Source organism: Dasypus novemcinctus, chromosome 21 (genome assembly GCF_030445035.2).
Source record: "Dasypus novemcinctus isolate mDasNov1 chromosome 21, mDasNov1.1.hap2, whole genome shotgun sequence".
In the NCBI taxonomy this organism is placed as follows: domain Eukaryota; kingdom Metazoa; phylum Chordata; class Mammalia; order Cingulata; family Dasypodidae; genus Dasypus; species Dasypus novemcinctus.
This window is the reverse complement of record NC_080693.1, coordinates 25,445,760-25,499,549: the sequence shown is the minus strand read 5'-3', so window position 1 is coordinate 25,499,549 and position 53,790 is coordinate 25,445,760. Positions and strand designations below refer to the sequence as shown.

Genomic DNA, 53,790 nt, shown 5'->3' with positions numbered 1-53,790 from the left:
CCTCAGCCACATTAACCTCTTTTCAAGGGCTCACCAGCCACCCACAGCTAATGGAAACTGTATTAACACAGATATAGAATATTTCTTGTCATGACAGAAAGTTCTAGTAGACAACCTTGCTATACAACCATCTCTTTATTTGATCATTTTAATTTAAAAAAAATTTTTGGCTTTATATTTAATCTTTTTTTATTGTATTTTTTAAAAAGATAAATATATCACACAAAACGTTATGTTAAAAAACATAAGATGTTCCCTTTTCCCCCCTCCCCACCCCCATCCATCTCATTAAATATCAGCTTTCATCCTACTAAATATCTGTTCTCAAAGTTCCGGTGACTGCCTCTTTCAACAATATTTACTGAGTATCTTCCTCTATCTGATATGGAAGGCCAGGTCACCAGTAACTGAAATGATATGGCACGTATCACTGATGTAAATTATTTAATTCTGTGATTCTTCTAAAAATAGTTCCGGTGATTTACAGTTACATATGTATATTCATTTATTTATTCAATAAACATTGACCACTCTTGTGTGCCAGGTGCTGTAACAGGTGTTGGGGATAAAGGAGTGGCTAAGACACACAAACAAGATCCCTGCCCTCATAAAACTCACATTCCACCAAAGGAGACAGTGAAATGTGGTAGAGTCTAGGGTATTGGAGGGTAATTTAGAATTAGACTGACAGGAGGATGTTCCTAAGAAGTGGTCTATTTTTACTATCATTTGAAGGAGGAGAAGAAGACAGCCAAATAAAGTGATGAAGGAAGAGAGTTCCAGGCACATGAAATCGCTAGTACAGAGGTCCTGAGGTAGGAAAGATTTGCACCTATTGGAGGGAAAAGTTCAGTGTGCTCGGCATCTAGAGAGAATTGTGGAGGGAGATGAGATTGCTGAGTTAAGCAGGGCCACATCAAGCAAAATCTGGGAGTCTGGACTTTATTCCAAGAGTGATGGGAAGTCCTTGAAGGGTTTTAAAAGGATAGTGAGTGATATGCCTGATTTATGTTTTTAAAACAAATCACTTACTTGACTGCAGAGCGGAGAGAGGCAGAGGTGATGGGGGCTTGGATTAGTGTGGCGGCAGTGAGGCTAGAGAGAAGACCAATTTGAAGTAGGTTTTGGAAATAAGGTGGTGGACAGGATGTGGGGATGAGAAAGAAGGAATCAAGGAACCTAGATTTTTAGCTCCAGCAAACTCGGCTGGATGATGATACTCTTTATTTTAACCAGAAACCTTAAAGGAAGAACATAACCAGGAGTTTGCTTTTGAGCTTGAAACATCCAAGTGGAGAACTCAAGCAGGTAGTTGGGTGTATGAGTCTGTAGCTCAGGAGAAAAGTCAGGGCTGGAGTTAGATGTCTAGAATCATGAGTGCTAATGGTACGTATGTATGTATATACGTAGGGATATATCAATCATTTTATTGTAGTAACATATCTACAACATAACATTTCTCATTTTGACTACTTAGAGCCCTAGGATTGGGTGAGCCCTATGTGAAGTAAGTGTTGGTCTTTCTCTATTCTTATAGATGAGGAAATTGAGTCCCAGTGAGGCTAAGTGCAGCCAAATTTAAATGAAAGAGAGGGGCCAGAAGTGGGGAAGGTGTGAATAAGTTTGTGTAGTACAGGACGCCTGCAGGGTTTCTATATAGGGAAACAGCTAGGATGGACAGGTTGGAGCCTCATTCAGACAGCCCTAGAATCCAGGCCAAAACTTGTCCTAAATTGAGTGGCTCCTGAATGACTGTCTAAAGCCCTTTGCTAAGTTCTTCTTGGTTGAGTTGAATCATTCCTGGGAACTGATTCTGGCAGGCTCTGGCTGACAGTGAGGGTGGGGTGATGTCTTTCTGGACAGGCAGGTCTTTGGAACCTCTCAGATCAAACTCCAACATTCCCTGCTCAGTCTGAGGAGCCCAGGAACCCTTTAAGATGGCCTGTGTCCTGTGCAAGGCTGCACTGGCATACTTTCCCTTCCAGGCTTCCAAGAAGAGAGATTCCCTCCTCTCTAAATAGCCAGTAAGTTTGGGGTTCCTGCAGAGGGAATCCTCTTTCCTGTCCAAGTTCATCTCTAAGGTTGGTTTCCCCTTGGTGGAGACTAGGATTTGGTGAGTTCCATTTATCTCTGGGCTGTCCAGCCCCTTTTTCTTCAGAAGGCAAATTGAAAGCACTGGTGCCAAGAAGAATCAGGTTGTAGCAGTTTGATATAGTTATGAATTCCAAAAATAGATACTGGATTATGTTTGTAATCTGGTCTGTACCTGGGCATGATTAAGTTATGATTAGGGCTTTGATTGGGCCACATCATTAGAGTGTTGAGTCCCACCACCCCGCCTTGGTGAGTGGGGACTCACAGATAAAAGGCATGGCAAGAGGAAGAAGACATTTTCAGAACTTGGAGTTGTCCTGGGTGGTACTGCAGGGACAGATGATGGACATTTTATGTCCTGCCATGGCCCACTGGGTGGACTGGGGGATAGTGTAAACTACAATGTAAACCATTATCCTTGTGGTGCAGCAGTGCTCCAAAATGTATTCACTAAATGCAATGAATGTCCCACGATGATGAAAGAGGTTATTGATGTGGGAGGAGTGGGGTGAGGGGGGTCAGGGGTATATGGGGACCTCTTATATATTTTTTTAAACTTTCTTTTAATTGAAATATATCACTCATACATAAACATACATAAAAAATGTATAATAGTTGTGAACTTACAACACAAACATATGACATCAAACATATATAACATCTCACCCTACCACCAATAACTTGCATTGTTTTTAAACCTTTTTAACTAATGATTAAAAGCATTGTCGGGAAACGGACTTGGCCCAGTGGTTAGGGCGTCCGTCTACCACATGGGAGGTCCCCGGTTCAAACCCCGGGCCTTCTTGATCCCTGTGGAGCTGGCCCATGTGCAGCGCTGCTGCGCGCAAGGAGTGCCGTGCCACGCAGGGGTGTCCCCCGCGTAAGGGAGCCCCACGCGCAAGGAGTGCACCCGTAAGGAGAGCTGCCCAGCGGGCAAGAAAAGTGCAGCCTGCCCAGGAATGGCACCGCCCACACTTCCCGTGCCACTGAAGACAACAGAAGCGGACAAAGAAACAAGAGGCAACAAATAGACACAGAGAACAGACAACGGGGGGGGGGGGGGGGGGGGGGGGATTGGAATTAAATAAATAAATAAATCTTTTTTTAAAAAAAAAAAATAAATAATAAAAGCATTGTCAAAATATTACTACTAAACAAAGTATTTTTCCCCTAACCAATCTGATTATTATCTTTATATCATTTATATGTAGACATACATAAACAATTAAATGTATAGTAAAAGTTGTGAACTCACAAAGCAAACATCCATAACATCATACAGGGGTCCCATACATCAACCCTCACCAACACCTTGCATTGTCATGAGATGTTTGTTACAAAATATGAAAGAACACTGTCAAAATCTTACTACTAATCATAGTTCTTATCTTACAAACCAAATGGTGTGTTTTTCCCCCAACCCACCCTATTATTATTTTTTAAATATATTTTTTTATGACAGAAGTTGTAAACTTATAAAACAATCATGCACATGTGCAGAATTCCCAAACAGTACCCCTCCATCAACACACCACAATATGGTGTCATTTGCTACAGATAAAATAATATCATCTGATTATTGCCACGTCCATAGCGTACATTTGGCTCACTTTTTCCATACTGCCTCATTATCAACACAGTACATTTTTTGCATAGATGCAAGAATATTATATTCCTCTTTTATTTTTTTAATGTAACATTTAAAAAAATAAAGAAAAAAATGGGGCATGGCAAAGGACAGAGTTGAAGCTGTTTGATGCTGGGGTTTTTGATGTTAAGAGTTTGATGCTAAAGCCTTAAGCTGGAGCCCCAGGAAGTAAGCACACAGAGGAAAGAGAAGCAAGCCCCAGGTAGAAGCAAGCTCCAGGAAAAGAGGAACCCTGAATGCAGAGAGAAGCCAGAGGAAGGGAGAAACCCAGGAAGCCTGAGCCCTTGTAGCCATTGGCAGCCATCTTGCTCCAACACATGAAAATAGACTTTGGTGAGGGAAGTAACTTATGCTTTATGGCCTGGTATCTCTAAGCTCCTACCCCAAATAAATACCCTTTATAAAAACCTAACAATTTCTGGTATTTTGCATCAGCACCCCTTTGGCTAACATGCAGGTTATCTAGGCTGGACCAAGCATCCTGCAGAGGAGAGGGAGGTAGCACAGGAGGAAGGGCATGAGGTCTCAGGCCTTTGGACTGGCCATTCAGAAAGGAGTGGCCCCTGAAGCATGCCTGTGTATATCCTTTAACTGGTAAATTCAAATTCACAGCTCACTGTTTACAACACTCTTCCTTCTTGATTCCCTCCAAGCATCTGGTAGTTTCTCCTGCTAAGATTGTCCTCCCATTCATTCATTCATTCATTCATTCTGTAAACATTCAGGGCCAACCATGTGTCAGGCACTGTGGTGGGTCCTAGGGATACAAAGACCCTGGCCATCACGGAGCACCTGGCCTGGCAGAGGGGCAGACAAGTGTGTCTGTAGAACAGTGCTGAGTAGAGGTGAACATGAGGGCTGTGAGGCAGAGAGGATGCCATTCAAGGTAGCCTGGGAATGGCAGGGAAGGCATCCAGGGGAAGGTGAAGCCACATCCCAGGTCTGAAAGGCACATTGAAATTGGCCAGGTGAAAGGGAGCAGACAGGAATGGGATTAGGTATGACCAAGTAATTGTGGGCAGGTGCCAGGGCCTGGGCCCCAGGAGGCAGCCAAGGCATCGTGTGCGTGGATCCAGAGCATCAACTGAGGCTGGAGAGGAGTGCAGCCAGACCCTGACTCTGGCCCAGTCATTGAGGCCTTGACCTGCCTAGCCCTTTAGATTTTTCCTCTTTGAATGCAGGTTTCATTTGCCTCTCATCAACTCTCTTACACCTGAGCTACTATTTTCATGGGGTTAGACCAGCTAAATAGGATAAATGTTTCTTTACTTATCTACTTATCTACTTACCTCCACAGAATGCCCAGACCCTCCCTTACCTTGCTGAAGGCCAATCTTCCTTCAGGTTCCTCAGCTCTGGGGTGGCTCCCTGACAGAGGACCTTCCAGGCTTCCAGGCTGGGTCTTCCCATCTTGGTACTCTCCCAGCCCCCACACTCCCTGCAGTGGGCCTTATCACTCCGCTCTGCAGTGGCCTGGCACAGAGCAAGCCTCACTTACCAACTGGAGGGCAAATGAAGGAGCAAATGTATGATCACAGTGAACACTTCAGAATCACTTGCTGATTGGTCCACTGAGGCTCCTCCCCCTAGAAGCTGGGTTTATGTTGTGTTTCCAGCCCTATTCCCTACTCACTTAGGCCAGTTTCTAAGATACTTTCTGACTTCCCTCCCTAGCATTCGCCTCTTCCCTCAGTAGGGGAGAGAACCAAGTTCAGCAAGCCCTGTGGAATGGGAGTGGGAGGATTTGGGGGAAGGGTTTTCCTCCAGACCATTCTCATACCAAGATGCTAGACACAGCAGCCTCTCATGACAGACCAAAATTATTTCTTTTTATCATCTGATTATCTCCCCCTCCTGCCTGTGGGCAGGGATCATGCTTGCTAAGCACACCACCCTTGTGTCCTAAGTAGCTGGCACTTAACAGACTCTCAGTAAATATTAATTGAATGAATAAGTCAGTGAATGCAAACAAGGTTTCTGCTATAATTTTAGCAGCTAGGTGCTGAGAGAGCAGGTCCAGGACCACCACCACCCCTATCCCCAAAAAGGATGAACTGTTTGCCCATTCTCAAGGTTCTTTCAGTGTGTTTGACTTTTATGCAAGCCCTTGAGGGTGGAAGGAAGACTAGTCTTTGCCCAGGCTCCCTGATAAGGACAAATTCTCACTGAAAAATATTTGTACCACAGAGAAGTCCCTACCCCTTGCTTGTTTTCTTTACACCTAGAAGTTCCTTCCAGCAGCTGACTCAATTCACCCTCACGTACAACACAAAATATGTTCAGTATGGTCTCGGAAGTACTTTTTCTAAAAGGCATAGAAGGGAAGCAGACTTGGCCCAGTGGTTAGGGCGTCCATCTACCACATGGGAGGTCCGCGGTTCAAACCCCGGGCCTCCTTGACCCGTGTGGAGCTGGCCCATGCGCAGTGCTGATATGTGGAAGGAGTGCCCTGCCACGCAGGGGTGTCCCCCCCATAGGGAAGCCCCATGTGGAAGGAGTGCACCCCATAAGGAGAGCTGCCCAGCACGAAAGAAAGTGCAGCCTGCCCAGGAATGGTGCCGCACACATGGAGAGCTGACACAACAAAATGATGCAACAAAAAGAGACACAGATTCCGGCACCGCAGACGACAACAGAAGCAGACAAAGAAACAAGACACAGCAAATAGACACAGAGAACAACCCGGATGGGGGGTGGGGAGAGAAATAAATAAATAAAATCTTTAAAAATAAATAAAAATAAAAGGCATAGAAAAAATGGAAGAAAATTTTTATTTTTTTTATATTTTCCAAAATGGACTTGTACTTTTATAATAGAAATTGAAATAATCTAAAAATATTATCCTGGTAACATGCGCAACGTAACATTTCCCATTTTAACCACTTTCAAGTATGCAATGCAGTGGTATTATATTTACAATGCCATCTCCACCACCCGTTACCACAACTTTTCCATTTACCGCAAGCCAGAATCTTTATAATAATGCAAAAACATTACTCTTGCTATAACTGGAGCCCTTTTGCTTTGAGGTGAGGGAGGTGAGGTATAGCAAACAATTGGCTCGGCCTGACCCCAGTCCTATCCCACCATTCCAAGTCCAACTTTGCTGTGAGACTAGCATGTACACCCAATCCAACTCTGAGCAGGCTTTCCAAAATCTCAGAATCCCAGAATCTTAAGAGAATTTCCCAACAATTGCATTAGCACATTTCTTTTCAGGAATGGCTTGATTAATATCATATGTCCCCCAACCCTATAGACCTAAGGCATTTTTGACCTTCCATTTGACCTCTTGATCCTTATTCATTTAAATACTAAGTTCCATCAGTTAGATCTCCAAAATATTTCTGGTACTCCTCTCTTCCTCCCACTTCACCACCACTGCCCTGATCCAGGCCTTCATTCTTGCTCACTTAGGCTAATGTCAAAGACTCTTCCTTGGTCTCCTGCTTCCAGTCCAGCTTCATTGAAAAATAACAACAACAAAGCCTTTTTACTCAAAATTTCACATTTTAACCACTTTCAAGTGTGCTGTATTAATTACATCCGTAATATCATGCTACCATCACTACCATCCATTATCTCAATTTTTCATCACCTCTGACAAACACTGTACTGGTTAAGCAATAATATCCCCTTGTAACCTGTACTCTACCATCTCTATGAATTTGCATATTCTAGGTATTTCGCATAAGTGAGATATTTGTCTTTTTTGTGTTTGGCCTATTTCATTTAATATGATGTCTTCAAGTTTCATCTATGTTGTCGCATGAATCAGAACTTTGTTCCTTTTTACAGCTCAGTAATATTCCCTTGTATGTATATACTACATTTTGTTTTCCCGTTCTTCTACTGATGGACACTTGGATTGTTTCCACCTTTTGGCTATTGTGAATAATGCTGCTGCGAACATTCATGTACAAGTTTTTGTGTGGACATGTTTTCATTTCCCTTGGGTATATACCTAGGAGTGAAATTGCTGGGTCTTATGGACAATGCGTCTTTGTGATAATTGGATTTTTAAAGGATGCACCCAGGATGTTATTTACAAAGGAAATTTCAGGAAGGGATTTCAGAGGGTTAAATGGAAGGCGCTGAGGGTGATAGTGTAACGTGCAACGCAAATGTAAATTTCAAGTTAGTGTTTGCAATTCACATGCATCTTGAAGGCTTCTTAAAACATTCTGGTGATTGAGAAAGTCAGACATCAATAGTACCCTCATTTTATTTTATTTTATTTTTATTTTTTTTTTTAAAGATTTATTTATTTATTTAATTTCCCCCCCCTCCCCTGGTTGTCTGTTCTTGGTGTCTGTTTGCTGCGTCTTGTTTCTTTGTCCGCTTCTGTTGTTGTCAGCGGCACGGGAAGTGTGGGCGGCGCCATTCCTGGGCAGGCTGCACTTTCTTTTCACGCTGGGCGGCTTTCCTCACGGGCGCACTCCTTGCGCGTGGGGCTCCCCCACGCGGGGGACACCCTTGCGTGGCACGGCACTCCTTGCGCATCAGCACTGCGCATGGCCAGCTCCACACGAGTACCCTCATTTTATAGAGAAGTATCTAAAGCAGAAAAATCAAAGCCACACAGAAACCAAGAACCAGACTCAGGGTTTTGGATTCCAAATTTAGATCTTTAGTCGCTTATTTTGTCCCATAGTTCTACTGTCCACCTTGCTAAATGGAATAAAGTAGCCGTGAAAATAATACTGGAAACCTAGGAACTGGAGGTTCGGGAAAACTACGAAGTTTAAGAAAAAGAAGCTTTATTCTCTAGAACGAGGTCCAGGGAAATAAATTCTGGGAGGCAGCTTATTTCCAGCTTCACGGTCATCTTCTCTGACTTAGAATGTCAGTGGATTTTAACATACCACCGTTCTTTAAATTTTTTTCTAAGGGTGCCTGTATAGGCAGTTCTTTTGAAGACCGCAGAGCGCAGCTGGGAACGAAAAGAAATGCTCTGTAACCCTATCTAGGAGTCAAAAGCCGAAGGGGCTCTACCGAAACCATGGGGACCAAAACGAGCCGAGAGGCTTAAACAAGATGGTGGCCGGGATAGGGCCGCTCTATCTGTCCGGGTGAAACTCTATGGCAGAGTAGAGGCGTACAGTTTAGAAAAGTGAAGCTGGGATGGGTGGTAACCCGACCACACTAGCGCGCTACCAGGAACGGAACGGAAAGGAAACTCTTGCGCATGTGTAGAACTAGAGGATTTGGGCTTCCAGACAAGGGGCCCAACCCACAACACAAATTTTCTGAAACGTGTGATTCGTTTAAGTCCCGTTAAGCTGAGGTGAGACGTTCACTAAGACGCATGCGTTCTAGAAGAGACCAGCAATACAGTGGCGTGGTCTTTTCAACGTGTGGCGTACAGACGACGTCTGAGGTGGAAGGGGCGTTTTGGATTCCCAACACGCATGCGCTCGGAAACCGAGGCGTTTCCTTCAGAGGGTGTGGAGTGCAGGGTTCCTTGTTGCGCAGGCGCAAGGCCTCTCCGGTAGGGCTAGGGGTCTATTGGGAGGAGGCAAGAGAAGGATGAAGGGAGTAAAACACCGGGCGCGCGTGCGCGTTGTTGGCTGTATGGAAGCGCTCCGAATTTGTGAGGGGCGGGTTCACGTCTGCGCGTCATTGGATGGGTAGGTGGGAGGGAGGGTGGAGATCGGGGAGGGTCTATGCGCTTGCGCAGTGCGGGGGTGGAGGGCGGAGGAGATAGATAGCACGCTTGCGCGGCTGTCATAGGGCTGCTTGGTTGGTCAGTGGGGAGTCGGCGCCTGCGTACTAAGACCCGTGTGCAGCAGCGGCGGCGGCGGTAGAGGCGGCGGCGGCAGCGGCAGCGGCAGCGGACTCCGAGGCAGCAGTTGGGCTCGTCGCGAGCTGACGGGGTCGAGTCAGTGCGTTCGCGCGAGGTGAGAGCGGGCAGGGCGCGCGTGCGCGGAATCTTGGCTTGAGCCTGGAAGGAGAGATGGAACTGCGCGGGGGTCGGGGAGGGGGCAGAGGGGAGCGGCGGCCACCGCCGCATGGGGTTCGGTCGGGGAGCGGCGCGAGGTGCCGAGAGGCGCGGGCGCGCGCCCCACTTGGCGCGCGGGATGGCGGTTGGGGCCGGCCGGGTGACGTTGGAGCGACGCAGGGCGGGGGACGGCGGGCCGCGAGGCCGCCACGCGGGAGAGGCCGCCGGGCGGCCACGCCGGGGCAAGGGCTGGGGGCCGGATCGGCCCTCCGGGGCAGAGGTACCGGGACCGTTGAGAACCGGGCGCCGCGCGGCCACGTGAGGTGGGGGAGGGGGCGACTCGGTGATAGGACTTGGGGGGGGGTTGGCGGCCGGCGGGGGGGGGGAGGGGAAGCGGCTTGGTCCCGGCCCTGACACGGCCTTTGAGGAGGGGGCGACCGCGGCACCGGAAGTGCCCCCCCCCCGAGCCTCCCCTCGGGGTCGTAGGCCGCATGGCCAAACGTGGACCAGGGCCGCATGGCAGCCCAGGGACCCCTCCCCTCCCCCCAGGTCTGGGCCACCGGAAGCCCTGGGCGGCCACATGGTGGGCGGGAGCGAGCCGGCAACCCCCGGCACGACGAGGGCTGGGCCTCGTGGGCACCTAAAGGAGCCTGGAATTTTGGGGAGTGAGAGTCCAAGGCTCGGGTACTCACCATCCCAGAGGGCCCGCTGCCGGCATATGTTAGGTGCTCCCCCAACTCATGGGCCCCTGGAAGCTTTACTCCGAGTCCTCATATGAAGTGAGGCCACCAGCCAGGTGTAAGTGGCTTGTGGCTGAAGAAATGGGGAAACTGAGGGCGACTGGATGAGAGCCCGATAATTCTCTGCCTGTGTCGACAGCGCCTCAAAGTCTCCGGCGGCTGCGCTACCCACCTCTATATAGACTCTTCACCTTGTCACTGTCTTCCCCGTTGTGCCTGATTAGGGAGTTCTAGGCTTTACAAGTTCTTAACTCTACCAGCCTAGTATAATTTCTACTACTCACTACTACCAACTTTTCCTTTCATTTTATTGTCATTCACCCCCCACTCCTCCACTTTCCTGACTGTACAGGCCGAGCCTGAAAAGCCGACAGAACCGATGCATCCTGGGAAAAGTGGGAGGGCCCTTGAGAGGCTGGGTGCCTGGGTTCCTTTCGGGAACCCAGATCGAGGTGTTTGGCAGGAGAATCAGTTAGGAAATAACTTTCCTTTCTCCCAGTTGTCTGCATCTGCAAATGCATGTTGGGGAGGTGGGAATCCCCCAAAGAGGCATTGTGGTTTCCTGTACCAGTGACTGACTCCTATGTGGATGGTGGGGGGGGGGGTAACAGGCGGGTGGGGCCTTTTCCTTCAGTCTCCACCCTACCCCGCCCCCCCCACATTAGCCCCGCCCTTTTGCTGGCTCATAGCTCTTCACCTAATTATAGCCCTGGTTATTTAATGTGTAGGGAGAGGGGTGGGTGGTTTCAGTGACAAGAAGGACCTGAGTCCTCCCCCTCCCAGGAGTTAGACCTTTGTCCATTCCTGAGATTTGGTATCCCAGCTTCCAAGCACCACTTTAGTTTTCATTTTTGGCGGGGTCCAGCAATGGCTTCCCTCCATGCACACAAGTTAGGTATTTGTGATCCCAGTGAGTGTTCAATCCAGGAACGTCAACCCTATTTTAGGTAGGTAAGGCAGTAAAGGGGTGGGAGAAATAAAGCAGTGTCCCCAGAGAGGAGGGGGTTAGATGGGATGAGCTGTTACTCTCCGTCCTCACTGACCCTAGTTTTTTTCTTTTTGACTTCAGTTGGAATTGAAGCCTCTTAAAATGGCAGATGATTTGGACTTCGAGACAGGAGATGCAGGTGCCTCAGCCACCTTCCCAATGCAGTGCTCAGCGTTACGTAAGAATGGCTTTGTGGTGCTCAAAGGCCGGCCATGTAAGATCGTCGAGATGTCTACTTCTAAGACTGGCAAGCACGGCCATGCCAAGGTTAGAATTTCTAGCCTCTGCGGGGCTCCTGGCCACATGCTGTCATCAGTTCTGGCCCTCTGTCTTCCTTTAGCCCTCTTCCTACTATCCAGTTCCATTCCTTTTTGTGCCCCCATTATTTGGTAATCTCCCCCCTTTTCCAACTTCTCTTGGCTCTTTATGCCAGTGGCTGGCTGTTTATCTCCTTATTTCTGGTTTCCTGGCTCATGGTTTTTCTGTTTGCCTCTTTCCTTGAGCCTGTATAGGTGTTCTTTGTTTCCATCACTGCCCAGGGTTTTAGGTCCTAACATAGGAGGTAGCCTTTCTCTGCTTCACTGTACCTGTGATTCTCCAGGTTCAGCTTTTCCCTTTGGATCTCTGGTGGGGTCTTTTTTTTTTCCTCTCCCCTCCACCCCCACCTTGCTGTCTGTGTCCCTTCGCTGTGTGTTCTTCTGTGTCCACTTGTATTTTTGTCAGTGACACCCAGAACCTGTCTCGTTTTGTTGCGTCCCTGATAGGGTCTTAAACTGGCCTCTGCGTACCCTTTTGAGTTCTTTAAGCCTTTTCCTTGCTTTCTTGGTTCCGCAATGTTCTTGCTAGAGCTTACTTTCTCTCACCTCAGACGTTTCCTGCCTCTTTTCCTCAAAAGTTCAACCCAGTTCATACTTCTGGTTGGATTTCTGTATGGTTTTGTTTCCTTAGCTTTTTTTTTTTTTTTTCCATTTTCAGTTGACGTGGTGCTATGTTTGATACCCCTTAATGTTTAGTTCCTCTCTGCCCTGATTTCATTTCTTCCCAATTGTATAGTTTTTATCCCTGGTCTTCCCAGGCCCTTCCCCCTCCCTCCCCCCACCCACCCCCAGCTCTTTTTCTCATTCTTTCTTTCTCTGTTCCTTCCCTTCTGTCTTCCTCATTTCCCAAGTCCTCAGTCCCTTACATGGATGTTCAGAAAATTCTTTGCTTTTATTCCTCACTTCCATGAATTCTTAGCATCTTGCCTGTCAGTGTCTTGTTAATTCAAGATTACTGAATTTTTCCAATCATGCTGAGTAACTTTGTGCTGTCAAACATCTTAGTCCCAACAGTGGTTTTCTTTTGCCTCCGGTTTTTTTTTTTTTTTAAGAGGCTTTATTTTTTTCTGAGTTGATTGGTTCAATTCCAACTCATCTAATCTTTGCCCTAACAATCTAGTTTGACTTTCTGTTATCAGCAAGGGATGTCTTGTTGAGCCACTCTCTCTCCCATCCTAGAGTTTGGTTGGGTTTCTTTTTGATATAATCCATACATACAGGTTCACCTGGTTGGTATCGACATCTTTACTGGGAAGAAATATGAAGATATCTGTCCCTCAACTCATAATATGGATGTCCCCAACATCAAAAGGAATGATTTCCAGGTATATAGATGTTCTGGGGAGGCTGGGGAGGGGGGGGGGGCGCGGTGTGTGGATATAATTAACCAAAGGAGCTTGTGCTGGGAGAGGAGGAAATGGCAGGAGACAGCATTTGATGTTACCAGTTTGCTGCCACCTCTTTGCCCTTTACCCTGAGCCTACCTGGGCCTACCTTCAGTTTCCTTTCCTATCGGCCCTCAGCTGATTGGCATCCAGGATGGGTACCTATCGCTGCTCCAAGACAGTGGGGAGGTGCGGGAGGACCTTCGTCTGCCTGAGGGAGACCTCGGCAAGGAGATTGAACAGAAATATGACTGCGGAGAAGAGATTCTGGTATGGTTTCCCTCTTCCTTTGTCCAACTTTGCTTTCTTCTGCTTCTCTGAACTTGGGCATCTCCTGACTAGCCTTCTTTCTTTCACATAGATCACGGTGCTGTCAGCCATGACAGAGGAGGCAGCTGTTGCAATCAAGGCCATGGCAAAATAACTGGCTCCCAGGTGAGTGTGAGAATTGCTTACCCATTTTGTTGCCCCTATTAGAAGAGACTTGCTCTTGTCATAATTGATTCAGGCTTAAGCTAATGCCAGCCTGGTCCTGTCCTCCCAGTGTTCTGTGTTGAAGGTGTTATCCTGTCTTACCTGGCCTCTCTTTCCTCCCCAGGGTGGCGGTGGTGGCAGCAGTGATCCTGGAGCCTGCAGAGGCCCTCTCCCCAAGCCTGGCCCAGCTCTGGCCTGGCCCTTGGCTGGATTCCTCCTACACGATTTATTTGACGTTTTATTTTGGTTTCCCCCCACCCCCTCAATCTGTCGGGGATGCCCTGCCCTTCACCCTGCTCCCTTGGCCAGGAGCGAGCCATGGTAAAGCTGCCCTCCTCTTCTCCCCTCACACTACAGCCCTGGTGGGGGAGAAGGGGTGGGTGCTGCTTGTGGTTTAGATTTTTTGTTCTTGTTTCTTTTTTTAATTCAATCTGGAGTCAGAAAGCTATGGATTCTGGCAAATGGTCCTTGTGCCCTTCCCCTACTTATCCCTAGTCTGGTCCCATCTCTATAGCCCTTTACCCCAAGCACCATCCCCACAGTCTGGGGACCAGCCCCTTCCCCTGCCTATATCTCTGCCCAAACCCCTTTAGATGGGGAGGGAAGAGGAGGAGAGGGGAGGGGACCTGCCCCCTCCTCAGGCATCTGGGAGGGCCCTGCCTCCATGGGCTTCACCCTTTCCTGCGGGCTCTCTCCCCGACACATTTGTTAAAATCAAACCTGAATAAAACTACAAGTTTAATATGAAGCTCCCAATTCGGCTGCTGCTTTAGGGGTTTGGAGTAAATGGGGTTTTGCTGAGTGGAAGGAAATTGACGTCTACCACTGACTTAATCCTAACCCACGGTCCCACTGTGACTTGCCCTGGGTTGGACCTGCTGGTCCCCCACCCCCAAAGGACACCAGGTGTATTCTGGACATTTGCACTGGAGGCAACAGAAACAGCAGCAGCCAGGGGCAGTGGCAGGTAGGTTTTATTGGCCTGGGACACATGGAAGGGCCATGAGGTTGACGATATAGTCTGATGGTCACTTGTGGTAGAACCGCGGGTTCTGGCTGTGCTGGATGAAGGGGAGTCGAGGGCCAGGCTGGCTGGTTGCTGCAAAGCCCGACTGGTGGTGATGAAATGAGGGTTTTTTTGGTCAATATGTATATTCTTCCTTCATCTGCTTTTTAAACTTTTATTGATACCCATTTATACCCCCAAGGAGAAAGAGAAAGGCAGGGGTAGTGCCCACTGGCCCCCTGTCCTACTCTAGCCCATTTTCCTGGGATTCTGCTGGCTAGGTTTGGTTAGCATTCTCACCTTTCCAGCAGGCTGCATCTGCACAGGGAGCTGGGGGGAAGCAAGGAGTCCAGAGGCTGGGTGTAGAGCCTGGGGGTGCATGGGGCGCAGGGATGGCTGTAAGAGAACAGAGTAAGGCCCTGAGCAGCCTGTGGCTCCCCTTCCCCTGCCCTCTGACAGTTCCACACTTACAGAGTCAGAGAAACCAGTCTGCTGGTTAGCATGTTCCATCTGCTTTTGCAAGGACAGGGCGCCACCAGGCTGGAGGAACCCTAGAAGGGGAAGGAGAGTGTATGAAGTGGAAGGACAGGGGAAGAGGGGATCCAGGGAGCTAGGGCTCCTGCAAGAGGTTACCTGTCTGCGTGGGCTGAAAGTGGCCATGCACGGCATAGGGCTGTGGCTGTGGCTGAGACAGGTACTGCACTGCAGGAAACGCTGAAGGTGCTGCAAAAGGCAATAGGTGCAGCCATTAGAACATCCCCCATCCCCTTTATAACACTTCCCCCTCTCTACCACTCACCTCTGAGCTGCTGACTGGGACTGTAGGCTGGCTGTGTGGGCCCATAGTGAGGTGGGGGCTGCGCAGTCCCATAGGCGCCCCCTGGGCTACCTTGGAATTGCCCATGCTCTGGGGTCCCTGCAAAAGCAGCTGCTGAGCCCACGTAGTGCCGAGTCTAAGGAGAGAACAAGAACTCACTGCCTGTAAACTTGACAGCAGAATCTCAGGGACTTGTGTCTCTCTCCAGATGTACCATTGTTCTAAACAATCCTTGGTACATTCCTGATGAATACTGAGAGCAAGGATGCCTAGGTCTGAGTGAAAGAAGCACTAGCAAAAATCAACCAGGGTTAAACACCCAATCCTACTCCTCTCACCGTAAGCACTTGGGGTCCAAACATCTGTTTGGCTCTGTCGGCTGCCATGAGCGTGCCTGGGCGGTTGTGTCCTCCAGGGCTCCCTAGAAAGGGAGAGGCTTCATGATGCTGAAATGGGAGGCTGCAACCCCCAAAAGGGCCCATTCTGTCAGATGGTTTCTTTTGTCCTCACCCTGCATGCTGAGTAGGTGAGTTCCTGTGTGAACGGTCAGGCTCTGCGGGTATGCAGCTGATGTCAGAGTAGTTAGGTCGCTGGAGTGAAAGGAAGGCAGGGCAACATCAAGGACAGGTGTTGATCTTTTGTTACCTGATTCCATTTCCACTGGTCCCCCAATTTTATTTCTAGGTCTCTGATCCCACCTCTGCTCTTTTCGCCGCCGTTTTTCTTCCTCATGTAAAACTTTCTTGAGCTGCAAGAAAAGCTGGTGCTTCTCTTCCTGTAGGGCAGAAAGCTTCTCCTGCAACTTCTGAATCTGCAAGGGAAGCGTAGAGATGAAGGCAGGGTTGCTGAGGGAAGAAATTAGAGCTAGAATAGATTAAAGGAGTGCTTACTTGTTCCTTGGTCTCCTCTAGTGACATTCTCTCTTCCATCTCTTTTTTCTTCCTCCTCTCCTGCTCTTCCTTCATTTTCTGTTCCATCATTTTGTCCACCTCTTCTTCCTCTAGATAAAGAGACAGAAAGAAAGAGGCTGGGTGGATAAAATAGTAGAAATGGACTGAAAAGCAGCAAACATCAATTACCCCGAAGCTCCTTGCATGCCTTTGGTAATGGCTCTTTCCCTCTCGAGGGAATTGGTTTCCCCACTGCTGCCAAAGGTGTCGGGGAGAGGGACGATTTATGAGGTGCTCTCCAAGGTCCTTCCCAGCTCAAGGGTTCTGGACCTTAGACCGAGCCTCCCGCCACGACCGCGAGGCTGTTCCCTCCCTCCACTAGCCTGGGTGGCTGGCGCACCGGTCTGCCCATGGGTGGGGGTCAGCCCTGGACCGTGTGTCCGCCCGCTTTGGCACCAGCTCACCTTGCCGCTTGCGCTCCCGTTCCATCATGATGTGCCGGTGCAGCGCCCTGGCCATGGCGTTGGAAAGTTTGGGGCGCTCCAGGAGCGCAGGCATGGTGCCGCCGGGGTCGCTCGGGCTGTGGGCACCCGACTTTTGTCACTGAATGCCACACCTCGAACAGGCCCTGCGGAGAGGCGCGCGTTCAGGGAGGACCGCACCGCGCCCGGCCGAGGCGGAAGCCCGCGCGCCGCCGCGGTCACGTGTCCCCGGGCCCCGCCGCTCGGCCCGGCCTGGCCCGCAGCCACAAGCCCCCGAGTGCGCGGGCGGGCCCGGGGCCTCCAGGCTCGGTGTTCCCCGCCCGCCCGGGCCGCCGAGCCCGCCCTACCCACCTTCTCTCCGCGTTCTCCGCGGCCCCCAGCGCGCCCGTACCCCTTGCGTCACATCCGGCGACTGGGACTAATACTTCCGGAGTCAGGAGAGCGGCCGACCTCGCAGGTTGGGTGAAGAGGGGAAGGCGGAAGTGCGGCGCTGACGGGTGCCGGCGGCATCCAAACGCCTTCGCTCGGCGTCCGGCCGTCGCCGTGCGCGGAGCGGCGGTGTCTGGCTGCGCACCAGGTGAGGGCCACGCTCCGCGCCAGAGGCGAGCCCGAGCCGGGCCTGAGCCCGCCGAACGGAGCCCTTAACTCCTTCCAGGACCGGGCGCCCGGGGGCAGCCCTAGGGGAGAGGCTCCCCTGAGAGGGGCGGGCGAGAAAGAGGCGGAGGCTGCTGCTCTGAGACGGTGTTTATTGGCTCCTTAGAAATCAGAGTCGTGACAGCTGTACACAGGGCCAGTCTTCCTCGCGCCCGCCCTTCCCCACTCCCGCCCGATGGCCCCGGAAAAAGCAGCTTCATGTGGGGCACAGGGGGAGGTTCCTCCAGGATTCACAGTAACCAGAAAAACAAACACACACGCACACAAAACAACAAAAAACCACGGAAATAATAAATTAAGTGGTAGGGGGAGGGTAATAGGGAGTCATGTTCCCCAAATCAGTGCATGAAGAGGGGTACTCAGGGCCTGGGGCTGGCTCCCCACAAGCTCCCTGGCATCATGAGAGGGAGGGCTCTGGGTCCCCCGCACATGGAGGTGTGCTCCACTTCCCATCTAATCTGAGAGCCTGCTTATGTGCTCCTGTGTGTCTGCCAAGACTGCGCCCCCAGGCAGGCCAAGGGCCACTGGAATGAGGTGGAGGCAGAGGTCACCAAGAGTCCATGGGCCCAGGGCCCAGCTGTGCTTGTCGTAGTGGGGCCTCACTCTTCATTCCACCCGTACCAGCAGGGCATAGAGGAGTGTGGCCCCCTTCTCCTTGGTGACCCACTCAAGTTCAGCTGGACTGAAGTGAGGATCAGGAGGCTCTCTGAGGGCCGCGGACGGGGGGCCAGGGGTGTAGGAGCCAGGGCGCACACACACCTGGAATGCCACTTGGGCCTGGTGCGTCCGCTGGGATTTGGGGTCCCGGAATCTGTTGGGCAAGAAGCAGAGCCAGAGGAGTGAGGCCTCCATCCCTGTTATCTCTCCGCCTTGCTTACTCTGCTCTGACATACTGACCTTGCTGTTCTAGAAGATACTCCCACCATAGGGACTTGGCTAGAGCTGCTCTCTTCAACTTGAAATGCTCTTTCTCCCTGTACCTTCTCTGCTAAATGCCTGGCTTCCTCCCTCAAGTCATTGCTCAAATCCCACCTTCTCAGTGAGCCCTGAGCCCCTGAGGCCCACCCTGACTTACACTATTTAATTCTTCCTCCAACTCCACTTCCAACCCACTTTACATACTCTCCTTTTTCTTCTTTTTCCATAGTACTTCTGTCTTCTAAAAATACAATGTACTTATATGCATAAACACATTCAAGAGGGAGAGGACACAGTTCCACATGAGAAGGGTTCTTTTTTTCTTCACTGAGAAAGCACATGAGTGCTGTTTGTTCAATGAATGAAAGAAGAAAAAAGGCTGAGGGGGAGACTGAACAACTAGCAAGATAAGGACAAAAAGGAGGGGAAATCATGGAGACCAAGTGGTGCTGGGGTCCCTCTTGGTCTCACCCCTTGGTGATCTCTCCCCTCCCCTCTCGTGTACTCACTGCACTTTGGATGCCAAGGTCTCAGCCCCAGCATATTGGAGGGAGGGGGAAAGCAGCACTGGAGGGGGCTGTTCCTCCCGAGGAGGTGCACAGTTCTCGCCAGGCTCCACAAACCCCACTTCAGGCTCTCCCTTCAAGGGCCGGCAGCTCAGGATGGAGGCAGTGCCTGTGAGGACAGCAGGGTCAGGACAGCCCTTTTTGTTCCTCCTGTGGCCCAGACGCCCAGACTGCCCTGCCTCCCCTGCTCCACAGTACCTGCTCCCAGCTCTCCTCGATCCAGCACCCTGCGTACAGCAGCCACATTGCTCCCATGATATGCCATGTGCCACTTCTTGGTTAGCGTCCCAGCCTCCAGGTGGGGATTTGCCCTAGGAGGTGGACAGACAGGGCAGAGCTCCCCTAGGTCATCTCCTAGACGGAAAGTTCTCTCACTTCTTCCATGCACCCTCTTGGGACCCCACCCACATGTACCTGAGATTGAACCGGCACCATCCAAAGGGCAGGGCGTACTCCCGGGGGGGGTCTCCTCGGCGCCTATGGGCTTCATCGCCTCGCAGCTTCCGGCAAGATTCACAGTAGCACAGGCTATGCTTGGGCGGAGGCATGAAATAATCCTCTGTGGGAGAGCGAGTGGCAGGCTTGGTGCCGTGGCTCCCGCCCTGGCTGTCAGTCATGCTGACTCCTTCCAACTGGTCTCTAGGGCTCTGGGCTTGGCCCTAGACTGGCTGTGGAGTTTGAGGCGGGTTCCAGCAAGAAGTAGGTACTCACCAGGAAGCAACAACAGCTCCTGGAAGCGGGAGCAGAGGGCATGGTACTCGCAGCTCTTTAGTGGGCTAGCAGTGGGCGGTGGACCCCAACACACACTCTCCTTGATACCTGCAAGAACAGAGGTGGAGAAGGTCACGAGAGCTGGGGCTGGAGGTTTGGGGAGAGGGTAGGAGCCTGGGCCCTTCAGGTTGCCTTACCATCCACCATGTCAGCTTTCTCCATGTCCCCTTGGGTTCCAGCACCCTTGCCACTGGTAGCTCCTGGTTCTGGGCTCACAATTGTCACCTAGAAGGGGAGTCACCCAGAGCTTGGTCAGCCCCCAGGGCCTGCTGATTGTCTTCTCTGACCATAGGTACTCCCCTTTACTCCACCATCCCCAGCTCCCAAGCGCCTCCCCACCTCCACCTCACGGCCACTCACCTGCTCACACTGCCCATAGAGGTCCACTAGTGCATGGCAGGGCTGGGGGACATCGGGCAGAGCCACCCCCTGGTCTACTCCATTGACATGGAGATGCAGCCCCCCAGAGCTGTCTAGCCGTAGTCCTAGGATGGTGCCTTCAGGACACGTGTCCAAATTTGGCCCAAACTTCTCACAGATCTGGGAGGAGAGATCTGCTGTCTTCCCAGGGACCAGCCACCAGCAATGCCAACTGCCCCCACTCGTCACTCAGAGGCCAACTGCTGGTCCCTGGGCTTTGCCTCTGTACCTGCCCACTTTCTAAGCCCTAGCCCTCACTTCAGTGACAGACCTAGACTCCAACACCCATTTCCTCCCAACTGGGACATTTTCTTTCTTTCTTTTTTTTTTTAAGATTTATTTTTTTATTTATTTCTCTCCCCTGCCTTTGTCTGCTCTCTGTGTCCATTTGCTGTGTGTTCTTCTGTGTCCACAAGCATGCTCAGCGGCACTGGGAATCTGTGCCTCTTCTAGTTGTGTCATCTTGCTGCATCAACTATGTGTGTGCGGCACCACTCCTGGACAGGCTGCACTTTTTTTACGCGGGGCAGCTCTCCTTGTGGGGTGCGCTCCTTGCACATGGGGCTCCCGTACGCAGGGGACACCCCTGCGTGGCACAGCACTCTTTGCACGTGGCAGCACTGCATGTGGGCCAGCTCACCACATGGGCCAGGAGGCCCTGGGTTTGAACCCTGGACCCTCCATATGGTAGGCGGATGCTCTATCAGTTGAGCCACATCCGCTTCCCATTTTCAATGGCAGGGAGACAGGAGGAAGCAGTAAGCCTGTGCCTGACCCAGCTAAGGACACCCAGGCCCTTACTGGCCACTCTAGTGCCAAGCTGGGAGCACAGCCCCCTCTACTCCTGACACCAGGGCTAGCAGCACAACTTCTCCCTTTGTCTCGGTCCCTTCCTACTCAGAGGCTCAGCCTGGCCCCCTCCCTTCAGCTCCCCACTCACCTTGAGACCATTGTGGAAGACACCATGGCCCCGCAGTAGCCAGGCTGCTCGCTTGAGGGCACAGGCAGAGGCAGGGAAGTTGAGCCTTTCAGGTGGGCAGGTGATGACTCCCAGGACAAGGGACGACGTCCACTGTCGGTTCAGGAAGTCTATCTGCACCTGGTGGAAAAGCGACTCCTTCTCAGCCATGGCATCCTGGGAAGGGGCTGCCTAATCAGCAGAAACAGGCTCCTCACTCGGCTGGGGAAGGGAAACTGCACCTCCCAGAGTGTGGCCTGGGACGCTGTCCCGTTCTTCTGGTGCACAGAGGGCCCAGAAGCTGCCAATTCAGCTATTTACTTCCCCTATGAGCCTTGGTCTTGCTGTTGCCTCTGCAGGGACCCTTGTCCCTAAGGGCCTCTTTGACCTGGCTAACTTTACCACGTTTGCAGCTGAATTTTGGAAAGCACTCCCTGCTCCCACACAGAGGGTCAGCCATCTTCCCTGGACTCTCCCAGCCCCTTACCACTGCTTTCCTCACACAGCCCTTAGCACTCCAGGTGCTCACTTTGCCAGGAGGCAAACCTTCTACTATTCCCTCAACCTGGAAAGGCTTTTCTCCGGGAGGACTGGCCCTGGGTGATCTGGAGCAAGAAGAGCTGGGGGTTAAGGAAGCAAGGCCCACCTGGACCAGCAGTTGGGGCACCAGGGGCTGGTTGATGACAACGATGCCCTGATTGTAGCTAGCCACTCGCGTGGCTGTACGATTCCCATTGGACAAGAGGATATTCTTCCCATGGTTCTCCAGGAACTCAAGGGCTGTGGGCAGAACAGCCACTGGCTCTTGGCCCTGGTGTGGAGGAGAAACTGAGCTGCTTGGGTTGCCGATGCTGGGCCTGACCCACCCCACTGGAGCTTATGCAGAGTTTGAACATAAGCCTCTGCCTCCCCAGGTGTGGGCCAGAGACCCTCCAGAAGACCTGGCAGCTGGTGGCCCTCCAACTGCCCAGCCATGAGCCCGGCAGGCCCTGCTGCAGCCTCTTACTCCCAGGCTATGCTCCTCGCCGTCGTCCTCTTCCTCGCCTTCACTGCTGGTGTCCAGGCTGGGGGAAGGAGGCTGGGTGCCTTCGGGCTCCTCTAGCCTTGTGGAGCTGACAATAGACACACTGCGCACAGGCCCGTACAGATCCAATACAGCCCACACGTTCTGGATGCACACGGGACCCAAGAAGTCAGAGGTCAGCACAAGACCTCAGCCCCAAGGAAGGTCAGCCCACTCTCAGAACCCAAGGAAGGTCTTCGGTCTACCTTGGCAATGCCGGTGGCTGCAGGCCCCATATCCTCTCCATCTACCAGGATGTGCATGGTGTCATCTGCCCCCCGACGAATGCCTACACGGCTCCCCACCTAGGAGAGAGGGGAGATGAGGGCAGACACTCAGCCCACCTCTCCCTGCTACCCCCACTCTGCCCCAGTCCCTGGAGCCAGCTGCCTCACCCCCAACCTCTCCAGGTTCCTGCCATAGTTCATCCTCTGGAGCTGCCCGTCCCGCCTCACTTCACAGCTGGACACCATCCAAGTGGTCTTCATCCGGAGCTCTGGCAGGGAGGGCGGCAGCCCCAAGCCAGCCCCCGCGCCAGGCCCCACCTCCGCTGGTGGTAGTGTGGTCAGTCCCAGCCGGAGGGAGCCTGCCCACTTCTCATCCAACTCTTCCACTTTCACCTGGAAGAAGGAAAACCTTAGTTGACATGAGCTGGGGCTGGAAGGGGAGAAGGCACCCTGGCTCTGTTGTGATACTCCCGGCAGTCCCCTTGTCGACTCCCACAACTCACCTCAAAGACTTCCTCAGGCTTGAGCTCCTTGGTGCTGAAGACGAGGCCATGAGCATAGCCAGCTGCACGTACTGCCCTTGTGCCGTCCTCCTCCAGGGTGATGTTTTTGCCACAAGTACTATGGAATCGGTGAGCCACGCCAGTCACTATGGAAAGATGGGACCAGAGTAAGGCCTGGGGTGCCAAGCTTCAGGTGGGGATTTGCCACAGGACACAGAGCAAAGCTCACAGATGTAGTAGGAAGTAGGCAGAAAGTACTCCTTCAGGACCTACTGATACCTCTCTTCACAAGAGCAAGATTCATTCCCAAGTCAGGTATGCCCAGCTTATGGTGCCCTTGGCAGCAGGGAAGCGTCTGGGCTCTGGGTACCCGGCGGAAGCTTCCCCTGCCCCACCCTCCACTTCCCACCACGGGCTGATCCCTGGCCTCAGCCCGCAGCCACACCAGGCAGCCTGTCTTTGAGCAGCTTCTCTGACCTGGATGCTGTACACCCTCAAGCCCAAGCAGGCCAACGCAGCCTCCCTGCCCCCGCTGGCTGCACCTGGGGAGTGCAGGGGGAATGACTTCTCAGTGGCGGTGTTGCTGGTCGCCAGGCTGTTGTCCATGGGACCGGTGGCATTGGTGATGGACACTTGGACACACTGGCCGTATAGGTCCACGACTGCATACACCTCTGGATGGGAGAGGGCGGCTCAGAAGGCCTATGGCCCAGGGTGTGGCGGGCTGAGGGAGGGCAGGTGGAAAGCCACAGAGCAGTCACCTTTACCCGGAGGCAAGCCTGAGCAGGCAGCACCCTGGTCCTGGCCGTTAACAAAGTAGTGCAGGTCGCCCTTGGCTGTGCGCATCATGCCGATGCGCGCGCCCGTGCCCAGCGCGTCCAAGTCGCACCCGTAGTTGTTACGCATCGTGTTACCATCTTGCATGATGGCTGTGCCACTGGGGGAGATAGGAGGGAGAGGGCTGGGTCAGCCTCCCAGTTTCATGCCCATTCACACCCCAGCCCAGCTCCGCCTGTCAGAACCTTCCAGTGCCTGGGACTGGGGCCTTGATCTGGTCTGAGGCCCAATTCTGTCTCCTTCATGCCTGCAATCACCCAGGGGGAAAAGCTGGGACTACCCTAAGAGGAATGAGGGGTTCTACCACCACAGCGCTGGGAGACTTCCCGGAACTGGAGGGAGAGGGCAGCGGGATCCCTAGGTCTGCCACTACCCATGGCCACCACAGGCCCCAAACCCTGCTGCCCTGGCCCCAGCCAGCTCTGCCCAGCCCTGCCCAGCTGCTCCCTAACGCAGGCAGCCAACCTTAGCATCCACGTATCATAGTCAATGTCCGTCATAGTGTTGGGGAATTCGAGGTCTTCAGGCCGAATGGCGGTCACTCCTGGGAGGAGGCAGGGGTGGGTCAGAGCAGGCGTCCCCAGGCTAGGCTGCAGGCATCCAGCACTTGTCCCAGCACACACACACACACCCCTCACCAGCCTCAATGGAGCCTGACCAGCGGTCCACCATCTTCTGAATGACAATTTCAAAAAGCTCCCCATCCCGGAGGGCCCTGCCAGGGAGAGTGGTGATCAGAAAGACTACCTGGGTAGTTGAGGCTGTGGAGCAGGGGAGTGGGGGCACAAAGGGCTGGACACTGACCGGTTGGAGATGACGATAGCGTCATTGAACTCGCTGCGGCAGTTGTGGCGGAGCGCGGTGCGGCCCCCATTAGTGATGACTGCGTTACTGCCATGCAGCTGGTGGAAGCGTAGATCTGAGCCCCCGGCTCCTGAAGATGGGGAGCTTGGGGACACCTGGTTATTTCCTTCGGGGAGTGGCTCAGGGACTGGAGGCACCTCTGCAAGAGTGGACACACCCCATTAGGCCTACAGGTGTCTCTCAGGTCTCCCAAGGCCACCCCAGCACCCTGACCCAGCCCAGCCTGGCCCTCACCCACGTCGTCCACAATGGTGGCCTGGGCCGCCTGGCCGTAGAGATCCACGACAGCATAGACGCCCGGAGGCACATTCCAGGCAGCAGGGCCCTGAGTCATCCCATTGACAAAGAAGTGGAGAGTCCCGTCCTCCCGCCGCACCACGCCCACCGTGTCCCCTGCCTTGGAAGAAGGGGGGCTAGAGTGAGGAGTCAGGCAGAGTCCCCACCTGGGTTGGTCCCACACTGGCCCCGCCGTGCCTCCTGCCCCCAGCGCTGCCACCTGGAGCTGCACCCACTCTCCCACCTTCAGGCGGTCCAGGTTGTGCCCGTATTCGTCCAGGATGGTTGTCCCATTGTGCATCACCCCATTCCCAGTCATCATCCAGGTCCCTAGGAGAGGCAAGGAGTGGCAGAGGACAGAAGGGGGAAGGCTGGGCTCCTCTGCTGCAGGTAGCAGCCCCCCTGACGCCCACAAGTCCACTTAGTCCAGCCTGCTTTTTTCCTTTTTTAGGTGGTACCAGGGATGGAGCCCAGGACCTCGTACATGGGAAGCAGGTGCTCAACCTAAGCTACATCTGCTCCCAAGCCTGCCTTTTCTTTGGCAGTCAGCTTCTAACCTGACCAGACCAAGGAAAGGCCGCAGTTCCTAGGCCAGCACATGGCACTGCCCACCCACTGAATGAGTCGTCCCAAATGTAACAAGGGGCTAGTGAGTAAGTGGCAGGGCTGCAGTGATGGCTTCTTCCCTAGGGCCGTAGCCTGGCCCTGCCCTTGCTGGGAGCTCACCAGAGCGCAGGTTGGTCATGGTGGAGGGCAACTGGAGGTAGGCAGGGTTGTGGGTGGTGACACCAATCTCAATGGAGCCAGCCCACTTGTCCACCATCTTGTCGATGCGCACCTGGAACACCTCTCCATCCCGCAGGGCTCTGCTGCTTAGCACCACGCCATGGTTGAAGTCGTCGGTGGCACTGAGGGCACAGCAAGTAGGGACTCAGATGCCCAACACACACTCTGCACATGACAAAGCTTGGTTCAGCGATGCCTGACACCCACTGCCCAAGTCAACCAGTTAAACCTCACATTCCAGGAGGTTCCCCCTTTTCTGTCCAGGACTCTGCAGACCGGACTCTTTGCCTCTGCCTCCTGCTTCTCCACACCTCCCCCAAATCCCATTAGAGCCCTTCTGCAAGCTTCTCCCCACCCCATGGGCCATACTGGGGCCTCAGGGCAGTGCGTCCCTCGTGGGTGATGGCTGCCTTCTGCCCACAGTTGGGGTGGAAAAGCAGGCGCTCAGGTTCTGCCTGGGCAGCAGGAGCAGTGCGGCGGAGAGCACCCTCCGGGGACAGCGCCCGCAGGATAGCATTGTTCCGGCGTAGACGGTCACTGTGGTTGTTATTGTGGACAATGGTCACCTTCACCGCCATCCCATACAAGTCCACCACTCCATACACCACTGGGGGTGTCAAGGGGGTAGCCACGCCTATGGGGGTAGAAGGCACAGGGATGAGGCGGTGAGGGGAGAGGATTCAAGCAGAGGGAGACTGAGCATCAGAGAGGGGCAGGAAGAAGCGGTACAGACACCAGTCCCCATCCCCATGCCAAGCCCTGCCCAGCAGCCCTCTCTGAGCTCCCCTTTACCCTGGTCGATGCCATTAATGAAGAAGTGCAGGGCAGAGTTGGACTTCCTCGTGAGGCCAATGTGGTCACCCTCCTGTTCCAAGCAGAGAGAGAACTCAGTCTGGAACCCACTCACAACCAGGCTACAGAACTGCCCTGGGCCCATGACAGCAGAGCCATCCTGGAGCTTCCCACAATTCCATTCCTCAGGGATCACCTGAGCTTCACACCACCATAGAGGATAGGGAGGGGAGGTCATGGGTGCCCGTTTTTCAGACATGAACAATGATTACATCTACTGAATGCTCCATGCAAGTCGGGCCGCAAGTTACGTCATTAAAAACATTGACTTATTTAAACCTCACAACATTCTATATAGTAAGTACTACTAACAGTCTCATTTTGGAGATGAGGAGGGGACACACCAAAGAGGATAAGCTTCTTGCCTCACGTCCCCACCACAAACAGCCAGACAGTAAGAACTCAGAATCAAAGAATTGACTCCAAAACTGGAGTGCTTAACTCCAAAACCCAGGCAACCCTGCCTTCTCAGAAGGACTCTTCAGGCAAAAGAGAAAGGGGCCTTCCTTTGGGTCCCAGAGAAAAAAGGTGCTGTGACAGGGATACAGAGTAACTGTGGCTCCCCCAGAGCATGGCCCAAAGCTCTGTGCCCACCCTCACCTGCAGCTCATCCAGGCTGAACTCACAGTACTCCCGGCGGGTGCCCTTGCCGTTGGTCAGGATCCCGCACCCACTCATCATGATGGTGCCTGAGTGAGGGGAACACCCTGGTCAGCCTCTGGGCCTCCTTCCCCTCGGCAACCCCAGGCCTGGGCCCCAGGTGGGGCTGGTACCTGACTGCAGGTTGGTCATGGTGGCTGGGTACTCCAAACTGTTGGGGTTATGGGTGGTGACGCCGATCTCGATGGAGCCAGACCACTTATCTACGAGCTTGTCGATGCGGATCTGGGGTGGAGGCAGCAGAAGGGGGAGCAGGGAGTGTCAGGGCAGAGGAAGGACCACCACCTCCCCGCCCTGCCCCCAAGGGTTAGCACCCAGAGGCGAAGGCACCAGCCAAGCTGCAGGATCTTGCACACCTCAAACATCTCGTTGTCTCGAAGTGGGCGGTTGGTCATGACAACCCCGTTGTTGAATTCGTCCAGGGGCCGGCGGCGCTCGGCTGTCTTATTGTTGTTGCTGAGTTTGATGAGGGTCCCGCACTTCTCGTGAAAGAGAAGGGCGTCGTTGGAAGTGAGAATAGGTGAGGTGGCAGCGCCGCTACTCCCCGACCCTTCCCCGGCCGGTGGAGAGCTCAGGTTGACATTCAGGAGTCCCCCGTTGTAGGCAGAGAGGATGGCGTTGCTCACCACCTCAGAGAGCTCCATGTTGGCGAAGTCTGTGGCAGCAGGATGGAGGCAGGAAGCTGCAATGAGGCTCTGCACCTTCAGGCTTGGGGTTCTCTCTCCCTGCCTCTCCCGAGGCCCCTCCCCAGCTCTCCCGAAAACCTCACCCTTGTCCACCTCACTTCCCCCTCCCCCTCCCAGAGCCTCCCCACAGCCCTCACCATTATGCGACTCAAGGCTGTTAGGAAACGTCTCCGGCCGGGACTGCGCTGGGGACACCATGAAGGCTGGGGACCAGGTGGGATGGAGGGGAATAAGGGTTCAGCCCTTGCTTCAGCGTCCAGAGCCAGGAAACCCTCTCCCCTAGTCTGTGCTCTCCCCAGTGACCCACTAGGGAGCTGAAAGGCCCTGCCCACACCCAGCCTCACTTGTCACTGCATTTCCCCCACTCCTTCAGCCATGCCCTCTGCCCTCATTCCTCCACCTCCACCCTACCTGGGTTCTCACCTTCATCTCCAGAAGTCCCCTGTTCAGCCAAGGTAGAATCTTCAGGGGGGGCGGAGGACTCGAGGGGAGGCGTGGGGATGGGAGTAGGGGGGCTGAAGCCTGGCTCAGGGGGTAGCACGGTGATCTGAGTGCACTTGCCATAAAGGTCCACAACGGCCCAGACTCGCGTGGGCAGGCCCGTGGCGGCTACACCGCAATCCCGCCCATTCACCCAGAGCCGCAGCTCTCCAGCAGCTGTGCGCTCCACACCCACGTGGTCCCCTTCGCCAAGCTGGTCCAGGTCCTGACCATACTCCTCCAGCACAGAGCGTCCATCCCGCAGCACCGAGCAGCCTGACACCACCCACGAGCCCCCTTTCAGCCCTGTGGCACTGCTTGGGAAGTCCAGTACACTGGGATCCAGCGCTGTCACCCCAATCTCAATGGAGCCACTCCAGGAGTTGACCTGTGACAGGAGTGGTGGATAAGGGCTCAGACTGGACCACCAGTGGGTCTCCCACCTCCGGGAATCTACATTCCACAGGCCACAGCATTCCCTCTTCCTATCTATCAAACAGCTAACTGGTGTGCAGTCACTCTCTCTGAAACACTAATTCAAAGACAGACCCGCAGGTAATTTTCTAGACTGTTTGAGTGATTGTTTGGGCTAGCTGTCCCCTGGCAACCCTGCACTGTACTCAGGTCCTTGGCGTCTACCACACTGCTCCTTTTCCCACCTTGCTGTCTGAATTCCTGGGCTCCAGCCCCCTGCCTCCTCTAACTTCCCTGGTCTCTGTGGCCCCTCAGCCACCAAAATTATTCACACACCTCTTGACATCAGGTAGCAGCATCTCTACCCCCTGGCCTGATTCTCTCGCAGGCTCTCGATCTACCTAGATTCACTCTCCTCCCAAATTCTATCTCTGTGAGCATGGCCCCTTCACGAGTCACTCAGAAGCGTACACACCTCCCTCTCCCAGAGTCTCTCCCCTCACCCAGCTTTGTGGCCCTGTCCCTGGGTTTGCCTTTCATTGATTTGCTCTTTCCCTGGTATCTCTCTCCTCCCGCCATCACAGCTCTCTGGCAACTCTTAATTCTCCACCTCCAAGAAATTGTTCCAGAAGGTCTGCTCCCCAACTATTCTAGCCTCCTTTCCCAGATTCTGGCTCTCTTTCTCCTTCACACTGTATGCTTCTGCTTCATGGTCCCTGCCTGTCCGTCACCTGGTGCCCGATGGCAGGTTCCCTCTCGGTACCCAGGGATGGGACTCTCCCGGCTGCCCTACCCTGTCTCCCTCCGGTTCCTTCCCACTACCCTGCGCATCCCGGTTCCGCGATCCCGGCTCCACACCTTGCGGTCGATGCGGACGGTAAAGACGCATCCATCTCGCAAGGGTTCCCGGCTCAACACCAGCCCATGGTTAAACTCCTGGCTCGGCTGCTGCCGCCGCGCTGTTCGCCCACAGGCCGAGAGGCTCACCAAACGCCCGGTGCGCGGGTGCAGCTCCCCGCTGCTGCCGAGACCCCCGCCGGAGCTCGGTCCTGGGCCGCTCTCGCTGGGGCCTCCACCCCCGCCCGGCCCCGGCCCGGGGCCTGCCCCAGAGCCCCCATTCCCACCCGACCCCGCCGCCATCGCCGCTGACACCGGGGCCGCGCGACAGCTGCGCTTGGCGGCACCGTGGCAACCACGGCGGACGGACACCCTGAGGGAAATGGACCGGGGGCGGGGACCAGATATGCTTTACGGCACTCGTGGGCAATGAAGCATCCCGGGCGACGGAACTGACTACTACGGTGGTAACAGAAGGACGTCGGGGTCGGAAGGTTTGCTTTACGGCACGGCGAGGTAACGGCTCTGAGAGGGGCGAAGACTTGGGCAGGGAGCTTTTGCGACAGTGCGAGGAGGAAACGACCGCCGCAGACAGAGTTACGACGGAGGGTTGTTGGCGCCCCAACGCTCCCAGCTTTGCGGCAGCGGCACCGACGACCCCGCCCTCCATCGAGGGAGGCGACACCTAAAACGTGTTCGCTTTACGGCAAGAGGAGGGGCTTCCTTCGCTTCGCGCGTCGAAGTTTTGAGAGAGGGGGTGAAGGGCCCCGCTATGAGACGCGGTAGCTTTAAAAATGAGACTCTGCGCTTAGCACCACCGAGACAGGAAATGTCTTGCCACGCTAGTGCCACCATTCACTTTTGCCTCACACTTCTCGTGAGAGGCAGAGCGAGCCGAGCCAGCTTGAGGGGGAAAAAACGAAGCCCGCGGATGTCTCCATTCAAGCGTAGCTAGGGCTCCAGTTCAACTACACTCTTAAATTTTAAATCCACGAATAAAAAGTTCAAAGAAAACCACGACAGGCCGTTTCCAGCAGGGCACGGACAGTCCCCAGAGTCCCCCCAGACCTGTTAACTGGTCCCAAACCAACTCTCCCACGCTCGCGCTCAGGTTGGAGGCCTGTGACCTCACAACGAAGGCTTCCCGCCCCCTGGCCAGGACCGCTGCTTACGATTGGCTGATTCGGAGGAGGGCAGGGATGGAGAGGAGGGCGGGAACAAATCCCGGAGACAAAGAAAGCAGCTCTTTGGGCGGGACCGAAAGGGAGGGGCGAGCAGAGTGGCTCACAGCCCGCGGTCCTTACACCGGGTCTTGATTCCGCCCCCCGCAGCTCCTGGGAGCAATGAGGGAGGGGACCTGGTCCTCGGGCCCATCGCCCCCCAGATCCCCCCCCGTGGGGGCGGGGCCTGGGGGCGGGGCTATGTGGGGCTGGGAGGTGGCGCAGGGTGGCTGGGAGTGACCCCCTGGTGGGGCCATGGAGAAGAAAGATCCTCAGGGGGCCACTGGCCTCAAAAGATCTGGAAGGGGAACCAAGAAGGTGCCCGGAGGGGTCAGATGGCTCGAGGCAGGCTCCGAGCAGCCCTCGACCTCAGACTTGGACGTATCTGAGCCCTCACAGCCATCCAAGGAAGCCGAGGCTCGCAAGCCTGATTCCAGCCGGCCCTCTGGGGAGGTCGCGGTCCTCGGTTCGGGACCCAGCCGGCCCTCTGGGGAGGTCGCGGTCCTCGGTTCGGGACCCAGCCGGCCCTCTGGGGAGGTCGCGGTCCTCGGTTCGGGACCCAGCCGGCCCTCTGGGGAGGTCGCGGTCCTCGGTTCGGGATCCAGCCGGCCCTCTGTGGAGGTCGCGGTCCTCGGTTCGGGATCCAGCCGGCCCTCTGGGGAGGTCGCGGTCCTCGGTTCGGGACCCAGCCAGCCCCCTGGCGAGGTGGCAGGTCGCAGTCTTCAGTCTGGCACATACCCCGCCGTAATCAACACCCCCTGCCCTGGAACCGGCTTATCACGAGCGTCCACCTCCTGCTCCGGGAGGCCTAAAGGGTACATCTCCGGGTATAGTCCGCACTCCCCCAATGCCCATGAAGACCAGCCCCGGAGTATCCTCACAAACAACAGCTGCATCTTGATGCAGAAACTCCCCAATGTGGGAAAGTACCGGCCCAGCTCTGCAGGCGAGCGGCCGAGAGCTGGAGGGAGAGAGGTTTTACACCGGAGGGGCAGAGCCAAGAGCAGGTGGGAGGGACTCCCGAGAAGCCAGAGTGAGAGAAGGCCGGGAGCAGCATTTGGGTGGGAAACCCGAGGTTCCTAGCCTTTGGGGAGACCAGCAGGGCCTGATTGACCTCAGCTACTTAGCACCCTGATTATCACTGGGTGACTCCATTCTCAGTCCCTATACTTCTATCTGTACCTTGCCTGGAATAAGAGGTGGGGTGTGTGTGTGTGTGTGCAACAAATGTTTTCTGAAATTGCGAAGAAAGGCTGTGAGGAGCAATCACTCCAAAGTTTCCTTCACCACCACCCCACCCCCGCCCACAGGAAAAAGTCTCAGCGCTGGGATGAGATGAATATTCTCTCCACCTACCACCCTCCTGGCAAGGACTACGGGTTTATGAAGGTGGATGAGCCCAGGACTCCCTACCACAGGTACTCAGCCCTTAGCTCCAGACCTTCAGCCCAGACTCTTCTCGCCATTCCACAGGGTAGGGAAGGGAGGACGCAGCGGAGGCCTCAGGGACTGGATGCTGCCTGATCTCCCCCTCCCTCCCTGGCTTCCCCCTCTGCAGGCTGCAGGACAGCCTTGAGGACCTGCCTGCAGGCTCCCACATGGTGACTCCCGAGGCGCTGGCTGAAAGGTGAGTCCTGCCAAAGATCATGTGGGGTAGGGGGGCTCTTCCTCTCTCCACCCTTTAACTCGGGGGTCTGAGCCAGTTCTGCTCTTTAACCCCCAAAATAGGTGTTGCTAGAGTTCCCATTAGGCGTGACCATGACCCATCTGGGGGGCCTAGCCAGATTGCCACGCACACACCTGCCCCCTTGTTCACGTCTCTTCAGTACCCACAACTAGTCTCTCTTCCCTTCAGGTTTGCAACAATGGACAATTTCTACCCCAAGGTCCTCCAGTATGGTGACAACAGATACTCTGAGTCTCCAGACAACTTTACCAAGACATGTGAGTTGAAGGGTGGGAATTACAGGAGAAGGGGAGATGGAGCCAACCTCCCTGAGAACCTGAGTGGAAAGCCAAACTCTCACACTGGCCCACAGACTCCAGTGACTTTGACCATCACCGCAAGGCACACTATGATGAAGCAAAGTTCCTCAAGTCTCAGAAAACCCTGCCCTTGGGCAATAACCAAAGCTGCACTGGGGGTGGTGTCATTGTCAGCAGTGGAGGTCGAGGTGTGATGCCAGACCTTGAGCCCAGGCCAGTGGAGAGAGCCAGTAAAAGAGGATCAGCCAGAGGAGTCAAAGATGAGACTGGCCTGGTGGCCAATAGAGGCATTCTAGAAGCCAAAGGTTAGTGATAGGGGGTGGGGGGCACCGACTAAAGGGAGTTGTAGTGCAGAGCTAGTTCCTCTCCTCCCCACCATAATTGGCCCAGGCCCTGCTGTCAGAGGTGGAGGTCCTGCTGCGAGGTGACCTTAGGGCAGACAGAGGACAGCTGGGGTGGGATCTGCACTCAGGAGAGCCCTCAGAGAAGGATGGTTGATAAGGAGGTCCAGAAAACCCAAGTGAACTGTGGGGGATGGGAGGTCCCTTAAGGTTTTCTAAGTGGGAGGAGGGTGAGAACCTGTGAAAGGGGCTGACAGTGGAGACCTGGGGGCATGGAGGCGCCAGACGGCCATGGGCAGATTTGACTTTGTGATTCCTCAGATTCCCATACAGGCAGAAATCAGCCCCCAGCCACGGCCACCACCAAGTCGGAAAAGGAGATGGGTCACCAGCGCAAGGAGTATTACAGCAAAGGAAGATACCTTCGGTCCTCCTCCCAGCCAGAGCTGGAGGACGACATAGATGAAGAGCTGAAAGACAGTAAGAACCTGGTCAGGTCAGAGGGGAGGTGGGGGGATGAGGACCCACCGTCCAAAGGATGCTCCAACCCTGATCCCACAATGCTTCCAGGCTCCTCCATCAGCTTGCCCATGAGCACTGAGGTCCGTCGGCTGGACTTCACGGAAAGCCCCTTTCAGGGTCACAAGGCTGAGAGCACCCTGATGGTGGCAGTGACACCTGGTGAGGGCACCAGGACACCTCCTTCCTGGGCCTGGCTCCTGGAAAGGCCCCATCCTCACCCACACATCCCCTGGTTCCCAGGGCTCTCCTTTCAGGCCAGTAGATTGGGGGCAATAGGTGGTGAGAGAGTCTCTAAATTTCCCGGAGCCCAAGGCCCTCGCTATACAGGAGAGGAGCCAGTGAGGCTCAGAAGGGCTGGGGACCCCTCCAGCTTGGCATCATACCCAGACTCATGCCTTCTCCTTCACTCCTCTCTATCACCTCACCCCACTCCAGGTACTCCCCTGCCCAGTGGGCCCCAAGTGGTGTCTGGATGGTGTCAGTGGCTGGTGACCAGGGGGCTGAGCTGGCAAAGCTCAGAGGGCCCACAAAGGAAATCTGAGAACAACCCAAACCCCTGCCACCAGAGCAACTACAGACGTGAGCCTGGGCAGGGGCGAGGGGTGCTTGCACTGGCCAGGGAGTTAGAGGGGCGGAGGGGGTAGGTTTGGGGGAGTCTGGGTGGGTCACATGGGCATAGTCTCAGGCCTGCTTCCAGGAAGCCAGTAATTCAACCCCTTCTCTCTCCAGGTGAAACCCTGCAGCTTCAATGGAATCAGGAGGAGGAAACCAGACAATGGAAAATGTAGCCAATGTGGGTAGGATGGGGGCAGCCTTCCCCTGCCCTCCCCTCCCTAGGGGTGGGCAATAAAGAGAGACAAGCAGCAGCCTGGGTGCTGTGCGTGCGTTGAGTGCCAGGCTGGGCCTGGTATGTCATCAAGAAGTGGGGGGACGGAATTCACACACAGGAAACCACAAGCAGGCAGAGCAGAGAGAAGAAAGCTTGGTGCGGTTCAGGGCCCTGGACTCGCTAAGAACCGAGGAGCCCGAAAAGGCCCAAGCAGGACCAAGCTGCACAGGATGGCAGCGAGTGCTGTGACTGAGTTGGTCGTAGCCATACCAGCGCCACCTTTTAAAATTCCTACAGCCACTCTGGAGGTAGGGGTTATCCTGCCTCTTCCAGATATGGAAACTGAGGATCAGAGAGCTCGCCCAGGGTCACAGAACTGGGGTTTGAACCTAGGTCTGCCAGGCTCTGAAAACTCAACCACTAAAGGAAAAAGAAGCAGAGATGAGAGCCAGGATAGGAAGGTGACAGCAAATAGTCTCTGAGGGCGTTGCTGTGGCTTCTCTAATCTCAACCCCCCCACACCCAGGCCCCGCCCCTGCCCCTCCCAACCCAGCCTGGAAGTGTGGGGTGAGAGCTCCTCCTAGGACACCCCTTCCCTTTGGGGAAAGAATTTCACCCCCTAGTCCCCACCCAGGAGAGGACCCTCACCTCCTCCATCATCGGCTCCCCTCCTGGGGCAGGAAGTGCCTCCACTGCGTCCCCACCTGCCCAGCCTACAGGGCCTGCTGGCCCCGGCAGCAGCCGAGATGACAGTCAAGCTGGATTTTGAGGAGTGTCTCAAGGACTCACCCCGGTTCCGGTAAGTTTGTGCCGGTCTAGGGGGAGGGGAGGCAAGGTCCGAGGAGCTCCCCTTCACACTCACACACACAACACACACACACACACACACACACACACGCATATGGGTGCAACCTTCCCCAGGCCAGGCCTCCTTCTGAGGAGTAGGCCTCAAAGGGACAAGAGCGAGGTTGTGGGCCAACGTGGTACCTCTGCTATCAAGCCCAGGTGTTCCGATGCTCGCTGGCCCCTGCATGCACCCTCTGGACTCTCCAACTCCATCTCTCCCCTAAAGCTGGCACTGCCTCCTCCCTAGCACTGGGACCCCTGCCCCTCCCCCAGCACCTGCCCTGGGGCGGTTAGCAACTTCCTGCCCTGGCCACATCCACCCCCTTCTACCCTTCCTGCTCTGGCCTGGGCTATAGTCTCTCTGGCAGTGGGGAGTGAGCCAGCAAGAGACAAGGGTGGGCGGGCCTCCTCAAGCCCTCAAGCCGGCAGCTTTCTCAGACTGAGCCCACCATCCCCCACCCCAGCCCCCCACCCCAGGGAGGCTGGCAGAGCAGATGGACCCAAGCTTGGCTCCTGTGACCCTATCCCCCCTTTCCTAGAGCCTCCATCGAGCTGGTGGAAGCCGAAGTGTCAGAATTGGAGACCCGTCTGGAAAAGGTGATCCTGACGCGGAGAGATCACCCAGGAGTGGCAAGAGAGGGAGGAAGTGATGGGATTAGGATGACAGTGGTGGGGCCAGGGGAGAAAGCTGGGGGAACTGAGGAGTTCCAGGGATGACTCAATGCTTACATTTTGGGGTAGACATTTTGGGGGTGACCAAGAAGCCAAAAAGGTGTTTCTATGACCTCAAAGAACTCAGGAACTTGGAAAACAAAGACTCACTCATTCAGCTCTTAACACCTGCATTGTGACAGGCCGTGGGCATCTGTGGAAAGCAAGACCATATCTACCCCCAGGGAGCCCATAGCCTGACTGCTACAGAGAGAGAAACCAGTAAAACAAAAATTTTTTTAAGATTTTAAAAAAAGATTTATTTTATTTATTTATTTCTCCCTACCCCACTGTTGTTCGCACTTGCTGTGTCTTTTCATCTTGTTTCTTTTAAGAGGCACAGGAAACTGAACCTGGGACCTCCAATGTGGGAGGGAGGTGCCTAATCGCTTGAGCTACCAGTGTCTCTCCTTATGTTTTTATACTTGTGCATCCTGTTGTGTCATCTTGTTGTGTCAGCTTGCTGTGCCTGCCCATCGCGTCAGCTTGCTGTCTTTCTCATCTTTTAGGAGGCACTGGGAACCTCTGCTCTCTGTTTTGTTGTGTCTTTCATTATGTTTTTTTCTTCTTGTGTATCTTGTGTCAGCTTGCCACACCTGCCTGTCATGCCAGCTTGCTGTCTTCTTTAGGAGGCATTGGGAACCGAACCAGGGACCTCCCATGTGGTAGGCGAGAGCTCAATTGCTTGAGCCACATCTGCTTCCCCAGTAAAACATTTTTTTTTTTAAGATTTAATTTTTATTTATCTCTCCCCTCCCCCCCCGCAGTTGTCTGCTCTCTGTGTCCATTCACTGTGTGTTCTTCTGTGACCGCTCCTATCTTCATCAGCGACACTGGGAATCTGTTTCTTTTTGTTGTGTCATCTTGTTGTGTCATCTCTCCGTGTGTGCAGCACCATTCCTGGGCAGGCTGCACTTCCTTTCACACTGGGCAGCTCTCCTTACGGGGCACACTCCTTGCGCGTGGGGCTCCCCTGCGTGGGGGACACTCCTTGCACGCATCAGCACTGCACGTGGGCCAGCTCCACACGGGTCAGGGAGGCCTGGGGTTTGAATCTCGGACCTCCCACGTGGTAGGCAGATGCCCTATCCATTGGGTCAAGTCCACTTCCCCAGTAAAACATTTTAACATGACATAGCAAGGCCTTTCCCAACCACTAGGTAAGATGGTACACACACACACAGACACATTTTATACACACACACACATTCGGCTTTGTTTTTCTTTCTAGCACTTAACTCTATCTGGCATGTTATGTATTTACTTGCCGCATTCGTTTTTTATTGCTGTGTAACAAATTTTCACAAATGTAGAGGCTTAGAACAATTCACAGTTGTTATCCCAGTTTCTATGAGTCAGGAATCCAAGCACTTGTACCAGGTCTTCTGCTCCAAGTCTCACAGGCTGCAATCGAGGTCCTGACCACGGCTGTTCACTCATCTGAGGCTCAGGGTTTCCTTCCAAGCTCACGGGATTTTGGGCAGAATTCAGTTCCTGGCTGTTGTAGGCCTGAGGCCCTCATCTCCTAGAGGCCACCTGCAGGATCCTGCCATGGGGGCCTGTCCATAGATAGTTGACATCATAGCAGCTTGTTTGTCCAAGGCTGCAAGGAGAATCTCTCCAGTGTGTGCTTGCAGGATGGAGTCAATATATATCAGAATGTAATCATGGTGTGACTCCCCATTACCTTTGCCACATTTGGTTGGTTGGCAGCAAGTCACAGGTCCCACTTGCGCTCAAGGGGTGGGGCCCCTCAAGGCTGTGAATCCCTGGGGGTTTGCCCCAGTTGCCTACTCGTTTCTTGTCCGTTTTCTTCCCACTAGAATGTGAATGCCATGAAGATGGGGGCTTTTAAGTTTTGTTTCTTGATTAATCCCCAGTGCCTATCCCAGAGCCTGACAGGTAGTAGGTGACCAATTAGTATTTATTGAGTGGCCATTCAATGAGCACAGAATGGGACAACTACAGATGGTAAATACTGTAGAACTTAATACTAACCATCTAGAGAATTGATCCTATAAGCTAACCAGGGCAGGAAGTGCAGTTTCTGAGGAGTTCTTGTTCCAGACAAGTGGGGCAGGGTAGGGTGAGATGTGTGGGAGTGGAAAGGGAAAGACATTTTGGGGATGAAGCTGACGCTGGCCTTAGTGACAGTCCAGGAGGAATGGGCGGGGAGTTTGTCTTAGGCGTGGAGCGATGGGAGCAGAGGGAGAGAAGAGAACACGCCAGCTGCGTGTTATAAACTGGGGAGAGCCAGGCTGGTCTGGAGAAAAGTGGAGGCTAGGTTGGAAAAGAGGCACATGGACCCAGCAGGAGGGCAGAAGGGATCGGGAAGGTGGGGGGAGGTCACGGGGTGGGGGGGATGGCAGGCAGCACTGGTCCCCATTACCCTTGCTGTTTCCCAGCTCCTCAAGCTAGGTACCAGCCTCCTGGAAAGTGGGCGTCATTATCTCACCGCTGGCCGCGCCTTCATTGTTGGCATCTGCGACCTTGCCCACCTGGGTCCACCAGAGCCCATGATGGCGGTATGTGGAGGGCCCCTAACCTGGGTGGGATGGGGCCTGGGGCATGAGGAGATCCTTTGGAAGGTGAGGGTTGGCCTGGAATCGGCACCAGAGTTAGCCATAGTGAGCTGGGTCCAGAATTGTGGGGATCCTAGCACCCCATGCCCGATACTCTCTCCATGCCTCCTCTCACCTAGGAGTGTCTGGACAAATTCACAGCCAGCCTCAGCCACAAGCTGGACAGCCACGCGGTGAGGGGGTGCCCACAGGGCTGAGGGGAGCGGGACAAGGTTGTCTGTGATCCTGACCCCCATCCACCAACTTCTGCTTCCCCTCAGGAGTTTCTAGATGCCACCCAGCACGCTCTGCAGCAACAAATCCAGACCCTGGTCAAGGAGTGAGTGGGGAGGGAAGGGGGCCTTCTTTCCCAGAAACCAGCCCTCTACCCGTTAGCAGTGGGCCTCCCAGAATGAAGCATCATACCCCATCACCACCTGTCTGTGCCCCAGAGGTCTCTAGGATGCAGATTGGGGCTTTCTGGTGGCCTCACTTCAATTCTCCATTCCAAGGGTGCCCTGGGATTTCTGACTGTATGGAGGCTAATTGAAAGGATATGGGTAGGCCTTCTACTGAGACTTCTCTGCTCGGGGCAGATGGGTGTATCTGTGATTCTGTGTTATTGTTATTTCCTGCACCCCTAGAGGTCTCCGAGGTTTCCGAGAGGCCCGCCGGGATTTCTGGAGGGGGGCTGAGAGCCTGGAGGCTGCTCTTACCCACAATGCAGAGGTTCCCAGGCGCCGGGTCCAGGAGGCAGAAGAAGCAGGAGCTGCTTTGAGGACTGCTCGAGCCGGGTACCGGGGACGGGCATTGGATTACGCCCTCCAGGTGCCTGCCCTCAACCTATCCTCCCGGGGTGCCAGGGCCTCAGGTGTCTGATCAGGGACTGGGGGAGTCCCCAGTGTGCTGTGGGAGGGGACACTGTGTTTTCAAGACTGACCTGAGGTCTTTTGGGGCCCTAGATCAATGTGATTGAGGACAAGAGGAAGTTTGACATCATGGAGTTTGTGAGTTGTGGTGGTGGTGAGGGCGAGGTGGGGAGGAGCCTGCTGGAAGTAGGGGGGGGGCAGTGGTGGGTGGAGGGAGAGAGGGGTCCTTCCTACCTCTGCCCTCTTCCCCCTTCACCCCCCAGGTGCTGCGCTTGGTGGAGGCCCAGGCTTCCCATTTCCAGCAGGGCCACGAGGAGCTGAGCCAATTGGGCCAGTACCGTAAGGAGCTGGGCGCCCAGGTAAGGCCCCAGGGAGTAGGCAGGTGATGGAGGGACGTTAGAGGGCTCTGAGCTGCCTCTCCTAGCCTTGGTGGGGAGGCATCTGAGAAGCCCCTTCTATGCTCAGTTGCACCAGCTGGTCTTGAATTCTGCACGAGAGAAGAGGGACATGGAACAGAGACATGTGCTGCTGAAACAGAAGGTGAGGGGCCGGCAGAGGAGACAGACAGGCCTGTGGCCTTGTTCTCAGCCTACCCCAGTTGCCCTTTGACCCTCTTGTGCTCCCAGGAGCTGGGTGGGGAAGAGCCAGAGCCAAGCTTAAAGGAAGGAACTGGCGGCCTGGTCATGGAAGGACATCTCTTCAAACGGGCCAGCAACGCATTTAAGACCTGGAGCAGGTGAGGAGAAGCCTCCCCAGTCAAAGGCACCCAGTCACCCAGTTAAATCATGTTTGAGTGGCTATGATGTGCCATCAGCAAAGACAGACAATAATCGTAAGTGAAGTCTGTGTTGTGTTAGAAGGTAAGAATAAAACAAGGCAGAGGGCATGTGGAGAGCTGGGGAGGTGGCTGCAATTTTAAATAGGGTTGTCAGGGTAGGTTTTGTGAGATGGTGAGCTCTGAGCGAAGATTTGAAGGCCATTATGGGGAAGAATGTTCTAGGCAGAATGAAGAGCTGGCACCAAGGCCCTGAGATGCCTGGCTTGTTTGAGGGGACAGAGAGGAGGCCATGGGTCTGGGCAGAGTGAGGGAGGAGGAAGTAGCAGGAGACAAAGTCAGTTAATGGAGGATGGGAATCATCGTGGGGCCTCATGGGCCTTCGTAGGTAGGACCTTGGGGCTCTACCTGCAGGGAAATGGGGAGCCATTGCAGGGTCTGGAGCAGGGTGGTATTAGCTCAGAACTGACTCCTCCCTCCAGGGCCACTGCCACCCAGATGAGGTTTTGGGCAAATTAGAAAAAGGATCCCTTTCTCCAAGATACTGCCATCTGCCACAAGTTTGTAGCAATAGCCTGATTTTGCTATTAAAAGCATTTTACTGCCATCGGCTGGAAAATTGTCTTTATACCTTTTGTCAAATCTGAGTGGTCTAAAATGTGAACAGCATTCCCTTAGATGTCCCCCAGTCTGCACAACTGTCAACTCTTTTTCTGGAACATCTCATGGGATGCTCAGCCCAGGTCTCTCTCCTCTCAGCAAGATGCTTATAGGTTAAAGGGCACAGCCTCCCTTCTGTCACTGTCCCCAACCTCACCTTGCTGCTGCCAATGTCTATATCTCTATGTCCACCCCCTCCAGGCGCTGGTTCGCCATTCAGAGCAACCAACTGATTTATCAGAAGAAGTACAAGGTGGGTAGGCCTGGACGCCTGGGCCCCAGGGGAACTTGGCCTTGGCCCACGGCTAGCTGGCTGGCTGCCCTTTATCACCTTCCCCTTCCAGGACCCGGTGACTGTGGTGGTGGATGACCTGCGGCTCTGCACAGTGAAGCTCTGCCCTGACTCCGAAAGGCGGTTCTGCTTTGAGGTGGTGTCCCCCAGCAAGTGAGTGCACCTGATGATGGCGTCGCACCATCACCAGGGTGCCCCTGTACAGTGCCAGGCCTTTCCGCTTCGGTGACTGATGTGAGGGTGGCCTGGAGGGATGGTGCAGGATGATGGAGGACATTTAGGAGGATATCATCAACAGGGACAGAAGCATTTCACCCAACCGGTTGAATGCAACCGGTTGAACAGTGGCTGAATGTCGGTCTGTCCATCCTGCCCCCTGGGTCCCCTGGTCTCAGACCTCCTGGCCCCCTCACCTCCCTCCTCCCACCCAGGTCCTGCCTCCTCCAGGCCGACTCGGAGCGCCTCCTGCAGCTGTGGGTCAGTGCCGTGCAGAGCAGCATTGCCACGGCCTTCAGCCAGGCTCGCCTCGATGACCACCCCCGGACTCCAGGCCAGGTGCCTTAAATTGCCCTGGGAGATGGGGTGCCCCTTCCTCTAGGCCCCCTGACCCCTTTTCTTTCCCTTTCTCTGCCAGGGCCCAGGACACCTGGCTGTGGGCTCTGCGGCCACCCTGGGCTGTGGCGGGACAGCCAGGGGAAGGGAGTCTGGGGGTGCTGGGCACGTGGCAGCCCAAGTGCAGAGTGTGGATGGCAATGCTCAGTGCTGCGACTGCCGGGAGCCCGCCCCAGAGTGGGCCAGCATCAACCTTGGGGTCACCCTCTGCATTCAGTGCTCTGGCATCCACAGGTCACGCCCCCAAGCCCCAGAGCACAGGCCCTTCCTTCCCTCCCCTTCTCTCCCCCCACCCCCTTAGATCCTGGCTGTCACTGGGCACCACGCCTGGGCCGAGCCTGGCGAGGTACCAGGTGGACCCAGGTGGGCCCAGCCCGGCAGTGTCCTGGTAGGGGCAGGGCTGGGGCTCAACCCAGAGGATTTTATTGGCTTGGTTGGGAGGTGGGAGGTCAGGGCTGCTGAGGATGGGGAGCCGACCAAGAGCAGAGAAAAGAGGTTGTGCGCCCTTAGCAGATCCCTAAGGCCGCGCTTCAGTCTGGGGGAAGGAGGAAAGGGGAATGGCGTGGGAGGAGCTGCTCAGATCCAAGCGCCTTGAGAGAAGGGAAGTGGCCTGAGAGGATGGAGGCCTTGAAGTGAAACATAGGGAGCAGGGGACAGTGCATGGGCCAGACCACACTGAACCAGGTCAAGGCCACTGCCCTGCTGCCTGCTGGTCCCCCCCACACAGGACTTGGCCTCCAAGCCTGTTCAGGAGCTGCAGCCGCCTTTCCACCCCTGTCGCCACCCGAGGGCCTGACTCCCACTCTGCCCCTCCAGGAGCCTTGGTGTTCATTTCTCCAAGGTCCGGTCTCTGACCCTTGACTCATGGGAGCCGGAACTAGTGAAGGTGACTTGGTGGATAGTGGTGACTGGGGGTGAGGGGACAAAGGGCTGAAAAACCCTGCAGACTCAGACACTCACCCCCATACCGCCCCCCCATCTGCCTCTGCCTGTGAAGCTCATGTGTGAACTGGGAAATGTAGTCATCAACCAGATCTATGAGGCGCGTGTGGATGCCATGGCAGTGAAAAAGCCGGGGCCCAGCTGCTCCCGGTGAGGCTGGGGGGAGAGGTGCCAGGGCTTGGCTCTCCCGGGGCGGGGGGGCCGGGCGGGCCGGGCCTGGGATGGGAGGAGGGAAGATTGTCCCCTTCCCCACTCCCCCAGGCAGGAGAAGGAGGCCTGGATCCACGCCAAATACGTGGAGAAGAAATTTCTGACCAAGCTTCCTGAGGTTCGAGCGCGAAGGGGTGGCCGGGGGCCCCCTCGGGGGCAGCCTCCTGTGCCCCCAAAACCTCCCATCAGGCCCCGACCAGGAAGCTTCAATCCCAAGTCAGGTAAGGGCATCAGTTGGGCATTCGTTGAGCACCTGCTGTATGCTGGGCACTGGGGAAGGTTCAGGGTGCGAGGCCCAGGCCTGCTCCTTGAGCACGTTGGAGGGACCAGGCCGCATTGCACCGGGGGTTACCATGAAGCCTGGCACTAGCAGTGGGGAGGGGCGTGGGGCTGGGAGTAGGCAGGAGGGCTGTGAAAGGGGTGTCAGTAGCATGGGAGAAGTCAGCAGGTGGGCCTGAATGAGGGGCCTCCAGAGGCCTCAGTCTGGCTAGAGCAGAGGCGGTTGAGAGCCGAGGCTGAGTATCAGCGAGAGTCAGCTCACCCACGACAGCCCAGCCAGCAGGGTGGTTGACAGGATGAGGCAGATGACGCTGTCCACCCCCCCACACACACATACAATGGCACCTCCAGCTACAGACGCCAGCATCAGGAAGGCCTCCCTGCAGTTTGGAAGTGACCTCTCCTGTTTTAGCATCAGGGGGCTGTGCTAAAGGTTCTCTTTCCAGACACACAGCTGATCTCCCCTAACACAATGAAATCCGCCCCACAGAGCCCCCCTCTGATGACCTGGGCAGCCTGCACCCTGGTGCCCTGCTGTTCCGAGCCGCTGGGCATCCTCCCTCCCTGCCCACCATGGCCGACGCCCTCGCCCACGGAGCCGATGTCAACTGGGTCAACGGGAGCCAGGAGAACGCCACGCCCCTGATCCAGGCCACAGCTGCTGTGAGAGCCTTGCCGACCTCCCCAGCCCACCCCCTCCGCTCCCACCTGCTCCCAGGGACCCTCACCCCATAGCGGGTGACAAGCAGTATAGACTGGTTGCCAAGAGTGCATGCACTGGGTTTGAATTTAGGTGCTCACCGCTTACAGGTGACTTTGAACAAGTTATTAACATCTCTGTGCCTCAGTTTCCCTATCTGCAAAATGGGGATAACATAGACTTAATACATTAATACTATAAAGAGCTAGAGCAGAGCTGACCCCCACATTCCTGATCCCCACACCTCACTCTCTGTACTGACACCAGCCCAAAGCATCTTTCAATTCGCCTCCAAAGACACCACCTGCCTCCCCCTTCTCTCTCCTCTATGCAGAATTCTCTCCTGGCCTGTGAGTTTCTCCTCCAGAACGGAGCGAACGTGAACCAAGCCGACAGCGCTGGCCGGGGCCCCCTCCACCACGCAACCATTCTTGGCCATACAGGGTAGGGGGTCCGGGATGATGGACGTGGGGGGCTCCCGAGGGGGTGAGCGCCCGGCTGATGCTGACCATCCTCTCCAGGCTCGCCTGCCTGTTTCTGAAACGGGGGGCCGATCTGGGAGCTCTGGACTCTGAAGGCAGGGACCCTCTGACTATTGCCATGGAAACAGCCAACGCTGACATCGTCACCCTGTGAGACCGCCGAAGGGGCGTGGCTAGCGCTTCGGGCGGGGCTAACGGGGCGGGGCCTGGTGCCACCGGGACAGAAAAAGGATGCCACTAGTGTTGACTGGGGCCTGCGGTAGCAAGGCAGGCCGGGCTAGGTCCGCGGACGGTGAACTCATCCTGGGTGACATCACTCGGGCATCAGCATTGTTGTCGGGCATCTTTTAAGCACTAGACCCCAGGGTAAAAGATGACTAACACACAACCAAGTCAAGGGGAGGGGGCAGGCAGAGTGTCATCGTTCCTTAATCCCCTTCCCTTCAGGCTGCGGCTGGCCAAGATGAGGGAAGCGGAGGCCGCCCAGGGCCAGGCAGGTAAAGTACCCCCACCCTCCCCCACCCCACCCTCCAGGCCCAAGACCGGAACTCTGGACTTCCGGCCCCGGTGACCCGTCCCCCTCTGGCCCAACTGCATTGATTAATACCATTATTCATTCAGGAAATATGTACCCGGCTCTTGCTCTGTGCCAGGCCCTCGGACCAGAGCAAAGAATAATAGGCCAGGGTTCTGCACCCATCCGCGCTAGGGCCCAGCCCTCGGGCCCCCCAAACCCTTCTCCCCCCCTCAGGAGATGAGACGTATCTCGACATCTTCCGTGACTTCTCCCTCATGGCGTCCGACGACCCCGAGAAGCTGAGCCGACGCCGACACAGTCATGACCTGCACACGCTTTGATCCCAGGCCTCCGAGGCCCCGCGCCCGGGCGCCGCCCCACCCCGCCGCCGGCCCCGTCGCCATTAAAGCCTCTGTGCTTTGTTTTTCGGTTCTTCGTTCATTCATTGGGCGCCACCTTCGGGCCTGGCAAGGTGTTGGGCGCTGCGGCCCGGGGTGCGGGGAGCGGACGGGAGTTGAGGGGCGCCAGAAGGCGCCTCCGGGGGCGGGCAAGGACGGGCCCTCGGGCTGCGGCGACCTGGCGGGCCTCGGGGGGCGCAGGGCGGCCGCCCGCGGGGGGCCTTCCTCAGGGGAGCCGCCCGGGCCGGCCGGAGGCGGTGGGGCCTCGCTCGGGCCGCCCTGGCCCGGAGGCATCCCCGGAATGCGGCGGCTCAGCATCCGCGCCCCCCCGGGAATTCCCCGCGGGAGCGACGGGGCGGGCCGGCCTCGGGCTCCTCGCGGCGGCGGGTTCGAGGCTGCGGCCCGCGCCGCGGTGTGGACGTGAGGCCGAGCACAGCCGGGGGCCGGCGGGGCGCCGCCGCCGCATCCGGGGCGACGCGCTGGAACCCCCGCCGCGCCCCCCACCCCCGCCCGCGCGCGGGTCCGGCCGGTCCGCCCGGTGCGCCCCGTCGCTCCCGCCTCCCCCCGAGCCGCGCCGGCCCCGCGGGGGCGGGGGGCGGGACGCCGGGGGCGGCGCTTCCCTTAAAGGCCCCGCGCCCGCGGCCCGGAGGCCACTTCCTGGGGCGGAGAGGACCTCGGCGGCTGCGGAGACACCCGGGAAGGCGGCGGCGCGCGGGCCCCGAGACTCCCGGTTTTGCTTCCATCGCACCCTTGCGCCGAGCGTGCATCGTCGTCCGCTAACCGGCCCAGGGGCGGCTCCGCTGTCGGCTCGAATCAGCCCCGCCTCCGTCCCCTGGAACCCGCGTCCGGAGCCCGGGCCCGGTCTCGGCTGCCCCCGGAGCCCTGCGAGGACTCGCCGACAGCGATCTGCCCGGGAACTCGGAAGCGGGGCCTTTCGAAGAATCGGCCCTGTGCTCTCCACCGTCACCTGCTGGTCGGATTTCGGAAACCCACTAATCCGAAGACGGCAGAAAAGAATCGCTGACCAGCCAGAATTGGATACATCTGGACCGAAGGCTCCCGCCCCGGGTCTGGCTTCCCTCTGCTCGTCCCATCTTGGCTCCCAGCCTTTCGGGGGTGTCTGTCTTGAAACCACCCGCCGCCACCAAGGTAGCTGGAGTGAGCCTCCAGCCTTGCCACTTTCAACCCCCGGCGCCTGTGCCTCCGCCAGCGAGTCTGAACGTTAAAACCCTATTCTTCACACACCCACGAAGTTCTGCCTTTTCTTCTCTTTCGGTGCCTTCTGTACCCCCAAGATTTCCCCTCCTCCTGTGCCCTCTCCAACCCCCTCTTTTGGGGGCCCCGTGACCCTGAATGTGGGGGGCACGCTATATTCCACCACCTTGGAGACCCTGACCCGCTTTCCAGACTCTATGCTGGGAGCGATGTTCAGGGCTGGCACCCCCATGCCCCCCACCCCCACCGCCCAGGGAGGGGGCCACTACTTCATCGACCGGGATGGCAAGGCCTTCCGCCACATCCTCAATTTCCTGAGGCTGGGCCGCCTGGACCTGCCCAGCGGGTACGGCGAGACGGCGCTGCTCAGGGCCGAGGCCGACTTCTACCAGATCCAGCCCCTCCTGGACGCCCTGCGGGAACTGGAGGCATCCCGGGGGGCCTCCGCCCCCACGGCCGCCCTGCTCCACGCAGACGTGGACGCCAGCCCCCGCCTGGTACACTTCTCCGCCCGCCGGGGCCCTCACCACTACGAGCTCAGCTCCGTCCAGGTGGACACCTTCCGAGCCAACCTCTTCTGCACCGACCCCGAGTGTCTGGGCGCCATGCGGGCCCGATTCGGTGTGGCCAACAATGGGGACAGGGCGGAGGGCGGCCCGCACTTTCACCTGGAGTGGGCTCCCCGCCCGGCGGAACTCCCTGAGGTGGAGTATGGGAGACTGGGGCTGCAGCCGCTGTGGGCTGGGGGGCCCGGAGCGCGCCGGGAGGTGGTGGGCACGCCAGGCTTCCTGGAGGAAGTGCTGCGGGTGGCTCTGGAGTATGGCTTCCGCCTGGACTCCGTCTTCCCTGACCCTGAAGATCTGCTTAACTCCCGATCTCTGCGCTTTGTCCGGCACTGAGGACGCTGCCCTCAGTTCGATTGTGGGAGGGAGAGGGAATGGGGCAGCAGAGGGCGTGAAGGCTCCTTGGAAGCCTCTTCCCAGCTTGGCCTCGGCGCTGTGAGAGTCAGGGCTCCCCCTGCACCTGACTGGAGCCCTGGTGTGGGCAGGCAGTCCCAGACCTGAGCCCTTCTGAGGGCTCACAGGGTCCAGAGGATCTGGGCTGGTGCTAAGCCCGGGAAGGATGGGGTAGGTTCTCCTGGCTTGTTCTCAGCCGAGCCTGGGGACCCTCAGTGTCTCCATAGTTGGAGCTCAGTGTTCGGGGGGCTGAAGATGTGGGGAGCAGCTCTGCCCAGATGAGGCCTACCAGAACCCTGAAGGGCCACTGAGGTCTGTAGGAAAGGGAGACTGGATTGCCCTAACGTGGTCACTGTGGCTTCTCTTCCTGGAGCTGGGTGGACTGACCATTGGCAGAGTCGAACATTCTGGAATGTGGAAAGGGGACTCTTTGCTGTGTCCTAAGCCACCTGCAGGAGGAGAAAGGCCATGCCCACCCTAGGTGGCCAAAAGGGAGCGAGGATCATGCCCATTAGCTATGGGGCCGCAGCATCCCCCTGAAAATCTGTGTATTTGAAAGGACCCCATATTGAGCTTGAGGGCGGCCTTGCCCTCAGTCCTGGCTTACTTGCCTCACCGGGATCTGGTGTGTGTGAACGCGCACGTCATCCAGTGTGTCTGACAGATGTGTGGGTCCCCGACATCCTGGCTCCCATCCCTGTTGCTGACTACAGCGTCTGTGTGCTGGTCCTCCCCTGGTCTCTGCATGTCCAGACCTGTTTTGGGTTGCCTGGCAACTGTTTTGGCACAGGGTGTGTCTGGCGTGTGTGAGTAGACTGAGAATTAGCAGTTTAATGACAGGGTGTGTACGTGTGTGTGCTGTGTGCACACGCCTCCCGTGGGCAGCCTCTCTGGTCTTCCAGGTGAGAGGTGAGAAGGTCACTGGGCTCAGCCTCTGAGGCGGGTCTGGCACTCGTGGTTGCCGAAGCAACCCGGGCCTGTTGCTAGGAGATAGCTGGGGGCTGGCCCAAGGCTGACCAGGGCAGAGAGGAGATGAAAGAAGCCTTTGGGAGAGTGGGGGAGGATAGGGGCAGAGATGGGATGCCTGGGTCCCTGAAGGGATGGGATGCACACACAGCTTCTTCCCCGGGGGAGTCACTCGTTATTTATCACTGGTCATGATTTACAAGATGAAAAATAAAATTGCTTTTGGAACCATGAACTCGTAAAGGCTGCTGAGGCCAGATTGGGGGTGCTGTCCCGCTCCCAAAAGGAGCCCTGCTTTCTCTTTCTCTCACTCCACAAGAGAGGTCTTTGGGTCCCAGCTTTCCTTCCAGCCAGGGTGGATCAGTGGCACTGTTCTGGAACACCCTAGAACACTCTAGAGCCTCCAGGCAAAGGTCTGGAACCGAGGTCACAGAGCATTCTGAGGCTGCCCCTGCCCAGGTGGGGCCAGCAGCCCAAGCCGGCCTCATGTGTATGCTGGCACTCGGTGGGGTTTTCCTGGCAGTCACACAGGCCTGTATCTTCTGCCGCCTCCCGGCCCACAACTTGTTGGGCCGCCTGACTCAGCTCTGCAGCCAGATGGAGGCCCAGTGGGAGGAATGTAGAGCCTCCTGGAACTTCTCAGCGTTTGCGTTAGGTAAGACCAGGCATGCAGGGTCAGGCCTGGCAACACTCACCCCTGCACTCTCAGGGAGGCAACATGTGGTCTCCAGCTGTGCCCCTCCGCCATCATCCTCAAGCCACAGAAGCTCTGTGGACACCCTGGCCGCTCCCTTTGGGTCACGTGTCTCCTGGGCTGCTGAGGGAATTTCTGGCCCTTGCTGGTCTCCACAGATGAGGCATCCTTGCACAGACTCGCAGAGAAGACTCACAGAGTCTTGAGCGTCCTGGGTGAGGTCAAGGGGCAAGGCAGGACCTAAGGGCTTGGGAGGGCACCAAAGAGGGGGATGGGAGGAAGGGGCTGGGGAGGCAGGGAAAGGCGCACAGGGCAGGCGGCCACTGGAGGGAATGACCTGGGAGCCGGAGGGGGGCGAACTTGCACTGTGGGGGGCCCTGGGCAAGACGCTCTCTGCCTCCCCAGAAATCAAAGAGTCTCCCTCTTCGCTCCCTTTATATTGGCAATGGCTTCTAAAGGTCAAGATCCCAGAGTACACCAGGCGAGGTATGATGTGAGTGGGACAAGGGGCGCATAGGGTCTTAGCAAAGGGGACTCGTGTGGCTGGGGGTTGACCCTCCCCACCGCTTCTTCGTCTTTCCTTCCAGGTCTCTGTGCGCCTGTCTGTCGTGAGTAGAAAAGGGAAAGGGTAGCAGACACGCTGAGCCTCCCGGGAATCCAGGGGAGCCTGCCTTTCCGGGGGTGGGGGAGGAAGGGTGGAGCCGGGCGCGCCTCTCCCAGCGCTGTTCCGGATGTCTCCTGCAGGGGGCAGCACGACCCTGTACAACTGCTCCACCTGCCAGGCCCTGGAGGTGTACTGCTGGCCCCGAAAGCGCTGCCTCCCAGGTCCTTCCTCCCCATCCCGCTACCGTCCCCAGACCCCGATCCCTTCGGCTCCCCCGACGTGGGCAGACGTGGTCCTCGGTGGTTCACTACCTCCCGGCTTCCCTGCAGGAAGTCACGACCTATGGGAAGCCAGGATCCTGCTCCTCTCTGTCTTCGGAGCTGCCCTGCTTCTGGGCGTTCTGAGCCTCATAGTGGAGTGAGTTGGGGGCGTAATAAGGGCAGGAAGCAGCCCCAGCGCCTCCCACCCCTCCCAGTACCTTCCACCGCCCATCCTCCTGTGTCCCTCCCAGCACCCTTCCTTTGTTCTCCCGAGCCTCCCATCTGTCCTCCCTCAGGGCCCGCCACCTCCAGACAAAAGGTGACTTGTGACGGCGCCAACAGCCTCCCGGCCTCCAGCTCTCGGGCAGTGGATTCACAGCTTCCATTTGCCTCGGCCTGGACCCAGCCAGCCCCTTCGTCCCAGCCCCAAGGGCTCAGTATTCCACATATTTCCAGCCCCCAAGACCCGGACATCCCCATAATCCCAGCGACCAGGCACCCAGACACCCAGGGACCCAGACACCTCCAGCAGGAAATTCCTCCCCCCCAGCCCTCAGCCAATCAGAGGAGGGCAGTCCTGGATGCCAGGAAAACGGTGACAGAAGGAAAGAATCCCCTTTCCACACACCACCACCCCCACACCCCTTGGCCTGTTCCCCGAAGGCTGGCGCTGTTTGCCCCAGAAGCTCCTCCGGGCCCTCCCAGAACTGGTTGGGAGTGCGGGAAAGAGTGTTCTGGAAAACTCCCTCCCCCTGGAGCGAGACCACATCAGTCAGCCCGCTGGCATGCTGTCCCTCTATTGTGGAAACGTCATGACGCCCCGGCCTCCTACCGAGCCTCCCTCCTACCAGGCCCAACTAAAATGTCCTGTTAATGGCCTCCACCCTGCCTGGCCTCTGTCTGCAACCGGGGAGGGCAGGGGAATGAGAGGAGACTCAGCCTGGCAATGCGGTTCTCAGCTGGGAGAGATTTTAGCAATGTCTAGAGACTTTGTTTTGTTTCTTCAGAAGGTTCCGGGGATTGAACCTAGGATCTTGTACCTGGGAAGCAGGTGCTCAATCACTGAGCCACATCTGCTCCCCTGGAGATGTGTTTTTACCCTTGGGGGTGAGGGGTGGTTGACCGGCATCTAGATTTTGCTGAACAGTCGGCGGTGCCCAGGACAGCTCCCCTTGCCAAAAAATTATCTTGTTCAAAATGTCCGCAGTGCTGCGATGGAGAAACCCTGGTGTTTGGTCCCCTGTCTCTCGGAAGTATTTGATTTTGGGGGTGGGACGTGAAAAGAGAGACCTGTCACCAACTGCAGTTCTCAGGGTCCTGGCACTGCCCACCACCACCCTGTACCCGGTGGTTTTAAACTGGGTAGCTGGAGTATCCAGGGCAAGAGTTCTCCACCAGCCGCACACTGCGCTCCCCTGCGCAGGCCTGGGCTCCACCTCCGGAAGGTAGGAATTCAGTGGTCTGGTGTGGGGTCCCGATGAGAACCCCCATGCAGGAGAGTACCTGCCTTTATTGTGTGCCTTCTAGTACAAGCCTTTCATTTACCAGAGAGCAGTGATTTACCCCAGACCACGTAGCACCTTGTTCACTTACCCGAGGAGTCCCGCGTGCCCAGGTGTCAGGCCAGTGCTACTGCCCCAGCTGGGGCAAGACCCCACACGTCCTGGCTGCTGGCGTTCCCTCTGGGCTGCTGCAGCTGCCTTGTACCTTCCCATATGCTACCCTCTTTCTAGGCTAGGCATTTGGTCCTACTCACTCTTTTATTTTTTTTTTAAGATTTATTTTATTTATTTTTTTCTCCCTCTGTCCCCCGTTGCTTGCTCTGTGTCCATTTGCTGGTGTTCTTTGTCTGCTTGTCTTCTTTTTAGGCGACATCAGGAAACGATCCTGGGACCTTCCAGAGTGGGAGACGTTGCTCAGTCTCTTGCGCCACTTCAATCTCTTCCTTGGTCTGCTGCGTCTTTTATTGTCTCTCCTCTGTGTGTCTTCTTGTTGCGTCATCTTGCTGCAACAACTCTCCACTTGGGCCAGCTTGTTGCATGGGCCAGCTTGCCCTCACCAGGAGGCCCTGGGAATCAAACCCTGGACCTCCTATATGGCAGACGGGAGCCCAATCGCTTGAGCCACATCCGCTTCCCCCTGCTCATTCTTGAGGGTCATCTCTCCTCTATGTCCCTTCCTCCTGCTCCAGGGCCCCCAGCCACTCCAGAACCCTCTTCCAGAGGACCCCTGTCTTCCAGATGCACTATCTGACTGCCCACTCCCCCTGAATTCATTTCCCCCACAGCAGTCACACTGGTGTTTCTAAAACTCCACACTATTTGCACCCTTCTGTCCAGTATCAAATGATGGTTAAACATTTGGGGTTTGGAGTTGAGCTACCTGGCTTTGTCTCTTTCCGGACCTTAGGCAAGTTTTTTAACCTCCATGTGCCTCCATTTCCTCATCTTTTAAAGACAGAGAATGTATTCCACTGATTACACAATTTTTAAAAAATATTTCACCTTTTGTGAAGTCAGAATTCATCTTAAAATTGAAGCAGGATGTGGCTTAAATGATTCTAGAGATACAGAAAATAATGGTATGTATTACCTTTTTACAAAAATATTTACTTATAGTACTAGTCAGCCAAAGGGGTGCTGATGCAAAATACCAGAAATTGGTTGGTTTTTATAAAGAGTATTTATTTGATGTAGGAGCCTACAGATAGCAGGCCGTAAAGCATAAGTTACTTCCCTCACCAAGGTCTATTTTCATTTGTTGGAGCAAGATGGCTGCCGACATCTGCGAGGGTTCAGGCTTCCTGGGTTCCTCCCTTCCAGGGTCTTGCTTCTCTCTGGTGCAAGGTTCCTCTCTTCCTGGGGCTGGCTTCTCTTTCCTCTGTGAGCTTATTTCCCGGGGCTCCAGCTTAAGCCTTCAGCATCAAACTCCAACATCAAAACTTCAACATCAGAAACCCTCAACTCTGTCCTCTGCCATGCCTTTTATCTGTGAGTCCCCACCCACAAAGGGGCAGGGACTCAATGCCCTAATGACACCACCCAAGCAAAGCCCTAATCATAACTCAATCATGCCCAGGTACAGATAAGATTACAAGAATAATCCAATATCTATTTTTGGAATTCATAACCATATCAAACTGCTACACTTATTTGCTTTATTTATTTATTATTTATCCCCCCCGCATTGTTCTCTCATCTGTCTGCTCATTGTTTGCTTGCCTTCCCCTGGAGGTGCCAAGACCCGAACCTGGGACCTCCCATGTGGTAGGCCAGTGCCCAACTGGTTGAGCCACATCCACTTCCCTGTATTACCATTTTTATCTTAAATAAGGTGAAATATGGAAGTGGATGTGGCTCAAGTGATAAGGCCTCCACCTACCATATGGAAGGACCCAGGTTTGATCTCTGGGACCTCCTGGTGAAAAAGAAGAAGAGAAAGCGTGCCTGCGTGGTGAGCCTGTGCCTGCGCAGTGAGCCAGCGCCTGCTCAAATGAGCCATGCAGCAAGATGATGACGCAAAAAAAAGAGACACAAAAGGGAGAGTTAAGGTGAAGCGCAGCAGAGACCAGTAACTGAGGTGGCACAATTGACAGGGAATCTCTCTCCACATCAGGGGTCCCCACGATCAAATCCCTCTGAATCCTAAAGGAGAAAGATCAGGAGAGGACAAAAAATAAAAATAGATACAGAAGATCACACAGCGAATGGACGCAGACAGCAAAAACAGCAGGGTGGGGCTGGGGGAGGGGAAAATAAACATCTTTAAAAAATAAAAAAATAAGATGAA

General features: G+C 55.6%; 7 protein-coding genes across 17 annotated transcripts; 5 read left to right on the top strand and 2 right to left on the bottom strand.

Moving 5' to 3' along the window:
* The first annotated feature begins 9,471 nt into the window (after positions 1 to 9,471).
* Positions 9,472 to 14,335, top strand: EIF5A (eukaryotic translation initiation factor 5A). The gene is made up of 6 exons (XM_058283626.2): positions 9,472 to 9,642; positions 11,493 to 11,678; positions 12,949 to 13,053; positions 13,252 to 13,383; positions 13,475 to 13,548; positions 13,712 to 14,335. The coding sequence occupies exons 2-5, from the start codon at positions 11,514 to 11,516 to the stop codon at positions 13,535 to 13,537; spliced, it is 465 nt and encodes a 154-aa protein (XP_058139609.1). The 5' UTR covers positions 9,472 to 9,642; positions 11,493 to 11,513; the 3' UTR covers positions 13,538 to 13,548; positions 13,712 to 14,335.
* Positions 14,336 to 14,545: 210 nt separating this feature from the next.
* On the bottom strand, positions 14,546 to 17,260 carry GPS2 (G protein pathway suppressor 2). The gene is made up of 11 exons (XM_004475229.5): positions 17,134 to 17,260; positions 16,765 to 16,928; positions 16,301 to 16,410; positions 16,109 to 16,221; positions 15,921 to 16,000; positions 15,749 to 15,831; positions 15,393 to 15,546; positions 15,227 to 15,316; positions 15,065 to 15,144; positions 14,894 to 14,989; positions 14,546 to 14,699 (listed from the first exon to the last, which is right to left on the bottom strand). The coding sequence occupies exons 2-11, from the start codon at positions 16,856 to 16,858 to the stop codon at positions 14,616 to 14,618; spliced, it is 984 nt and encodes a 327-aa protein (XP_004475286.1). The 5' UTR covers positions 16,859 to 16,928; positions 17,134 to 17,260; the 3' UTR covers positions 14,546 to 14,615.
* Positions 17,261 to 17,511: 251 nt separating this feature from the next.
* NEURL4 (neuralized E3 ubiquitin protein ligase 4) lies at positions 17,512 to 29,900 on the bottom strand. 3 transcript variants are annotated; one of them, XM_058283608.2, is made up of 29 exons: positions 29,576 to 29,900; positions 28,247 to 28,691; positions 27,961 to 28,026; positions 27,494 to 27,792; positions 27,251 to 27,362; positions 27,078 to 27,166; positions 26,418 to 26,490; positions 25,995 to 26,259; positions 25,566 to 25,747; positions 25,084 to 25,169; positions 24,798 to 24,960; positions 24,504 to 24,702; positions 24,338 to 24,414; positions 24,165 to 24,243; positions 23,630 to 23,799; positions 23,405 to 23,536; positions 22,863 to 23,008; positions 22,528 to 22,752; positions 22,339 to 22,437; positions 22,076 to 22,237; positions 21,716 to 21,880; positions 21,052 to 21,210; positions 20,052 to 20,231; positions 19,829 to 19,916; positions 19,632 to 19,739; positions 19,335 to 19,479; positions 19,119 to 19,231; positions 18,864 to 19,029; positions 17,512 to 18,247 (listed from the first exon to the last, which is right to left on the bottom strand). In XM_058283608.2, exons 1-29 carry the CDS (start codon positions 29,855 to 29,857, stop codon positions 18,043 to 18,045), a joined length of 4,680 nt encoding a protein of 1,559 aa, XP_058139591.1. In that variant the 5' UTR covers positions 29,858 to 29,900; the 3' UTR covers positions 17,512 to 18,042. The 3 variants fall into 3 exon arrangements, with proteins under 3 accessions (XP_058139591.1, XP_058139590.1, XP_058139595.1); XM_058283607.2 differs by having other exon boundaries at positions 23,624 to 23,799; positions 29,576 to 29,899; XM_058283612.2 differs by lacking the exon at positions 27,961 to 28,026.
* Positions 29,901 to 30,816: 916 nt separating this feature from the next.
* Positions 30,817 to 34,489, top strand: LOC131274992 (uncharacterized). 9 transcript variants are annotated; one of them, XM_071210342.1, is made up of 9 exons: positions 30,817 to 31,353; positions 31,396 to 31,589; positions 32,085 to 32,192; positions 32,333 to 32,401; positions 32,630 to 32,718; positions 33,423 to 33,581; positions 33,672 to 33,782; positions 34,059 to 34,202; positions 34,353 to 34,489. In XM_071210342.1, the coding sequence occupies exons 1-9, from the start codon at positions 31,030 to 31,032 to the stop codon at positions 34,409 to 34,411; spliced, it is 1,257 nt and encodes a 418-aa protein (XP_071066443.1). In that variant the 5' UTR covers positions 30,817 to 31,029; the 3' UTR covers positions 34,412 to 34,489. The 9 variants fall into 9 exon arrangements, with proteins under 9 accessions (XP_071066443.1, XP_058139600.1, XP_058139601.1 ...); XM_058283617.2 differs by adding an exon at positions 32,814 to 33,065 and having other exon boundaries at positions 30,956 to 31,589; XM_058283618.2 differs by adding an exon at positions 32,814 to 33,065 and having other exon boundaries at positions 30,956 to 31,601; positions 33,435 to 33,581.
* On the top strand, positions 34,353 to 45,332 carry ACAP1 (ArfGAP with coiled-coil, ankyrin repeat and PH domains 1). The gene is made up of 22 exons (XM_058283613.2): positions 34,353 to 35,251; positions 35,838 to 35,895; positions 38,415 to 38,534; positions 38,711 to 38,764; positions 38,852 to 38,910; positions 39,215 to 39,398; positions 39,533 to 39,577; positions 39,703 to 39,798; positions 39,905 to 39,979; positions 40,066 to 40,175; positions 41,076 to 41,127; positions 41,219 to 41,319; positions 41,598 to 41,721; positions 41,801 to 42,012; positions 42,595 to 42,664; positions 42,776 to 42,870; positions 42,982 to 43,151; positions 43,700 to 43,872; positions 44,244 to 44,353; positions 44,431 to 44,541; positions 44,839 to 44,888; positions 45,143 to 45,332. Exons 1-22 carry the CDS (start codon positions 35,199 to 35,201, stop codon positions 45,247 to 45,249), a joined length of 2,229 nt encoding a protein of 742 aa, XP_058139596.1. The 5' UTR covers positions 34,353 to 35,198; the 3' UTR covers positions 45,250 to 45,332.
* Positions 45,333 to 45,935: 603 nt separating this feature from the next.
* KCTD11 (potassium channel tetramerization domain containing 11) lies at positions 45,936 to 48,678 on the top strand. Its single transcript, XM_004468711.4, has one exon. The coding sequence runs from the start codon at positions 46,719 to 46,721 to the stop codon at positions 47,418 to 47,420; it is 702 nt and encodes a 233-aa protein (XP_004468768.1). The 5' UTR covers positions 45,936 to 46,718; the 3' UTR covers positions 47,421 to 48,678.
* A 227-nt stretch (positions 48,679 to 48,905) lies between these two features.
* Positions 48,906 to 51,024, top strand: TMEM95 (transmembrane protein 95). The gene is made up of 7 exons (XM_023591784.3): positions 48,906 to 49,098; positions 49,296 to 49,352; positions 49,543 to 49,623; positions 49,725 to 49,745; positions 49,882 to 49,962; positions 50,071 to 50,158; positions 50,298 to 51,024. The coding sequence occupies exons 1-7, from the start codon at positions 48,930 to 48,932 to the stop codon at positions 50,329 to 50,331; spliced, it is 531 nt and encodes a 176-aa protein (XP_023447552.1). The 5' UTR covers positions 48,906 to 48,929; the 3' UTR covers positions 50,332 to 51,024.
* Positions 51,025 to 53,790: the final 2,766 nt, after the last annotated feature.

Coding starts and splice junctions, on each gene's coding strand:
- EIF5A (XM_058283626.2), top strand. CDS start 11,514: ATGGCAGATGATTTGGACTTCGAGACAGGAGATGCAGGTGCCTCAGCC. Junction 11,679..12,948: donor GCAAGCACGGCCATGCCAAG/GTTAGAATTTCT, acceptor CCATACATACAG/GTTCACCTGGTTGGTATCGA. Junction 13,054..13,251: donor TCAAAAGGAATGATTTCCAG/GTATATAGATGT, acceptor ATCGGCCCTCAG/CTGATTGGCATCCAGGATGG.
- GPS2 (XM_004475229.5), bottom strand. CDS start 16,858: ATGCCTGCGCTCCTGGAGCGCCCCAAACTTTCCAACGCCATGGCCAGG. Junction 16,411..16,764: donor ACGGGAGCGCAAGCGGCAAG/GTGAGCTGGTGC, acceptor CTCTTTATCTAG/AGGAAGAAGAGGTGGACAAA. Junction 16,222..16,300: donor TAGAGGAGACCAAGGAACAA/GTAAGCACTCCT, acceptor CTTCCCTTGCAG/ATTCAGAAGTTGCAGGAGAA.
- NEURL4 (XM_058283607.2), bottom strand. CDS start 29,857: ATGGCGGCGGGGTCGGGTGGGAATGGGGGCTCTGGGGCAGGCCCCGGG. Junction 27,793..27,960: donor CAGCCTTGAGTCGCATAATG/GTGAGGGCTGTG, acceptor CTGCTGCCACAG/ACTTCGCCAACATGGAGCTC. Junction 19,480..19,631: donor GGAGCTGTTGTTGCTTCCTG/GTGAGTACCTAC, acceptor GCTCTCCCACAG/AGGATTATTTCATGCCTCCG.
- LOC131274992 (XM_058283614.2), top strand. CDS start 31,030: ATGGAGAAGAAAGATCCTCAGGGGGCCACTGGCCTCAAAAGATCTGGA. Junction 33,066..33,422: donor AGGCATTCTAGAAGCCAAAG/GTTAGTGATAGG, acceptor GTGATTCCTCAG/ATTCCCATACAGGCAGAAAT. Junction 34,203..34,352: donor CCACCAGAGCAACTACAGAC/GTGAGCCTGGGC, acceptor TTCTCTCTCCAG/GTGAAACCCTGCAGCTTCAA.
- ACAP1 (XM_058283613.2), top strand. CDS start 35,199: ATGACAGTCAAGCTGGATTTTGAGGAGTGTCTCAAGGACTCACCCCGG. Junction 41,722..41,800: donor ACCCCCGGACTCCAGGCCAG/GTGCCTTAAATT, acceptor TTTCTCTGCCAG/GGCCCAGGACACCTGGCTGT. Junction 44,542..44,838: donor AACGCTGACATCGTCACCCT/GTGAGACCGCCG, acceptor CCTTCCCTTCAG/GCTGCGGCTGGCCAAGATGA.
- KCTD11 (XM_004468711.4), top strand. CDS start 46,719: ATGCTGGGAGCGATGTTCAGGGCTGGCACCCCCATGCCCCCCACCCCC.
- TMEM95 (XM_023591784.3), top strand. CDS start 48,930: ATGTGTATGCTGGCACTCGGTGGGGTTTTCCTGGCAGTCACACAGGCC. Junction 49,746..49,881: donor TCTCTGTGCGCCTGTCTGTC/GTGAGTAGAAAA, acceptor TGTCTCCTGCAG/GGGGCAGCACGACCCTGTAC. Junction 49,963..50,070: donor CCGAAAGCGCTGCCTCCCAG/GTCCTTCCTCCC, acceptor GCTTCCCTGCAG/GAAGTCACGACCTATGGGAA.